General features: G+C 43.1%; 1 protein-coding gene across 3 annotated transcripts; it reads left to right on the forward strand.

The window, feature by feature from the left end:
• Nucleotides 1–357: 357 nt before the first annotated feature.
• LOC137297633 (uncharacterized) lies at nt 358–34492 on the forward strand. 3 transcript variants are annotated; one of them, XM_067829518.1, is made up of 13 exons: nt 371–489; nt 1192–1445; nt 16876–16980; nt 17434–17466; nt 27487–27619; nt 28193–28283; nt 28920–29124; nt 29665–29861; nt 31292–31470; nt 31904–32082; nt 32271–32358; nt 33044–33278; nt 33468–34492. In XM_067829518.1, exons 2-13 carry the CDS (start codon nt 1218–1220, stop codon nt 33472–33474), a joined length of 1680 nt encoding a protein of 559 aa, XP_067685619.1. In that variant the 5' UTR covers nt 371–489; nt 1192–1217; the 3' UTR covers nt 33475–34492. The 3 variants fall into 3 exon arrangements, with proteins under 3 accessions (XP_067685621.1, XP_067685619.1, XP_067685620.1); XM_067829519.1 differs by lacking the exon at nt 16876–16980; XM_067829520.1 differs by lacking the exons at nt 16876–16980; nt 17434–17466 and having other exon boundaries at nt 358–489.
• The last annotated feature ends 37597 nt before the right edge of the window (nt 34493–72089 follow it).

A 72089-nucleotide genomic window follows, 5' to 3' on the forward strand; every position in this document is an offset into this window, starting at 1 on the left:
GGCTGAAATATTGCAGAGGTGACCTTCAATTTTAACTCGCGCGCACTCATAACAGGGACAGGTGTTTCGGCCCAAGCTGTGAGGACGAGATTTCACGTGGTCGTCTGCCAGTGTACTGACAGCCGTTCTTGTGTGCGAGCATACTCTATCCCCCATCAACTCTACCAGCAGTAATAAAGTACGACTAATACCCTAACCCCCATCAACACTACGTGCTGTCATAAAGCATAAAAAAACTATTTTCACACACAACAGTACGCTGTTCAGAAGTGAGATGCAGTTCCACAATTCATAAAAAGTGACATTTTAGACTGGATTCTGCGTTAAAATGCGTCAAATACATTTACCACACAGTAGACAGTATCCCAGTATTCATGATAGGAAATAGATGGCGCTAGTAGCGACGTAAACATCTTACAGGAAATAAATTTCGCAAGCAATGTAGAAGTGTTGCAAACTATTTGACATTATGACATAGCTTTGGAGAAGGTTGGTATTTCGTAATGCAATGTCGTGTTTTGTATATACATTGGTGTTGGGTGAGGTAGTAGGAAATAGTCAGTTGAGAACGTTTACACCAATCGGTAGATCCAGGCTAGTTATTCTTGCCTGCGATACTAGATCGTGTTCAGTTCAGCGTATCGTGGATGTTGATGTAGACTGAAGAAAATGTCAATCCGCAGAGATTAACACCGGCAGTCTGATTAGGCATTGAACGTATTGTTTTGCTTAAGCGCCGCATTTCTCACAAACGGCATTATTGCTGTTGGTGCCAGTGTTCAAGTGTTTGTTCGCCTCTGACAATGATAAATACATCTCGTTTTGTTTTCACTACAGACACATACCTGAAGTAACACTAGCCCGGTCCACTACATACATGTGTACATCACATTGTAAGCGCTGCAATGACCCCACTTCACACCAACACACAGGAATGTTGCTTATCATATATTAATAAGGCTTAGTGTGTGAAGCCCACTTGTTCATACTGCTGTAGTGCTACATGTCTGGTGACTTGTTTCTGTTGCTAGGTCACTCATGCCATGTCTGTACAGATGCCACAGTGCCTCCACTGTCATAACCTTGTTCTGTTGCTAGGTCACTCATGCCATGTCTGTACAGATGCCACAGTGCCTCCACTGTCATAACCTTGTTCTGTTGATTCATAAATATCAGTCACTTTCTTTCCAGGAATTCTCTTGAGAAAGGAAAACAGAATGGATAAGAAGGATCCATATGATGCAAAGAGGGAGAAAGATGAAACTGAAGAAGATGAAAATGAAGTTTTAACCTCCGACCTTGATGATGGCCAGACTGGAAAAGATTCCGCAGAAGCTAAAAATGACCTGACCAAGACAGAAGAAAATGCATTGAACAAGATGCGTCGTCAGAGGTCAGAGTACTCAACAAATGGACATGCAGTGGAGGAAGAAGCGACTCACATGGTAGGTAGACAGGATTATGCTGCACAGTTCATAGATTGGAAATGCAATGCATGCTGTATTGATATAATACTGATATCACTTCTTTCTTTGTGACTTTTTTATTGTTAATTATCCTGCTAATGTCACTTATACTAAACATAGCATTGGCACCTTCAATAAACAAGAAGTTGTTATTCATAATATCATATGCTTTCTCTTAATCAAGTAAGGATAGTAGTATAGGGAATGGGGGTTTTAAAACACTTTCAAGAAAAGTCTCTACAAAGCCTTATTTACTAAATAAGGCTTTGGTTGGGTCCTTAGCTCTTGCTACTATTACCCCTACTACAAAAAAGTTGGCGCCTCTTAACGGACGTTTACCTCGATGAAACAAAGGCTTGCTGGGCTTTTTCTATGTACTTTTTTTTCTCGTCCTCACTCGCAGACTTACGAGACTTGGACCGAATATCTTGTTTCATTCCGTTATATTTTGTGAGTTCAGAGGGGATTGAACGAAACTCCTCTTCCGAAATCTTACTATCAGAGAGTGCCGTGGAAATACGCTCACTCACTGTGTTCAGCTTTGCTTCGGCCAGAACCCTGATCTCGTCGTGTTTCAATGCCTTACGATGCAGTCTGCGTGATACCAACTTAAGCGCCAACCCTAACGCCCCTGCCACCCCTGCCGTTATTTCAATACCTAGCACTATAGGTGCAGCCACGATGGTAGCTAACACCCCAACACCTGCCGCCCCTAGTCCCATGCTGGTTGCCATAAGGGTAGTGTCAGCCCCGTCCACGATATTGAAAGCTCTATGGTACTTCTTACATAGTGCTTTCCGCGTGTCACGGTCTTGTTCTAGTTGACGTTTCACATCACATAACTGCCTCAAGCGGAACCCATCTACGGTTTCCAACGTCTTCACTACTTCATCTACGCCTGGGTACAGGCCCATCCTATAATATATATTTTGAAAGATATTTTAATTGGGTTTCAGTTAATAGTTTATCAATGTATTTGAAGTCTACAAGTTCTAGACCCCTAGTCAGGGTAATAGGTGAGAGGCTAATAGACTTTCCTGTTGTAATAAAAACCCCACTGAGGCTTATTAAGCGGTTTATAGGACCCGTGGGGGTATCCTGTTGTATAACAATACGACAATATTGGTCTAGGTGTTCGTCATACCAGTGTATTGACACCCCGGGTAAAAATTGGTGTACTCTTGAGGCGTCTTCATTGTCTAAATAAAAGAAGACTTCTATGATGAGTGTGAAAGGGGAGAATATTCTATCAACAAGACCTATGCTAAAAGGATTATTGCTAAATGTTAATTTATTTTTTACTCCAGACTTTAACCTATTTTTTTCTGTACCAATAGTTATCGTGGGTACTAATTCCCTCTCCGGAATGAAATCCCCGACCCAGATACCGTTGTTCCTAATCTTAGAGATCCACGTATCTACGCCTAATGTGATATAAGGTGAGGTGAGTGTTAAGTTGATCAGCCATTTGGGCTCTTTTAAATCTGATAACGACACCCGTCTGTACACGTTGTCTTTGAAGTGCAGGATATATAAGGTGTCTTCCTCACCAGGCTGATCGAATCCCTCCGTATCTCCTAGGTCGTTAAGCGTAGTGTTGGGGCGATGACTGGTCATTATTATACTATTACGATATAATTTCCAACTGGTTTTCTGATAATAGTTCAGGGGTGAACTTTATACCCATGAAGTGTATGTTGTCAGGCAGGAAGATCTTGGTTAGTGATATCTTGTTTTCCACGATCACGTTGACCCCCTGCAGACTGGTGTTGGAGCCGACACCCACCCGCACGTAAACGTTGCAAACTTGATACTGGTGTCGTTTCCCCCACCCGAGTTTGATCCCCTTCACGATCTCGACATCATTCCCCGATGGTTCCCCTAGGTAGACTTTGATGATCAGTGTTGAGTTTGCCGGTAGACTCTCTAGTATACTGACCACGCCTTCGAATTCAGACACCAACTGCAATGTCACGTTTTGTATGGCCGGTTTACTTGATAGCATGTGGGCTGCCATAGTGTCGAGTGGGTTGACGACTACGCTACGTCTCTGAGTTGGGACGTAAGCCACGAGCAGGGTTCCATTGTTCACGACTTTGTTTAGGTGGTTGTCTTTGTTATCCGTGAACACGTAGGGGGAGCCGAGCCTAATATTGAGAAACCAGTCGTTATCGGGTAACAACACCCACTTGTCATCTTCGGTGAAGACGAGCATATATGGCTTGTTTCGGGCGACGGTAGTGCTCTCAACATCGTCTAAGTCGAACAGTTTACCCCCGAACGATGGGTATATTATCCAGTTATTACCGGTGTTGACAAGGGCGTACTTAGTGTTGACTGTTGCTCTTGTGGTATCTACTATATCACTTAGGGTTCCACCGGAGGTGACTTCAACGCGTTTGTAAATGTTGTTTTTCAGTTGCAAGGCGTACGATTTACCATCTACTCCGGGAGCGTCGAAACCGCGCGTGTCTCCGAGGTCGGAGATCCCGACGCATTTTTTCACTCCGGGCCCTTGTGCGCTGGTCATTTTACGTGAAGCGTTAAGCTGAGGTATCCTATATTTACAGGATTATGATTTATATCTAACACCGATATTATCAGCTCAGGTATGTTGCCCTGGGTTAATCTCTTATACTGCCGTGGTGAAAACGACTCGGTTCTACCGTCGTTGTATTTCTCAGTTTTCACCGGCACTGCTCTCAGTATAGTGGAAGGGTGACCTCCTTGAATGTTGTACGTTGTGCTCACCTGACCGAGATGAATGTACAGCTCTCGGTACGGTACTAGATCGGGTAACTTCGTGCCTGTGACGGTTGTTGTTGGTTTTATTTCGTCAGGAGACATACCGAGTATCCTCGCTAATGGTCGGCCGAGCCTCAAGGGGTTTCTTCCGTTGTTGATTAACACCACTGTACCGTTTGAGTCGTTCATCTTGAGTTTGGCTCCCAGGGGTTTGAAGACCTCGTCGTTTAGAGAGCACACGCTGTAGTAGCCGTCAGTTATCTGGCTGCGAGTTCCACTGACGAACAGCTTATTGTTGCTGGCGTTGATGTTAGTCCATTGCGGTAGGTAGGTGATATCGCAGAGTGCGACTTCGAGTTGGCCTGACGTGTTATCGATCGCGTGCGTCAGCTGAACGGCCTCACCGCTCGTTATTCCTGGAAGTGTTATGTACATATTATAATATATAAATTATATATTATAATATGGACTTAGCACACTTGAAAATCGTGGTGGTAGATAGTACGGGGTTTAAAACAACCTTTATTAATATCTTTGAAAACTATATCGTGACCGTTAATAAAGCGCAGGCGGTGGTAAACTGGAATCAAAACCCAATGCAGTTTTGGCAGAACCAACTCAACTTTGGTGTGTGGTGTGCGACGACAGGGTCGGGTGTGACACTAGACTACGGTATAGATGAACTGAGTAAGGCAGTCATTTTGTTTCATATTTATTATCAAACGAGACGAATATTGAAGGAAATAAGTGCTCCTCTTCCCCAAGATAAAGCGTGGAGTATGACGAATAACCCCTATGATAAACGCGCTTATGAACGTGTTTGTGGGGAGTTTGAGATTCCAACGAATAAAGACTTTCGCCTTCCTGGTGTGAACCATGGTCTCGGTATAGTTTACGTGTACTTCTACAGGTCCGGAACATATATAGCCGGTTCTGCAGATGGTACATACAACCCACACCGTCATACATTTACAGGCCCCACAACGAATGAACAGATCCATGTCAGCTACATAAAGCAAACCAATCCTGATGCAGCCACAGCCTGGACTAAAATGATCTCAAAAACATCGAAAGAATTCACTCGTGCTGGTACAATACGCTTGAACGACTCGATTCGAACGTACGTGTGGGCGCTGTTGGGTGCGCAGTCGATGACGCGTTCCAACATCCTCGGTAAGGGAACTGCTTACGACGCTCAGAAACAGTTCGTTTCCAACGTTGAGGATGCTATCAATTCTCCAGTTGATCTCCCGCGGGCCATCGCCCGTTACCAAAACGTGTTAGAATACGCCAGATCGAAAGTCAATTACGTGTTCGGCGTGGGGCTGTACATGGAAGTGATATGCAACTGAGAGTAAAAAAAGTGGTGGGTTATAACAACAAAATAGTCATAGCCACGGCGGATCAAAAGTTGGGTATCAACCCCGATATTAACACCCCCTATATCCCACACATCCCACCATGTGAAACGGGTATAGTGGCGCCACCCCCGGAGTCTAAAGTTCAACCAACACCACAGGAGGTGGCCCCCCACATTCAGGCCTCCAATCAGCAGCACATCGATAGTAAAACGGCCCTGGTGGTTGGTGGGGTAGCTTTGGGACTTATTTGGTTAAAAATTTCTTAGCCGCTACGTACACCAGACCCGCCACGACGACGATGGCTGCCCACAGGTTTTGACTGAGCCACGTGGTAGTTTTAAACAGAGTGCTCAACAGCCCCGAGACGACGCTACCCAGGATGCCGGGAAGGGCTTCGGCGGCTTTACCAGCCAGTTTAGCTAGGCCTTCCCCGAGATTTTTTATCACGACTTTAACACCCCCACTCAACGACACCGCCAGGGTTGATATGATGAAACCCAATGCAGTCAGAACGCTGGCGATGGTGATCCCTTGCTCCCGGAACAATATCCGAATCCTGTTTGCTAACGTGGTGTCTTGGTAGAGGACTCGATCGATGGTTTCCCGTATACGGCTGACCTGGGATCGAAGCTTTTCTTTGAAGGAGGATGCTGTCTCCAGCCAGGTCTGCCTTTCCTCTTCCAAATTACGTATTCGTTTCTTGATGGTGGCTTTCAGAGCCTCGTCCTCAGTTTCACCGAGTTTGGTCTTTTCATGGGCGATGTGGTCGTCTATCACGCTAATTTTGGCCGTGCTTTTCGCGAGATGTCCGCGAATGGTTTGCATCGTCAGATCCAACCCCCGCAGTTCCCGAAAGGTAAATTCGAGACCCGGGAAGGGCTTGTTCTCGTAGTCTGCCAACACCTTTTCAATATCATAAGTCATGTTTTGAACCGATGGGGCGTCCCTGATGTCTTCCAGACTTTGAACTAACTTCGGAGGATACTGCTTAGGTCGCGCGCCACCGTAATCTATGAAACCTAGTTCATCGCGGACAAACTTACTCCCATGTTTACTGCCCAATGTTGATAAGGCAAGCGGTTCTCTCGTGTATTTATTCATGAGATCGGCCTCCGGGCGAGCCTTCAAACGCAGCTTGCCCTTCTTATCGATGGTAAACTTGTAATAGTCCCTTCCCAACGGCTTGATGTTGTCTCTATTTTCAACTGCGTCGTAATAATCGTCGACAGCCTGCTGTAGAAGGCCAGTATTGAATGAGGTCTCCTGGTCATCATCGAATGCCTGGGCACTATCGCCCCACGTCTCCATAGGTATGTCTTCATCCATTAGTATTAAAAATATATTTCATTTATATAACAATGTACGGCAGAAAATTAGATCCTTTCAGAAGATTGAGAGAGCCATTAGGAGTCAGAGCCGTGCGCCAGTCGGTGACCATCACCAACAATCCCAGCAAGATAGACCAGAATCAAACTCTGCTGGTTAGATTTCCAAACCTTGGTGAGAATGACCTCATTGTACCAGGCACTGTTCGACTGGCGTTCAATATCACGTTGACCTCCGACAACGACAAACGCGAGCTAGTGCGGAACGTGGGTCGAGCTATCATCAAGAAAACGACCGTCAAGATCAGCGGTAACGAGGTGCTGAGCATCGACGACAGCGACGTGTTTCACTGCTACGGGGATCTCTGGAAAAGCGAGGGAGAACGAGTCAATGATGTGTACCAGGGCATCAGCAAATCAACCCGGTCGCGCATAGGGTATGCCTTCACGCCAGACCAGCTAGACAAGCTATCAGACGGTGAAAAGGCCATCGCTCGAGCATACGGGAATCGATTCTGCGTGCCGCTCGACTTCGAGTTGCTCACGGGACACGCGCCGTTTTACCAGGCCGCGCTGGGTGATAGGCTCGAATACGAGCTCACGTTTAACGACTATAGCAAAGTAGTGCGTACGCCGAACGGTGATGAGGCCAGTTATGCCATAGACAACATCTCTCTGGAGTTCGACATGGTCACTAGCCCGGAGCTGGCCAGGCAGGTTCGAAGCCAGTACTCTGGGAAGATGGCTATCCTGTACGATCGCGTACTGAGGCATAGATCAGTCGTGCGAGATAAGAGCGACACTGTGTGGAATATCAACCTGAACGGGCTGGCGCGATCGATGAAAGGTATCCTGGTCGTCCCCGTGGAGGATTACGAGCCATTCCGGAGGGACAGCGAGAAGTTTTTCAACCCCGAGATTGAAAAGGTGGAAGTGACCATCGAGGGCGTGCCCAACCAGCTGTTCAGTCATGGTATGAGACCACACCAGCAGTGGGATGAGATAAAAAAGCTACCAGGGACAGTGGGGGGGACCCCACATTATATAACAAAGGACCTGGACCTCGGCTCCGTGCAGATCGGTGAATACCTGACCACCAAGTACGCCCTATGGTTGGACATGCGATCCACGGATGATGATAAACTGCACGGTAGCGGGCGCCGTATAGATAACGGCAGCGAAGGGATAACCATCCAGATTACTAAGAAGGCTCAACCCGCTGGTAAGTTGAAATTATATCTGTACGTTATTATGGACGCGCAACTTAATATAGACAATGGGAGATTCGTACAAGCCATCTACTGATGGGGGGTACCCCCCCACACCCCCCAACAATAAACAGTCGTGGGGTCCCCCACTGCCCCACCTCCCCACTGACCCACACTGCGCCATAGTGTGCGGGCAGACTGGCTGTGGGAAGACCGTTTTCGTCTTGGATATGTTGGAGGGTTACTACAAGGATGTGTTCGATAACATCGTTATCATGTGCCCTACTCTGAGCATGAATAAAACGTACGCGCGACCTTGGGTGATGACGGACCCGGACGTACACAAAATCGACCCTGGAACACGCCTGCAGGACTGGTTGAAAGCTCTTCACGAGAAATTTAAAGGGGAACCGACGCTGTTTATACTGGACGACTGCAGCGCTAATCGCGAGATAACAAAAAAGAGAGACATGCTATCGTACCTGGCCTTCTCCGGCCAGCATGCAAATCACAGCGTCTGGGTGCTAACGCAGAAGTTCAACTCGGTGTTGAAAGACCTCAGGGAGCAGACGCGATGGGTGGCCTTATTTCACTGCAAGGACAGGGATTCGTATTATATAGTTAAAACTAAATCTTACTTGTTATATTATAAGATGGAGTGTGAGGAATTGCTCGAACAATTGTTGGTACCTGGGGGTGTGGGGGTCTCCCCCACTGATGATAAGCGAGAGAAACTGGTGGCGTTGGCTGTTGGCGGCAAAGCCAAACATTACTTTGGAGACTACACTCCGGATAAAATTCACAAAATGTCAGCCGAAGAAATCGATAAGCTGTACGCTAGATACGAGTCCCGGCTCGGAGCAGAAATGACAAAGACAATAGGATTGGCTATGACCCAGATATACACCGGTATTGTGTCATACTTCCTTCCCATTCCACCAGAGCGCCGACTTTACCTGTGGGAAGACCTCGAGAAAGACCCTTTTATCGAACACGCCGTGAGCTCTATCAGCTGCGAGCTGTACCACAAATATGGCATGTTGTTGGCTCCAGTGACGGCGGCGATTATCACGGCAAAGCATTGTCAATTTGAGAGAAAAAATAATAATAATAGTATAGATGGATGCTGCTCCCGAGGTGACGGTGGGGGTACCCCCCACAGTGAGGGAAACCCCTCCCGAGGTGACAGTGGAGATCAGGGAAACAGTAACCAGGCAGAAGAATCCTAAGAGAGTAGCTGCCGGTAAAAAACGGTGGTGTAACCAACATAAAATTATCAACCCCCGACTGTTGTTGGCTGTAGGTGCTGCCGTGGTTATAACATGGTTATACGTGGGAGTACCCCCCAACAGTGAGGTGGTACCCCCCAACAGTGAGGTAACCCCCACTGTCGACCCGCATATCATGTTATAATTTTAATATTTTTATATCATATACATAATGTCTGAGGGGAAAACGTTCGTCAACGACGCATACCACGCCACAGTGGTCGCCAGTCTAGCCGTAGGGTACGCTCGGTTGACTAAAATGGTGCTTAAACAACCAACTATCAAGCTAGATTTCAACCTGCAGGATATGGGTATGCTCATAATGAACCTTGGTATGGCGATGGCTACAAAAGACATCCTAGTATAACAAGGGATAATACCTGAAAATATAATGAAATAAATATAGGATGGCCACGATAGCTATGATGGTCGGTGGGGCGTTAGTGAATGCCCTGGCATTTTCCGGGAGTAATTTCCTCTTCTCGAAACTACGAGATGACCACGCGGCTGAAATACAGGAAGAAAGGAAGCGGCACGATCTCGCTACTGAGAACTTACAAAAGGCACAGGCCGAGTACGCTAAAAAACGCCTCCAGAGGATCGATTTTATTAACGAACAACTCCAGCGTGAAAACCATGCCGTTCAAACATTCAACGATGTCGATGAAGCAATGAAAGAATACTACCTACTAACTGGTAAACGATTGGAACCGCTCAATAAACCCACACTCGCTCAGTACTACACACCATCCAAGGGACAAATGAATCGTGAACTGGGCTTCATAGTGTTGGGTATAGCAGCTACTGCGTTGGTTGCGAAGCAATTAAATTAAAATACCCATATAAGTAAACATGAGACCCGCTCCATACCGATGCGAATACATACTTATGGGGAAGACCGAGGTCTGTGGTAGGAAATGCAGGACTAGGTTCTGTTGTTTCCATATGGGAAGTCCTAACTACACGTGTTCTGTGTGTGGTATCGGGGTTAAAGGGCACTACTGTCTATGTAAAGCTCACGGAGCGAACGTAGTCAGACATCAACTCATCTACGAGAATAAAAAGGGCTACATAAAAGAACGTAGGCGACTGCTCAAGATAGACTCCAATTAGACATTGGTTATGTTAGGTGTAAACACTATGACTACTGTACGTGAGCTTAAGCGGGTCGCAAAACAGAGAGGTGTGATCGGGTATTCTCGAATGCGGAAGTCAGCATTGTTGAGATTACTAGGTTTAGAAGCCCCTACGGTAAAACAATTAAAAGCTCAAGCAAAACAGTTTGGATACACGGGTTATTCAAAACTGGGGAGAGCCGGGTTAGTCGAATTGTTATCACATCCCCCCGTAGCACGTCCCACTGTAAAACAACTGAAAGCCGAGGCACACGATTTGGGTTTAGGCGGGTATTCCCGTATGAGGAAACCACAACTTTTAGAATTATTACGACAGAATAGAGCTATTGACCTACAGTTCGTGCGCACTGAGCGCGCTGTAGGCAACTATTTGAGAGGTTGGCGCATACACGTTGATAGAAACATAGACATTACAGATATCAAGCCTCTGATAGCTGATAAGGTCAACCAGGAACTAAATAATCTAGGAAGTATCAAGTTTCAGATCACAGTGAAAATGTCGCTCGATAAGCAGGTTGGGGGTGGGGTCACTGAGTATGTTCAGCCTTACTTCCGAGGTAAACAAGAGGTCGTCACACATACAGAGACCATTGACGCATCAATCGATACCAGTTTTCAACAGATACGAGAATACCTAGAACGCTACACACACTTGGGGTCCGGGTGGGCTGTAGATAAAATCGATAATGTCTATCTAGACATAGCTAACTACGTGCCGTTCAGAGGCGGATCATACCTAGCCTTGCCCCCCTACTATAGGAACAAACATGCCATAGTAAACGTTAAGAATAGAGGAAACGATTGCCTGAGGTTAGCTATCAGGTCAGCCTTATTTCCAGCTGACACTAATCCGAACAGGTCTTCTAATTATCCTCAGGATGATGGGCTCAACTGGGATGGTATAGATGAACCCACCCCCATATCCCAGATCACTAAAGTAGAAAAACAGAATAATCTGGCTATAAATGTCTTTGGGCATGAAGGTAACACAACAATAGTACACAGGGTCAGCCCGGTGAAGGATCGCCAAGTTATCAATATATTCATGATCCAGCGAGGTGACAAGTATCACTACACATGGATAAAACACTTTAGCAGGCTGTTGTATGACCAATCGGCACACAGAGAAAAGACCCACTTCTGTGAACGATGCCTACATGGCTTCACACGAGCTGATTTATTAGAATCCCACCGGGATGATTGTCAAGGTGTGGGGCAGACGGCCATACGAGTCGACATGCCTAAGGAAGGTGATAATATCCTAAAATTCGGTAACCACAAGAACCAAATGTCTGTGCCTTATATCATATACGCCGACTTCGAAGCCTTGGTGGTGGGGGATTCCCCCACACCCCCCAGTGGTGCCGCCGGCGAGGTTCCCAGTGGTAGCTTTACCCACAAAACACAAGAGCATAAAGCCTGTGGGTTTGGATACATTGCCGTCCGTTGTGACGGGGAAACGAAAGCTCCGGTAGTGTATAGGGGCCCTGACGCGGCTGAAAGGTTTCTAAAGTGTTTGCAGGAGGAAGAAAAAATTATTAGGAATGCATTGTATAGAATCGCTCCCATGCGTATGACCCGAGTCGACAGGCTAGCTCACGCTAGTAGCACTAACTGTCACGTGTGCGACTCACCACTTAACGGTGATTCGGTGAGAGATCACTGCCACATAACTGGTAAGTATAGAGGCGCCGCTCACAGCGCGTGCAACCTCAAGCTTAAAATCAACCCTAAGACAATAAACATCCCCGTTGTCTTTCACGACTTGAGAGGGTACGACTCACACTTGATCATGCAGGCCATCACGAAAATCGATGGTAATATAACGTGCATCCCGAACAACATGGAGAGATACATCTCCTTCAGCTTAAACGGACTTAGGTTCATTGACTCGTTTCAGTTCCTCCTGTCGTCACTCGACAGTCTGGTCAAGGCCAACAATACCTTCCCTATCACCGATCGATACACAGACGCCGAGACTAGACCCCTGCTTATGAGGAAGGGTGTGTACCCCTATGAGTACATGGATAGTTGGGTCAAGTTCACCGAGACCAGACTACCCCCTATTGACTGCTTTTATAGCAAGCTGAATGAGGCGTCCGTCTCACGAGATGATTACTCGCACGCGACTAACGTATGGAATAAACTGGGTTGTAAGAACCTGGGTGATTATCATGACCTGTACTTGAGGACAGATGTACTGCTGTTAGCCGACGTGTTTGAGACGTTTAGGCGAACGTGTTTCAAGCAGTATAAACTCGACCCCGCATGGTATTACACCAGCCCAGGTCTGTCGTGGGACGCCTTGCTTAAAAAGACCGGAGTTAATTTGGAATTGCTCACAGATTACGACATACACCTATTCATTGAGAAAGGCTTGCGAGGTGGGATTTCCATGGCATCCAAACGATACGCGAAAGCAAATAATCAATACGTGAAAGGTTACGATCCTAACAAACCAACCAATCACATTCTCTACCTCGACGCAAACAACCTGTACGGCTGGGCCATGAGCCAGTATCTACCTACAGGGGGATTCGAATGGGTACCCCACGTTGATGTTATGGGGGTTGCACCAGATTCGAACAAAGGTTATATCCTCGAGGTTGACTTAGAGTATACCAAGGAATTACACACATCGCACAACAGCTACCCCCTGGCCCCCGAACGTATGAGGGTTAACCCAGACTGGATGTCTGAGTACCAACATAACTTGTTAAGTGGGCGTGTGACAGACGTTGAAAAACTCGTGCCTAACTTAATGAATAAGACCAAGTACATCGTTCACTATCGCAACCTACAGCTGTACCTGTCGTTGGGTATGAGGCTGACCAAAATACACAGGGTGCTCATGTTCGACCAGAGCCCATGGATGGAGCCCTACATCAGAATGAACACAGACCTACGAAAAAAAGCCACCAGTGATTTTGAGAAAAATCTCTACAAGCTCATGAACAACTCGGTGTTTGGTAAGACTATGGAGAACCTGAGGAAACGCGTGACCGTGAAGCTGGTTCGGTCGAGTGAGGAAGACAAGCTCAGGAGATTGATAGCCAGTCCGGCATTCAACCGTAGTAAGATATTCACAGACAACCTGGTTGCCCTACACATGAAGAAAAGCCACATAAAATTCAACTGGCCTGTTTACGTGGGGATGAGCATTCTCGATTTATCCAAACACCTGATGTACGACTTTTACTACAACGAGCTCAAGAAACAGTACGGTGACAGGTGTGAAGTGCTGTACACTGACACGGATTCCCTGCTGATGGAGATTCGAACCGAGGACGTGTACGAGGACATGAAAAAACACCTCGATTTATACGACACCAGCGACTACCCTAAGACCCATGCCATACACAGTACGGTAAATAAAAAGGTCCTAGGTAAGATGAAGGACGAGTGTGCTGGCACGCCCATAGCCGAGTACATAGGTTTGAGACCTAAGATGTACTCCATACTGAAAGCCGACAATAGTGAGATCCGGAAGGCTAAGGGGGTTAAGAAGTATGTGGTGAAACAACACATCAAACACGCCAGATTCAAGGAAGCCCTGTTCAAGACCCGTACCTTTAGGCATAAAATGAACACACTTAGAAGTGATGGACATAAGATATACGGACTGACTATAAACAAGACGTCCCTGTCGCCTATGGACACGAAACGTTGGATAGCTATTGATGGGATAAACACATACGCGTATGGACATGAAAAAATTTGAGGCTATTTACTACAGCCCGCGTGGGTACTGGAAAGGAGCTAGCGCAGTAGATAAGCTAGCTAAAATAGCGCGAGTACCCCCGGAGGAAGCCAAAGCGTGGCTTGAAAAACAAGCCCTGTGGCAGATCTATTTGCCGGCACCACGCTACGTGCCTAGAAGGAGGTTCGGTATTAACATACCTAATAGCGTTCACCAGGCAGACCTACTGTTCCTACCCCACGACAAGAGGTACAAGTATGCCTTAACCGTAGTGGACGTAGCCAGTCGTTACAAGGAAGCCGAACCCTTGACCATGAAAGATTCGGCCCAGGTAGCCAGAGGATTCGAACGCATATACAAACGCAGTCCGCTGACGTGGCCAACAGAGCTGCAAGTTGACCCCGGACGGGTGTTCATGGGTGCCGTGTCACAACTGCTAGCCAAACACGATACAAAGGTCAGGCGTGGCACGGCCGGAGCCCATCGCAGCCAAGCCATAGTTGAGAGATTTAATAGGACTTTGGCTGAGCGCTTGTTCGGCCATCAGTATGCTAGGGAGATGGTCACCCCTGGAAAACGATCGACTGAATGGGTCACGAGGTTACCCAAGGTGGTGTCGGCAATCAACCATGAAGTCACCCGTCTCACCGGTAAGAAACCGGCAGACGCTATCAAACTAAAATCAATAGTTGCAGAGTCGGCCGCTCCATTGCGTGGGAAGGAGAAACAGATACCAGATAGGGCCCTAGTGAGGTATCTATACCAGCCGGGGGAACACGAGGGTGATAGCCGTAAGCGGGCCACCGATCCTATATGGTCAGTCAAAACTTACAACATAGATAAAGTGGATATAAAAGCCGACGAACCTAACTTGTACTACTTGAGGGATGGGCCGGGTAGGGGGTTTGTAAGAGAAGAATTATTGATCGTACCGTACGGCACAGTATTACCTCCTACCAACACACGTTAAGAGGCGCCAACTTTTTTGTAGTAGGGGTAATAGTAGCAAGAGCTAAGGACCCAACCAAAGCCTTATTTAGTAAATAAGGCTTTGTAGAGACTTTTCTTGAAAGTGTTTTAAAACCCCCATTCCCTATACTACTAGGATAAAACTTCATGTTTATGTTTATTTGAAAGTGACTGGCATAGTGTAACTGAAGCGTATTTTTTATTTGGGCTTGAAGTCAGTGTCCTAGATCATATGTCATCTGATAATAACTCTGTTTTTGTATTCTGTAGTTCGATTTGTAGCATTATGTTCATGGACTTTTGGCTTGGTGTTAGTTTGTCAGTTACTTGTATTGTTACTTGTTTCAGACAGTTTTAGAAGAGTACTTTTCTTTCTATGCTCTTACGTGGTCATTTGCCCACCATTCTTTCTTTGTACAGCAAAACCTTGTCAATCCTGGCTTCTGATTTTGAATGTTCACGTTTACAGAGGATTTTTCTCTGAAACAGTTGTTTTAATTCATTGAGAGTGATGGTGCTATGTGCAGTAATGGAGTGTTTTCATGTTCCTGATGCTTACCTATTTTCAACCATATTCACCATGTGAACAATACTAGAACTCTTCACACATATATGTTACTCTGTACAGTGTCATGGCACATCTCAGCTATAAGTCTGTGTGAGTGTTTAAGCGAAAGTCAGTTACTGATTGGACTGTTTCCACCTGACTACTCAAGGACTTGACTGTACAGTTAGTTGATCCTAAACATAGAAGGGTGCAAGGTTTTACAGGAGTTTTGGGGCTCCATATTTGTAAGCCATGAAAATACTTAGTCAGAATATTTCCAATATTAAATCTGAGTAGATCAAAGAATGTTTAGTGGTTCCTTCTATTGACTGATTCATGAATTTATTGATACTGGTAATATGATTTTAATTCTTATGATATGATAGATCTAGCGTATTGTTTTGCTGATTGCTGTATACAATCAGAAAACTTGAACTGCCTTTTTCTCTGCTGAAGTTTCTTGCATTCAAGGTACACTTACTTGAACAAAATATGGTGCCTACTGTGACTGGTGAAACTATTTTTTTTTTTTTTTAACAAAGTAGTTGAGAGTGTTTTGAAGAACGTTCTTGTCATGTAAAGTCTGTGCCTGTCAGCCTTGACACCCCATTTTGGCCCACACCTTCCATGTGGAAATGTTGTCTGTATCTTAGTTACGCTGATCACTGATCATGATTTGTCTCTGGTTTGTGAATTCATGGCAATGTTGTTCTTTTCACATTTTGTTTCGTGCACAGTGAATCCAGCTTTTTGTTTGCTCCATGCTTAAACACTGATCTATGATAGTCGCAGTGCCTTCCAATCTCCTTGAGCATCGGGGTCCAACTGAGTGTGGTGAGGTTGACCTTCACCATGTTCACACTTTCATGGTCACATGGTTCAATGTCAGCGTCAAAGACTTTATTGTTATCCAAAATGTCCTCTAGATATTTTTTCAAATTAGGCACGAATAGATATACGAGAAGTTGGTGAAATCTGTTAATCATTTTAATGGCTTTATATCTTGTAATTCTTTTATTTCGGAATGTGGCCACTTTGTATGTACTATGACTACCAATGCTGCTGTAAGTCCCTCCAGGTTTCTGTCTATGTTGGTAATAATGTTGAGTTATGCCTGTTTGAACTCATCACTTGAGTGTTGCTCATCCAGGAACACAACAGTAACCATGGTAACACAGTCAGTGACTTTGCAATGTTGTCCCCCTTTGACCACTGGAGAAACAGGGCGAATCGGACATCAAGCGACCATGTTGTGGTAAACCATCCTACTGCACATTCTAAATTACACCAACATACCCACTTCCTCTATTCACATCACTGTAACCATGGTAACCATTACATATATTGTATAAACATCTTGTATGAAAGTTACCAGTGTCCATAGAATGCTGTGTTTGACCTGTTGTATCAACAAGGAATAGACAGGAACAATATAAATATTGTGAAGATACTGTAGAGATTTATTTCTGTAATATTTCTGCCATGTTTCAATTTAGAGCAGTGTTAATAACAGTGTGACCTGGTGGGATGAGAATGACAGTAAGGGTTAAAACATTAGAACTTGGTTTCTGAATTGCTTTCTTTTGTCCTTCTTAATCCCTCCACTATTGATGGCTGTGTGGATAAATCCATTAATCAGTTGATTTCTTTGTTCAGGTCTCGATTAATTTAAAATGTGTGAAGTTAATGGTCACTACATCAATTTCAGGAGCTGCCTGAAGGTGCTGCCAGCTGGGACCCGGTATTAACTGTTTGCATGCAGTTGACTGTGGCATATATGTACTCTGTCTGCATCCTCACTTAGTAAATATGCTTGTCACATGCTTCACCTCACTCTCAGTTGTCATAGAGTACTCACAGAGGGAGTTTGTCTAGCTGTACAGCCCAGAAGCCTTCACTTGCCATCGTCCACATTAAAGAACTTATACTGCTCTTTTGCAGAGTTAAATGATCATGTGAAAAAGATCAGTCATCGGTAGTCCAAATAGACATGTAGAGGAACAGCTGCATACAATGGCTGGCATTTTATTCTCTGAGTGCATGACACTTCTCCCTTATGATGTACAGATGTGGTGTTCAAGAGAAACAGAAAATATATACGTACAATTTAATAATAGAAGTTCATGAAAATGTGGGCAAAGCATTAACTTCATCATGTTGATTTACATTAGGGACCATTTTAACAAGAGTAAACTTTAACATTTATAAACTACCCATCATGCTACTCAACTTCTGGAGAATCTTTTGTCCAGATTCTTTGTGATTCATATGCTTTTACATTTACCATTCTCTATCTCCTCCATTTCTTTCTGGTCATGCTAATGTTTGACCCAAACACAGTTATACACCACCTACTCTGTTTTCATTAACATACTAACATCTGGCTGGATGTTGGGTAAACAAGTGAGTAATAAACAATACAGAACCCTCATCTGATCACACCTTGTATGCATCTAGAAGTATCTTTACAAGATATCTGGAAAAGAACAAGGTATGATAAGGGTGGTTTTTGGCACACTAACAGAATTGGCTGAAAACATGTTATTTGTTTAGAGACAAGTTTGCTTTGCATAAAAATGCTATATTCTATAGATGATGATCTGAGGTGTAATTTCACTGTAGAGGGCCCAAAATGGGTTTTATCAGTTCTCATGAAAAATAACAAGAAGTCTGAAATATCAGTGTGCCATAATGACTTATTTACAGCTGTCATTTTATTTACATACAAATTACAGCAGTTTTACGACAGGTAGTCATGCTGAAAAACATATCAATGTCAGTCATAATGTTTTAACCTCAAGGGGCCCAATTAGGGTTGCAAAACATTGTTAATTCAATTACTTGCCAAATGTGTCCCCAAAACTCAGTCATTATTCACAGCATTCTTTGCAAATGTAATCCATGGGTCAATTTTACAACATGTAAGCATGATAACCAATCATGTTGTACTAAGAATCACAGGGGCCTGTTTTGGGTAAAGCTACATTTTAGGCACAGCTTCATTTTAACTGTTAAGTTAAGTGTTACAAGTCAGCATTTATACAACCAGTTTTAGCAAATATACAGTTAACATCTCAATCACCATATGTTATTACAATAGCCAACCATGTTGCACTAAAAATCACAGGTCTTGACCTCAAAGGGGCCCATTTCAGGTGTAATTTCATTGTCAGCGCAGGTTCATATTAACAGCATGCAAGTGTTTAAGTCAGTATTCAAAAGACTTCACCGAGTAATTATTCACAACTTATCCATTTTAAAGATATAAAACATCTACTATTACTCTTCATTCACACAGTCATCAATCTCAGTTTCTGATTCGCTGTCAAGAACTGCAGTATTCAAGAGTGTATGAACCTAAAGTAGATCAAAATATATAAAATATGAAATAAAAATCCTGGGAACAAAGGCAACTAGACCGACTTGAAAAGGTGAATGGTCAGTGTTTAAAGAAAAGATTTACATGATGTTAGTTAAAACTTGTTTCAACAGTGTTGTAACATAGATTACCAAACTTAAGAAAAGAATTACAATATTTGGACTTGATGTGAAACAGTTTAGTTAAACATTGTAGACTTGATAAACAAACCTTGAAAAAAAGAAAGAAAAGTTACATGGATTTGAACCTGCATGTCTGATAACAAAAAAACACCAACAGTCCACTATTGCAGCCATTAGGCTACATATTCCTTTGCCTCACAATGTGAATTTAAGCTTATATATTTACAACTATGTATGACTTGACATCTGCTTGTGTTCATCATCTGCTAGACCTTGATACAATGTTCTTATTCTAGCTAAAAAATCCTTTTCATACACGTAAGTGTAGTCATTTTGGTTAAATGAAATCTAATATTTCATTGGAAACATCAATGTACATAAGTTTTTAGAAAATGCATATGCTTATACATGGCAATCCTGCAGAGTGACAGTGTTATTTTGACAGTGACAGGTGACTCAAAGGTGTTTTATAAATAGATGATAGAAAAACTATGGTCAAATTCTGACATTATAACAAAGTGCTCATATTTTGAAAATCTTCAGACATCTTTTCACTTTTCTAGCAGAGACCAACAACTAAAAACCAGTGTTTTCCTCTCATAAATCAGCCTTGTGCCTTGTGATATTGAAAATTTTAATAAAGATGTTTGATATGTGTATTTTAGAACACAAAACCATTCAAAATATAATGTATCATGGCACAGAAATGTAAATGTGATGGATTGTTTTTAAAGATGTTATGTTATTTTATGTCAGTGTTTATTTTTTTAGATGTTGTATGGGGCACTTTCATAAACTGAAAAAAATGTACTTTTTTGAAGACTTTGATGTGAGCAAAAGTGTGACCCACCACAATTTTTTAGGTGTGCATTCTAGTTTACTCTCTTCATATGTGGTGAAAAAATTGGGATGGGTCATGCTTTTGCTCATACTTTTCTATCACTCTGAAAATCAGAAAATGTAGGTTTCTAGAAGATATTGAAAAATATGTTAACTTTGAGGTCTACAAAGAGGAAAGCAAACAACACTAAAAACATGAAACTGCAATTGGAGGTAACTTCAACAATTAATTTAGCCCTTTTCATGTTAAAATTATCGTGTTGTAAAATTTTGATAATCATGACATGTTGTGGGCCAATAAGGGCCTCTATCATACCTTGTCCTTTCATTGAGTAAAAATGTTACAAGTGTGATGGACTCAGTGTTGACTTAAGTGTGTGTCATGTAGCTATGATAAGTTGTATTAATTAGTGTGCCTGATCACCTACATTATTATACTTATGAGCATTAATCAAGCACCATCCTTCTTAATTGACAAGGTGAGCAAAAATACTCTACAAATAATTTTTGCTTGGAGAACCTAATTCAACTTATGAAGTTAGTAACTTTGACATATTTTCCACTGATTAGAACTAAGAAGAAATTGAATTTGACATTTGGTAATCATTATCTTGCATTCTGAGAGAAATACACAAAACATGAATATCATCAATGGCAGGAAGTGTTGTCACTATGTTGCCACAAATCTGATTGTCATGGAGTTAGGTAATGATGTTTGTGATTGTATGAACCCCTCTGGTCACCATGCCAGTATCACCCACCCCCTCACAAGGTGATTTTTCCTACAGATTTGCAACAGGAGGATCCAGCTTTTTTTTGTGAACAGAATCATTCGATAGTGTTCTGCAAACAGGCAATGATGGCTCATGAGAACAGTGAAGTCTAACATTTTCAGCTGTAAATTTTGGAAGACTAGCAAGGGGCCTGTTGTCAAAATGTGGCATGGCAGTAATATGGAATGCAGTCCTGCACCATCCCTTTGACACACTGGAGGTTCAGTCACATGCAGGATCTCCTAAAGATGTGTGTTGTTACAATGTTTCAGTATGTGACATCTGCCAGCCACAATGTTTGGAAGATAGCGACTTTCACTTGTTTCAGCACAAGCCCTGCGCTATGCATGGAGGTGCCCGGGATACCCATTTATTAGATTAAAGGGTCCTTGCAGACAGTGTGAGGGTAGAGAACTGTGTGTTTGTATGGTTCTTTAGAACCTTGAATGAATCATTGATCATATGGACTGGTGGATGAAATGATGCTCAGTTCAGTTCAGATACTGCAGCCCAGGGTGCTTCATGCATGTATTTGAACATGCATAGTTTTTGATACATTGTGTCAAGCACAAGTTTTGAATGTACGTTCTAGTATGCTAGGGCGTTATCACCTGTTGGGCCAGTATTTACAATTTTTCAAGTTTCACTTTGATTCAGCGTGTTCTGAATTAATGATCATGTGTGTAGTTGGTTTACATTGGGAACGTGGTACATATAGTCAGTGAACCGCTTTCATAAGTTGGGATCAGCTTTTATTTCTTGCGCTTACATGCGATTGTTAAGTATTTGTTTGACATCGTGTAACACATGCTAGATTTGGCACTACATTTTGTCAGTAATGTGCAGATTGTAGTACATTTGTTAGGAGAGTCGCTTCTGGGATCGTGTAGTATATGTATGACATAACGCATGACCTGCATTATGAAGAAGTAAGGATATTTTCCTGACAACATTATTAACAATTTTATGTTTTATGCAGAGACAGGGCCGTCGCAGGTCGAGAAATCTAAATCGTCGAAGTTGAAGTCCTCGTCTTCAAGATCATCGAAGAAATCAATCGGCGAAGAGATGGTCCCGTTAGAGGAATTTCAATTTTTTTACAAGCCTTTGTTGATGATACAGAGTGAAGATATCAATCAACGTAATCAGCAGGTGTCGGCAGCTAGATCGACACCGACGGCATCAATGCCTCAGAACCCTTTTCATCTACAACAGACATCGCAGATGTCAACTGCAACCATGGGCATCATATACAACTCTTCAACTCAGTTGTCACTTCACGCAATCCGGGCATTCAAAGCAGACGCTTTTATGCAACAATTTACAGCGCAGATGATGAATCTTATGGAGCAACGGTTGGAAGAAGAAAGAAGTTGACTGCGAATCAGCGAGAGCATTCATCTAGGCCTTCACTCACATCTGAAGATGAAGAAGAGGTGCATGCACGCATGCACTCCAGAAGATCCAGCTCCCGGTCATACGGTCGCAGTACAGAGAAGGACACACCCACACAGAGTGAGTGCACTCGCACAAGTTGTTATACTCGGGGTGAGTGCACTCGTGGATGGACTTGTCAGCGGAGAAGGTCTCCTTCAGTCTTCCCTGTTCATAGAAGATGTTGTATGTAGTCATCCTCCCCTGCGGACTTAGACTCACACAGTCTGGATCATCGGCGATCTATGAATACGTCTTACTGTAGGAAGAATGAAGTTATACATCATCGAGAATTCTCACCGGAAGCCCTCTTGTGGGACTCAGAAGTCACATCATGGATCATGGATGGCATAAACCTTGTGTCACCATCTAAGGATTCCAATGAATTCAACATGTATAAAATGAAGAATGATGAATGATGAATGGCTCCTCTATCTACGATCCCTGAGACTTTGTCTACAGCATTTAGGTCAGCAACCAAGTTTCAACAGCATCATGTGCCGCCATTTAACGCACGTCATTTCCCTCTTCATCACATGAAACCATTCATCAGAGCACCTGATGAAGACGAACATTATGAAGTTATCAATTCAGCTTGCAGCAGATTTTACAAAGTAGAAGACAAGAGGCTGGCGCAACTTGACATTACTACGAGGCGAACTTTCTTCGGATTGGCTCGATCTAGAGCCATCAACGAGGCTCTCATTACACAATTCAGCAATCCTGCCACTGAGGAAGGGACTATGATCTTGTCAGCGCTTGTCACACAGAGGAGGGATCAATAGTTTATGTCCGAACATCTAGCCTCTACTACTGCAGGTCTTAATCGACTTCAGAGACAGGGCCTCCTGTCCGCTGCGTCATGGAGTGAGAACTTCACAAAGTCTTTGTATCATGCCCCATGGTCTGCACCTACTGTGTTTGGTGGGAGGATTGAAGAGGTAGCAAGATCGGTTGCTCAAGATTCAAGGGAAGTCATGATGATCAAATCCATCGACACTTTAACTTCTGTCCTTAAATAGACATATCAGAGTTATGATCAAGGGGATCAACGATCGAGGGGAAAAATTGTCTTCTTCCTTCCATTGCCCCTATGGAGTAAATAAATGCTCTCAGACATCAGGAAGATCGATTAGGGGCGGTGGAGGAAATAAACGCTGAAGATCAGGTTCGGAACGACTGGAGTCTTCCACTCCCAGCCGTTCCCGTACAACCATCTCAAGTGGGTGGACATCTTCAACTCTACTGGCAAAAGTGGGGAATCCTCAACAACAACTATATCATGAATATTCTGTGAGACAGCTACAAGATTCCGCTGGAAGATATACCACTGCTCACAAACTACCAACTCCCATCATCTACGCAGACAATCAACTAGACAAGTTGACCGATGCTATATCAGCACTGTTGCAGATGGAAGCAGTAGAAGTAATACAGCCACAGAGTCTAACGACCGGCTTTTCCTCTCCAATATTCTTAGTACCGAAGAAGAACACCAGAGAGAAATTCTGACTCATTTACATCATGAAGATTCTATGGAATCTAGAACATTTGAAGATGTTACATCTTCCTCAACTAAGACCGGCAGACTATCTAGCCAGCATAGATCTACAAGATGCATACCTGCATATCCTGATTCATCGAGAATCCAGGAAATATCTGTGCTTCCTTTTCAACGGTCTGCACTACCAATGGCCAGTCCTATCGTTTGGAATATCTTCACCCCCAAGGCTATTTACTCGGGTATCCAAACCCATCTTCAATTATCTACACCTCGGGGGCTACGGAGTGCTTTTTATCTGGGTGACGGCATACAAGCGCATCAACGGAAAAGTCAACTCAGACAACAAACTAAAAGTGCTTTATGGTTCAACTTCTGTATTATACAAGGTCACAACGTTTTGGGACAGATTCTAGTCTCTTCTTCAGGTGAGGTGAGGATAAAACTAAAGGGTTGTAGTTTATATACACATAACAGTAGACCGATATCAATGGGTAACAAGATATACAGGTTTGTATTGCTTGACGTACAGGCTTCGATTGATTGATGTACAGGCTTCAACTTATGTACAGGCTTCAACTGATTGGTGTGCAAGCTTGTGTTGATTAGGTTAACGAGTTACAGATAAAGATGTTTGGATAAAGATTAGTCACTGAGGATAAGGTGGTTCCATGCATTGGGTAAGTAAACACCTCCGTCTCTGTTGATTAAGGGCTTGTTCCGATTGATTGCAATGGCTTGTAGGAGCTTCCGTTTTTTTAAGTCACTGACGTTCCTAACTAATGTCATGGTGTTGTCCCAAACAATCTTGTGATTGGGGTTGTGCATGATATGTTCACATACGGCAGACTTCTGATCCAAATTTTGAACTGATGTTTTGTGCTCTTTTAACCTGATAGTCAGTGGTCGACCAGTTTCACCAATATATGTCAACAGTTACAGACTACAGTTAGATCAGGCTACTAACACAACTGGGTTGGTTAGTAAATCACCTAAAGTCGGAACTGGAACCTCAACAGGATATCAAATTTCTCGGGATTCGTTTTATCCCTTCATTGAATCAGATTGTAGTTCCGGAGGACCGGTGGGTCAAGATTCAAGAAAAGATAATGCAAGCTCTACTCTCTCCGTTAACACCTCAACAATGGCAGTGTCTACTAGGTCTTTTCATGTCAGCGCAAGATATTTCCAGGAGAAGAAGACTGCAGTTGCGTCCCTTACAACACTACTTGAATCTTCACCTTCCAACAACAGAGGACAGAATCCGTTCCCAGACAGTCTGAAGCCCTTTCTGCTGTGGTGGACTCGCCCATCGAATGTCTGTGCAGGAACCTATTTGTTAGAGCCGGCATTCAACAACCACCTCTATGCAGATGCATCTCTGCAAGGTTTGGGAGCTCCTCTGGGAAACAAGTTAGCAGCAAGAATCTGGAACGAAGAGGAACAGGCTCTTCACATCAACCAGCTGGAAATGAAAGCGGTCATTCATGCAATCCACCACTGGTGGAAAGCATTTAGAGACAAGTTATTAATGATCCACACGGACAACTCAACAGTAGCCTTTTACATAAACAAACAAGGATCAACGAGATCACTATCTCTACTACACCTGAAGTTTCAACTGTTCATTTTAGTTGACAGTCTGAATCTTCAAGTACAAGCATGTCACATACCAGGAGCCTGTAACATCATGGCAGACACCCAATCTCGTCCTCTTCATCCATCTCCAACAGAATGGTGAAGCGTTTCAACTAATCAGTCAAGCCTTCGGATCACTGCAAATGGACCTATTTGCAACAAGGTTCAACAAACAGACAACAACTTTTGTTTCACCAGTACCAGATCCCTTACCCTGGTCAACAGATGCTCTCTGCATTCCATGAGGAGGACTAAACGCGTAGTTGTTTCCCCCTCCAGTATTGTTACCAAAAGTCATCGAGAAAATCAGACTAACGAAGAGATTACAACTGATTTTGGTTGCGCCTTACTGGCCAACAAGAGATTGGTTTCCAACACTTATAGAAGAGCTAGGACAACCAACACTACAATTACCAGAGTGGAAGAATCTTCTCATTTGTCCCTATATCTACTGAGGCACCTACGGAAGTATCCCGTAAAACTATCTCAGTGTGGATTAGAGTAGTTATACTCAGAGCATATAAAGCAGCAGGATTAGACCCTCTGCGAGCTTCTAACTCGCATGAAGTCAGAACCCTAGCTTCTACACTAGCGTTACATGGAAATTGCTCGCTATCTGCTATTATGGAAGGCTGTTTTTTTAAGTCAAACACGGTGTTTGCCAACCATTACCTTCGAGACATAGCCACAGAGAACGTCACTGGCAATCACCAGTTTGGGCCACTTGTCATTGCTCAGCAACTAACAGTTCCCTGACGGTGCTGATTTAACTCACCCGATTTATCACGTGACTTGTGGAAGCGAGATGCTGTGCAGAGTATATTGGTGGAAAGTCCATATGCACGTCTTGAACAGACTAGCATGAGTTATTAGGACCTTGTATTCATTATGAAGATATTTATATTTAGAAAGGTCACAGCTAGTCTCGATTGTTATATCTTGACATTTAGTTGCATCAGAAACTAGTAGGTCAGTCAACGAAGTCGCCAGTGGAAGATAGGTTCGACTGGATGTGATTCCCCCGAAATCTACAATGAATATGAGAGGAATAGGACCGAATGATCGCTGTTACAAGTTCCCGTTAGGGAGGGAATTATTGGACGTAATTAGGAACAGTCAGCAGAGTCCATCGTGCTCTGACCCACTGTCGTTTCTGTCGGATTCTATAAGCAATGAGTCAGGATAAGGAAAAATATGTATTTTTCTGAATAAAATTGAATTTTATACTTATCCTGACTCATGTCAAAAACCCTCCTAGCCGCCCCTCACAGACATGCTGAATTCTCATATTCTCGTCTCGGGCGAATATAGGAGAGAGTAAAGTATCATGGGAAAGGAGGTAATACATGGGTGAGTGTGAATTTTGCATCCGCTTCTTTTAGAAGGGAACTTCAAGAGCTTTCAGGTGTTTCACTACCTTCTCCATCGAGAGGAGATAAGCAATTAAGCATGAGTCAGGATAAGTATAAAATATCAATTTCAACCAGAAAAGTACATGTTTCCGTATAGTTGTGTGATCTATGTCTTGTAATAACCTGGCCGATGAAGTAGTGTGTTTTCAGCCCTGGATGCTTGCTGTATAGTTTGGTCCAAATGTGTATAGGGAACCATGGTTACGCCTGATAAGTGTATAGAATGAATCTGCTGAATTGTGAACTGTGAGGTGTTTAGTGTAGATGTGATACCTGTAGATTATACATTTATAAGTTTGTTGAAGTCCATGCATGAGCTAGATGCTGATGTGTTCATGTGTTTTGTCTGACAGGCAGTTGCAGGATTTATCATTTACTTTTCACCAAAGATGAAAACATCACTGTTGTGATGAAAAGAATACCTAAAAATATACAATCTTTTGTCAGTATCTTGCACAGTCTAGTTGTTGCTGAAAGTTTGCTGGATGTGCTGATACTTCTTGGCACACAAGATGGAAAGTAGTTTAGCCTCTGATGTCTCCCACTTCAAGATACAAGGCCCCAGCTGCAGTGTTGTTCAGAGTGGCGGTAACCCCTACTTTGTTACCCAGGACAAATAGCGGATATCGTTACCATGCTTGAATGAAATTTTTGTGTTGCAGCTGTCCACAGATGCTTGTGACCCTGAAAGTGTTGATGGTGAAGGCATGGCTACCACCACATTCATCCGCCAGCCCTGGCAGCCACCATTAGACGCCAAGCCCAGACCAGGTGCAGCGTCTAGTGCATCAATAGGTAAGACAGTTGGGAGGTGGCGGAGAGGTTTCAGTGTTAGCTTGTCAAGCCAAAGATAAGGCTTTGATTCTTCACATGCATACTATATTGCAGTCCACTGCTCATGTTTGATGCGATATTGCTGCAATACTGTTGAAAATGGTGCTCAACAACTTCCAGGCTATGACACAAACCCCTGGCTGGCCCAGACAACTGTTTGGCTCCGACAACTCCAGGACCATTGTTTCCCAGACAGTTTATTGCACAGCTCACTGTGACACTACCCTATCTACATGTACTCCAGTGTCCTGCCATAAGTGTGCAACTAAAATGTGACTGGTTGACTGGATTTTATTTGATGAAAATATGTAGAACATTAAAATTGTGATGACTGATTTGGACTGTTCATTGTTGATTCTTAACAATACAATCTCTGTTAGGATGAGAGAACAGCAATAAACTCCTAGCATGCCTTGTGGCAGCAAGAGCCCCTTGTGGCAGCAAGCACTACTTGCATGGATATGTGTGCTAAATAAATATCCTATAATGATTCTAAAATACATGAATGAATTACACAATATTGTTCTTGTACAGAAGATCCTCCGACCTACCGTGCACCTGCCGAGCTGGGTGACATCGAATTACATGACATGGAGCGGACGGGACCCCCACCGGAGGAGGAAGTGTAAGTTGTAGAATGGGATTTGGTCCATGCCAATTTCTCATGTTGGCTCCACACTTCTCTTAGCCAGTTAAACATGTGAGATTGTCTTACTATTTAAATGGGTCAAATCATTACTGTGTTCTGGGTTAAACTTTGTCTGAATCATGGGTAATACCATATCTGTGCTGTGGGTCAAACCATATCTATGTAGTGGGTTAAACCATATATGTGATGGGTTAAACCGTAACTGTATGATTGGTTAAACCGTTTCTGAATCATGGGTTAAACCATATCTGCACTGTGGGTCAAACCATATTTGTGCAGTAGGTTAAACCACATCTCTATGATGGGTTAAACCGTAACTGTATGATTGGTTAAACCATTTCTGAATCATGGGTTAAACCATATCTGTGCAGTGGATTGAACCATATATGCATGATGGACTAAACCATATCTGTGCAACTGGTTAAAAAATATATGTGTGATGGGTTAAACAGTATCTATGCAGTGGGTCAAATCATATGTGTATGATGGGTTAAACCATATCTGTATGATTGGTTAAACCATATCTGTGCAATGGGTCAAACCGTATCTGTGTGAGTGTACTAGACTGTTGGTTAATGTTTGTAATATCTTTGCATTGTTACTGTTTTTCAGAGAGGCATATGAGTGTACTGGACTTTGCTGGTTTAACTGTGTGGGCACCATGATTGTCCGCTTCTACCAACAGCTGTGCACTGCTCACTCTACATACTCCCGCACCAAGAGGGTTTTGGGAATTATTGCACTGATCTTCATTGCATGTCTGGTCCTGTTTATTGGCATATTCTCCTCCAGCTTTGAGTATGTTAACTATTACAATGTAAGTGACAATATATGTATCTTTGCTGTGTCTGGAATAATTGTTGTGTATCTTGCTTCTGCATTCACATAAAAAGTAAACATTTATGTAACAGGACAACAGACTGTGTGCTCAAATGTCTCTTGGCTGTTTTCACCATCTGCTGCTCAAATTAAAAAAATCCTTGATGTGTAAGAGCACTGTTGGTTTCAGTAAACACCTTTGACTCACAATACTGGGCTGTAGCCATTTGTGAGTTTCAGTATTGCAGTAAACACCTTTGACTCACAATACTGGACTGTAGCCCCTTGTGAGTTTCAGTAAAGCAGTAAACACCTTTGACTCACAATACTGGACTGTAGCCCCTTGTGAGTTTCAGTAATGCAGTAAACACCTTTTACTCACAATGCTGGACTGTAGCCCTTTGTGAGTTTCAGTAAAGCAGTAAACACCTTTGACTCACATGTGAAGTTGATTTCTGGTGTTGCAGTGCACATTACTAAATTTCTAGGTAGTTAAAATAAACTGTAACCAAGCAATCATTCATCACTGAACACACAGGTCGCACTGCGTAAGAGTCGTCTGACAGGAAGTGTTGACCGAAACAGGGTGCTGTATCCAGGGTGCTACGTCTTGGGTCCTGACGTTGACCTCATCTACTTCAGCAGCACAGCGCACACCATCTCTGCCACAGTGTCAGTCTTCACCAAGGACAAGATGGTCATTGATGTTGATATCTCACTTCAATACTTTCTCAGGTAGACAGATTAGTTATGTTGTAGTTCACAGACGTATTAATGTATCATATTGGTTCTACCTGTTTAACTTTCTGGATGGGGATGAGGGGTACAGAGATGACAACCACACCCAGTTTCTCTCATTTTCAAATGCAACATCTACTTTCAGATTTGTCTTTGAAACTCCCTGTTTTGTTAGCAAGAATTTGAATAATTTGTTTACTCAGTTTAAGTAAACTTTGTCTCAGTATATTTCGTTACACTCCACCACTGAGTCTAACAAAACCTAGTAGAAGGTCGCGTCAAGTAACCTTTGAGCAACCAATGACGGTCCAATCAAATGCGAGACGGTTAAACAGATTTAACCAATCAGACAACGGCTACTATTTAGGGATCGGAGGGACTTTCAAACTATTCAGGTCACTGACACAGATCTCTCCACAAACTAAAATCAGCATATAACACAGACGGTAGTATATACAGTATATACAGTATATGCAGTATATATGCTTTGGGGTTTGTGTTGACATGGTTACCATTAGTTAATATTGCCGCAAGATGACATCCTTGAATATTGCCAAAAACACCATTTTCAGCGACTGTTTACTCACCGTTGTCATGGTTGTACGTATGCCGTGTGGATCACCCGGAAGCGATCGTACGCTATATAGCATTCCGAATCGTTCGGGTAGGAACCTTTTCGAGATAAAAAGTTCATAAGGGATGTGCGAATGTGCACTTTCACGATTTGGTAAGCTGTGTTCTGACTGGTCAATCTCAAAGGTTACCCGACGCGACCTCCCATAAGGTTTTGTTAGACTCAGTAGTGGAGTGTAACGAAAAGTACTGAGGATAAGTTTACTTAGACTGTTTGTTTACTGTACACAAATTAATAAGTCACCTGTGATTTATTTGAGTCAACACAGTAAAGGCATTGGAAGCTTAGGGTGTGATCTTTTGGGTCTTGATTGTGCTAATTTTGTGTTATTGATGGCAAAGTTACCCAAGGCATTTCAAAATCAATGTCATAGCCTATGCTTATCCCCTTTGATGCCTTCAACCAGGCATGATTCCACTTTCGTTAGATTAAGGGTTGGCAACACTGGCTTGGGTATATCTAACACAAGTTCACTTTGGGTGGGCACGAGTCACTTGCAGATCTTAAGAGAAGGGATTATTGATGACAAAGTGACAAGGTAGAGGATTTCTGTCATTGAGAACTAGTGCAAACAATAAGTGGTTTTCTTGGCCTGTAAACTCTTCTGTATTGTGAAATACTAGGAAATGTCTCACAGTGGCAGCTGCAGAAGACTTTGTGACAGCAAGTTTCTCTTTGTTGGTCATTCATCTGTACTGATTAGACTCCCAAGTTTTGATTGTGTAAATTGCAAAGGAAAGTTCAACATTTTATAATGTTAATGTTTCCATGTTAACTGTATGTCTACTTCTAGACCAGATGAAGTTGGCAAGCTCCACTCCATGTTTGACATGGATTACCATGATGTGTTTGAGAGCCTGGTGTTCAATACTATCAAGAACGAGGGCACCAAGCACAGCCTGGACATGTACCGCCAGAACCGACCCCAGATGGAGAGGGACTTTCATCATAAGATTCGAGAGAGACTGGGTGGTAAGGGTCATAACCGTCTGTTGTGGTGCAACGACTGTGCTAACCCTCATACTCCCAACCATACAGGAGAATGATGAGACAGATGCCTCAGTCAGTGCTGGAGTAAATATGTATTCTCGATTCTAGCATGCTTCACTAAGAGATCAAAGGTGCTGACAGTAAACCGTCTTCAAAATCATTCATCATTTTCCTCTTAAAGTGTTAACATCTTAACATTGGGGACAGACAGCACATCAGCTAGCCCTGAATGAGGATTATTAATTTAGGTCAAGACTTTTCTGTTTGTTTTCTGACTTAGATTAATCATTGGTAAGTATTAGGAAATACAGTTCGATCTACCCACATGTATGGTGTTATAAAGTACAATTTTGCCCGCAACTATTGTAGTGTTAAAATGCCCAGTCACAGATATCATTTACGCTGACTAATGCAGGTACCTGCTGTCCAAGTTGCTGCCCGAATGACTGTAGCAACAGGACCGTGTGTGAGCTGTGTGTGTCAGCGACGACATGTGATGGTGGCTATCATGCAGACGTAGAATACTTCCAGATGGGAAAAATCAGCATCCCCAATGAGGTGTTCGAGCGATTCATGCGTCAGACCATCCTCCAGGTTGGTAGCAGACTAGGTTGGAAGGAGGGACGTGGGGACAAATGGAGGTGTTCGAGCTATTCATGCGTCAGAGCATTCTCCAGGTTACTATAGGCATGTGGCATGTGTCACACATGTCAGTTTCTGTTTGTCTTTAACATGAGACTCTCTCTACCCTGTGTGTATTTCCTGTGAATGTTGTTATCTAGGTGGAGAGCGAGCGTGAGTTGTTCTACCAGCAGCATGCCTTGGAGGTCAAGAAGACCATGAAACTCACCCAACAGATCTCCAACCAAGGTACTTAGCTGTCTCACACCCACACTGTGCACTGGAGATCAGCATTCGAAATAATCACCTGCCCGGAGGCCCAGAGCCGAGTGTTATTTTGTCAGGCTGGCAGTTTCAGATATGTGTGGACCCTAGTGGCCATCAAGAAATTATCTGTCAATTGTGTCTCAACTGGAATGTTTCTCAATTTGTCTTTTAATATTGGGAATCATCCATGATCTGTCATGTTACGATAACTTACAGTTTCACTTCCTGGTATTTCAGCGCTTTGGCGTTGGAATGTCAACACCAGTCTAACAAACATTAACTGTGTGCCATAGACTTCGCTTGATTTTGTAGAAACAGCATGAAACTGTGAACAATGAGTCTGTTTTGTTTTGGATTTGTATGGTTTGGCTGTATCCAAATGGGCCTGCAGTTTTCATTCAGGCTGGCTGGTAAATGAAGCTATTGCAAACACTGCTGGAGATAGACAACATGTTTGAAATTGTGTCTCAAATAGATCCCACTCTGTCTGACATATGTCTCTCAAATATCTGTTCCCCCCAAATTTTTTACAGTCTCAGTCTGAATAATCTGATAGGCTAAAGGATGTGAGGCTAACATTGTATGATAATATCACTTGAGTTATTAAACAGCAAGTGATCAAGAAGAGATAGAATGCAAAGAATTGGAATCTTTGTTTTGATTTCAGCGGCAGAAATCCGTGCCAATGCAACAGCAAATGGGAAGAAGATTGGTGTGATTGCTGAGTCGGAGAAAGAGAAGGTCATTCAGAAGTCCTACATCCAGGCTCTGAAGGCCTTCTACCAGAAACTGAATGTGGTGCAGCAGGACCACAAACTGTCCCTCATGATGATCCGTGCCTATGATGACATCAAGGACAATCTGTATACTTCCATCAATGCATCTTCGTTATATCTCAATATGTGAGTGAGATTTAGAACTTTGGGTTTTCAAATACAATCAGTTTACCTTTATCTTCTCTTCTCCCGTATCAGTCACAGTATGTGAGGGAGGACACAGGAGACAATGTGTATACCTTTAGAACAGTGTTTTCCTTTTATTTCAGTTGATCAATACTATTGATGCATCATTGATGTTGTTTCTATTTTCAGGGTCTAAAGTGTGGAGACCATTGCTGGCTGATTTCTTGTTCCTGAGCTATATGGACAGTTCTCTGGTGTCCATGGTTACATCAACAACTGAACAGACAGGATCAGGGGAGACAAATCTGTTTGACCTACACTGAAGACTCTTTGTTGTTACTGAATCTGTATGACGTTGATGTTTGTCTTTATATAACATTTACAAGACTTTTGGAAATCTTCATTGTCCTGATCAAAAGATTGTACAAACACTGAATGAGTTCATCCTTTTATTTATTCTGTGTTGTTTTTTAACCTGTCTATTCTCTGTGTGTACTTGTATAGCGATGTAAGAGGAGCCATGGATGGACCAGACATTTTGTCAGTTGTCTGTTGAGTTTTTGTGTGCAGCACTGGCTTGTGTACTTTATCACAACATTCCGGGATTTCCTCCAACCTTAGGCCAGCTGCACAATTATACAACTGACGTCTTATCATAAAAACATGCACACATACTTCATTCTTCTCCCATACAGTTCTCAAAGCCTGTTGTTATGGTCCGGATGGGACTTTGTGCCAGAATCAGTCCCCAGGAAACCCATGATGGATGTAGGAGGCTTCTTCATGTTTCAAGTAGTGTGACTGATTCCATGAGATGGTTCCCTTAGCAGGGTGATTTGATTGGTTGTTTTAACTTCTATTTATAGACCTCTTTATGTATCTTCATGTTACTTTAAGTGACAGCAATAAGATATGAGATGTGTCCATCGTATTTTTAATTACAAATCAGCACTGCAGGACATTGCCATGATGTGAAAATGGTAAGTAATGAAAAATGTTTTGATATATATGGTTTCATTTATATTCTTTGCAAGAAAGTGAAAAGATTGACCTTTTTGTATGAGAACTAAGTACCACACACAACTTGTTAGTTTGAAGGTAGTTTTGGTGAAGCATGTGTGTACTTATCCTGGGTGTGAATGTTGGTGACATTAACACACATGTACATGGCAATGTATGTTTCATGAGAATGTAAATAAAGTACATTTGATTCATGTTTGTGTTTTGTGTAAATCATGTTTTCTTGGTCAGTATTTATTTTATGAATGTTACTAGTGCAGCACAAGAAGTAACATGACGGAAGGCAAGTGAAAGTACTCTTAGAACTCTTTGCTGTGAACTTAATGAAGTGGTCGTGAAGAAAGAATGAGTGTTATTAAGAGTTGCTTCCCTTTGACCTTGTGGATGTTGAGAAATCACCGCGTGGTTCAAGTGCGCGAAGCATGCACTTGTACACCGTTTGTTGGTGAGGTGTTCCGAAAGGAAAGACTTCATGGGGGAATGGCCGCTGAGGTCAGGTGGTCAGTGCTGGCCCAGGAACGTCAGGACACTCCAGTGTCAACAAACAGAATTGTAACTACTTCATGTTCAGTAAAATGAATGTATTCTGAAATGAAATAATGAACCTTTAAACACGCATATTCAACAAGTGATCCCGACGAGTTAGATAGATACACCCTAAGGCCTATAATCTGTCAGCTGTGAACACGTACTGATGTCTTTCACTTCAAACTAAAACGTAAATCGAATAAAGTGAAAGTAAGATTGTGAATGCTCATAATTTTATTCTGCTAACAGAACACTTAAATCTAAGACTTTTATTCAACAGGATAAACGTTGTTTAACAGCTATCTTTGTTTGCATTAGAAGGGGGTATGCACATGAAACATCGAAAACAAGAAAGGTTGGTCAAAGTTCATCACATACTACACGTGCATTTGTTTCATTTATCCAACTACTGAGCTTACCCCTTGAAGTGTAAACCCACCTTTTCTCTCTAAAAAAGAATCATCCCCTCGATTTGAATATATGATCGTTCTTTAAACAACCTTTATCCTAAGCTGAATACGATTCTGAGACTTCCACGTTCAACTAGTAAAAGTAAATATATGAGGATTCGCAATTTTAATTTCGCCTTTACTCGATTTACATTTTGGAGTAAAGTGAAATTCGTCGGTACGTTTTCACTGCAAACAGATTATAGGGTCAAAGACGGCTCATTTCAATTTCGACGTGTCAAGGGGGAATTGGTAAAGGAGAATGGTGCTAAAGCGTTCTTGAGACACATCGTCTGTTTGGGGACGTTTGGAGAAGTTACAGGACGGTTGTCCACATGTGACGTCATGTCAACAAGACAAACATCTTTGGTTGGGTGATGTAGAGAACCGACGCCGCACTGCCACATAACAGGTTGTATAATTCAGGCTGAAAACCAGTAAGAGCCAGAAGTTAGCGTTAGCGGCCGAAGAAGAGCAATATCCGGTCCAGACGTCCAGCCTTACCCCTAGTTTAGCTTTCACGCCGCCGCCGACAGCACCTGAAGTTCAGAAGACAACAAATACCAAGACAGTATGTCGTTCACAAGTATGCCCCTACCGACAGTTCTGAGGGTGTTGCAACGGCCAACAGGTGCCGTAATATATTGTAATAAATATATAATAAAATAATAAATATATGATAAATTATATCTGCGTTCCTCAACGTCGTCGGGAAGCACGTGAAGTGTAATCGTAAGGGCTGGTATCTCAACGAAAAGCACAGCCCCATTATCGTTAATGACAATTTGACTGGCGCATGCTGTACGGATGATATCGTTCGGAATCATGTTAAACCCCCTCTGTAACCTGACACTGCACCAGGACAATGTCCACTTAGCTCGACTTGATGTAACCGATTTTGTAAGGCAGCATAACGTGACTGTATTACCATGGCTGTATTACCGTGGCTGTATCACCGTGGCTGCATTACCATGGCTGCATTAACATGGCTGTATTACCATGCCTGCATTAACATGTCTGTATTTCCATGGCTGTATTAACATGGCAGTATTACCATGGCTGCATTAACATGACTGCATTACCGTGGCTGCATTACCGTGGCCGTATAACCATGGCTGCATTACCGTGGCTGCATTACCATGGCTGTATTACCGTGGCTGCATTACCATGGCTGCATTACCATGGCTGCATTACCGTGACTGCATTACCGTGGCTATATTTCCGTGGCTGCATTACCATGGCTGTATTTCCGTGACTACATTACCGTGGCTGTATTACCGTGGCTGCATTACCGTGGCTGCATTACCATGACTGCATTACCGTGGTTGCATTACCATGACTACATTACCGTGGCTGCATTACCGTGGCTGCATGAACATGGCTGCATTACCGTGGCTGTATTTCCGTGGCTGCATTACCATGGCTGTATTTCCGTGACTACATTACCGTGGCTGTATTACCGTGGCTGGATTACAGTGGCTGCATTACCATGACTGCATTACCGTGGTTGCATTACCATGACTGCATTACCGTGGCTGCATTACCATGACTGCATTACCATGGCTGTATTACCGTGGCTGCATTACCGTGGCTGCATTACCGTGACTACATTACCGTGGCTGCATTACCGTGGCTGCATTAACATGGCTGCATTACCGTGGCTGCATTACCATGACTGCATTACCGTGGTTGCATTAACATGGCTGCATTACCGTGGCTGCATTACCATGGCTTCATTACCGTGACTACATTACCGTGGCTGCATTACAGTGGCTGCATGAACATGGCTGCATTACCGCGGCTTCATTACCGTGGCTGCATTACCATGGCTGCATTACCGTGGCTGTATTTCCGTGGCTGCATTACCATGGCTGTATTTCCGTGACTACATTACCGTGGCTGTATTACCGTGGCTGGATTACAGTGGCTGCATTACCATGACTGCATTACCGTGGCTGCATTACCATGACTGCATTACCGTGGCTGCATTACCATGACTGCATTACCATGGCTGCATTACCGTGGCTGCATTAACATGGCTGCATTACCGTGGCTGCATTAACATGGCTGCATTACCGTGGCTGTATTTCCGTGGCTGGATTACAGTGGCTGCATTACCATGACTGCATTACCGTGGTTGCATTACCATGACTGCATTACCGTGGCTGCATTACCATGACTGCATTACCGTGGCTGCATTACCGTGGCTGCATTAACATGGCTGTATTACCGTGGCTGCATTAACATGGCTGCAATAACATGGCTGCATTACCGTGGCTGCATTACTGTGGCTGCATTACCGTGACTACATTACCGTGGCTCCATTACCATGGCTGCATTAACATGGCTGTATTACTGTGGCTGCATTACCGTGGCTGCATTAACATGGCTGCATTACCGTGACTACATTACCGTGGCTGCATTACAGTGGCTGCATGAACATGGCTGCATTACCGTGGCTTCATTACCGTGGCTGCATTACCGTGACTACATTACCGTGGCTTCATTACCGTGGCTGCATTACCGTGACTACATTACGGTGGCTGCATTAACATGGCTGTATTACCGTGGCTGCATTACCGTGGCTTCATTACCGTGGCTGCATTACCGTGACTACATTACCGTGGCTGCATTACTGTGGCTGTATTACCGTGGGCAGCTATTTCTCCACACTTCGTTTCCGGTGATAATGTTCGGGACAAGAAGATCCAACCTCTACAACAGGACCAGAACCAGTTGGAAATGCTCGGTATGATTGGCAAATGACAGACTGAGTGACTGATGTTAAAGCTTCTTGTGGACAAAGGGACTTATTGACAGTGGAATGAGAAATACGTGAGATTTTCAAGTTTGTTGCAAGCGTTCGTTTTATTTTTCGGTTTAATGTGAACTGTGTTCTATATATGGATACTATTTATGGAAACACGAAAAATATGTTTTTTTTCTTTTCCAGTGATCTACAAATTTTGACTGACGTTTTGTAAGAGTGAGAACTGATTAAAAGTTTGAACAACTTCCTCCACACTTTCTGGCGTTAACTGTGACATAAAACAAAGCAGCGCACATGGGAATGAAATGTTTCTGTCTTGAAACACTTGTATTAGGCACAGATGTAACACAATGATATTTTAGTGCCATCTTGGCTGACGCAGATGTCTCTGTGATAGACGTCGGGGACACTTTGTTGGGCTGACTCACCGTCACACCCAATCACTGTCGCGACCCAGACATTTTTCCGTCAAGGCGAACATGGTACAGTTTTCTAGCGATCGCATGAATCAAAAACAATCTGTAGAAAGTCCGATAAACGTATCCTTATCACAACGTTGTGAAATAATGAAGATGCTTTGATAAGATAAACTTTAACACCAAATATGTGCTCTTTCTCATATCCTATTGGGAATGGCCATTGTTAGAGTGGCAGTAAATGTTTTTTTTTCAAACAATTTTCTTGTTTCTTGCCGGTGGAAATATACCGGATTTCTACACCCAACAGTGGGAGGACTCGTAAAGGAAACACTTCTCACGTCGTCAAATCATGTAGATTGATTGCTTCCGTTTTCCACTGTTCAAATATAATGGCTTTTCAAGAACAGCCTGCGCTATTTTGTTTTAGGGTGACTTACATTGTATTTTATTACAAAAGCCGCCATCACCCCTGTTTTCATCCGGAGCATGACATTTTAGGTGCAAAATGTTTGTTGTTTTGTTGATTGTTATTGTTTGTGTGTATTTGTGCAATGGATGCATGTTGCATGTCGTGACTTCTTCCTTTTCCAATTGATTAAGACAAATGGAATGGTTACACTCGTAAAATTTGCATAATTTTGAAACTTGCATTTCTATGTCTCTTTTGTATATTTTAGGACGTTTTAACGGTTTTCCCACATTTATGGTTTCCTTTCATGTTACTGTAAAAATTCAATGCTGGAAATCCCAAGTTTAAAGAACTGGCGCCGAAGACTCCCGATCAAATCAAAATTACAATATCGGTTCTGATTGATGGAGAACTGCTGCCACGTAATTCACTTTCTTATGTAAGGCGAGGAGTTTAGTGCAAGGAGTTCAGGGCAAACAGTTCAGGGCAAGGATTTCTGGGCGAGGAGCTCAGGTCGAGAGGTTTAGGACAAGGAGTTCAGGGCGACGAGTTTAAGACGGAGAGATCAGGGCGAGGAGTTCAGAGCAAGGAGTTCAAAGCGAGGAGTTCAGGGCGAGGAGTTCACGGCAGAAGTTCAAGGCGAGGAGTTGAAGGCGAGGAGTTCAGGGCAGGGAGTTCAGGGTAAAACACCGAAGGAATGACCAACCTCTCTAGTGCACGTATATTGACTGACGTGGATACTTGCACCCACAGCATACAACAGATCCCTCGCGTGTTGGTGGCAGCAAAATTAAAGTATAATTGTGACAGATCTTGAAACAGTTCAAAATAATACACATCAGCATTACGTGTAATCAACTTAATTTAGATAATGAAGCAACTTTGTTGATTATTCATTCTAACTATTCGTCATTCAACTGACGTGGTAGGTGTAGCAATTGAATAGAAACAGCGTTTTCCTGAACGGAGAATGCACTCGTTTTCTTTGCGTGTGTGTGGATGGACATACCTGACAGAATGGAAATGAGGGACCAAAGAAAAAAAGTTGTGGCAACCCATTGGAGACCGTGAACTTATCCACGGAAAGATTTATCAGGGGAGAAAAACATTTCATTTTGCAGATCGTCCGTGTTTGGTTGATGCTACATGACAACGGCCTGTAAGTAGTGGAGTCGTGACCAGAGACCTATCGTGAAAGCTACCGTACCGGTACGGCCCATCGTACATCTACACTTCATCGTAGACTACGTAGCCAAGCGCTACGGACGACGTGTGTATAAGGGCCAAGACCTCCAGTGATTGACATCATGAGCATCCATCTACGCCGTTGGGATACAAAGACATCCATCAAATAAGTCAGCAAGCGTAGGTCGTTGTTGTTGACCAGTTCTAACCCGGACGCTCACGGGCCGATCGTCTCCGATGTCGAGAAGCTGGTTTCGTCCTGATTTTCGTCAATACGGGCATCAAGTAAGAACAAAGCGTTTGCAATTGTATACGTCACTAAGTATCTCGAGGGAAAAGCGTTTCAATTCTTATCTGTTAGTTGCCTAGCGCCTCAAGCAGCAATACTTCTTATGTGAATAATCACGTCTAGACCACGCAATAAAAGGATCGATATCATGAGCGCCTATTCACACCGTCGGAATACCAACATAGAAACTCAACCATGTCATCGAGCCCGATATCCTGACCGTTTGAGCCGAATCTAATTACCAGTATAGTTTGTTGTTGAGCAGCTTGCTATCGCCTGGGTCCGACAGGGTTCATCAGCACCTTGACCACTTGATCGATTATGTGTCACCCCTTACGATCAGTATAGATTGCTGATGAACTCTCCAGGAGTTCGTCAGGGTCCGTCAGTGTTCGTCAGGGTTCGTCAGGGTTCACACTGACCACTTGATCCATTATGTGTCGTTCCGTCACGACCAGGAAAGGTTCCCATGGTGCCTGGCCTCTCACCCGATAAGTGTTTTATACTGTTCATCAAGCATGCTGTGTACCTTTGGCAGGGATCAGAGGCAAGCACGATGTAAACCCATGACTTTTGTTTGAAATAATTTACTTTCTACATTGCCTGTTCAAGTATTTCCGTAATACGCGAAAACCGATCATTCTATGCCATCCACTTTCTGCCTACAGTTGTTAGTCTGTATGATCCATTGTTCAGCGCTGCTGTGCCTTTTATGTGGAATCCTTTAGACGAAAAATCAGGTCTGCGCACTTTCTCTAGTTTAATCTCTTTTGTTGAAATGTAGCCACGGGATCCAACCACGCCCCCTCCGCTCTTCGAGTAGGCACTCTCTCCACTAAACAAGGGCAGTCCTAACCGTAAAATGGTGGTACAGTGAACATGGATGGCTCAGCTGCCCATGCGTGCGGGTTGTGACAAGTGCAGTGCAGGATGCTGACATCAAGGTGCCTGCTCGCCTGACCAGGGACGTGCCTCTATCAGTCTCAAGGCGTCAGTAGGGGCTCCTCTGTCGGAGTCAATCATGTCAATCTGTCAGCTTCTTCAAAGCAATGTGACCCTCCTGGGGAGGGTGTGATTAGTGAAGTTCACAACTTATGACCTTAGTTCACAACTTAGCAACCATCCACAACTTAGCGTCCATCCGTGAAAACTACATTTGTGTTGCTTGTTAGTCTGCAGGACATTTGGGTGGATGCCTTTCCTTTAATTTAAAGGTAGAAACTTATATATAATATCTTGTGTAAAAATATGCAATTGATGTCAAACACGTACAAATTGTTTAAACATGTTTCAGATCGGAAACAGATGTGAAACAATATAATCATGGCACCACTTTGACTGACTCTCTCGTTGAAACTGTCTCACGATAAGCGATGACTTAGCCAGCATCAACGTCACAATGTTTCAATAACCCCACTCCAGGCTGATTGCTTGGCGCCGCTGACGTGCTGCTGGGACTAGGAATCAAATCTAAAAGAACATCAAAGGCAGCAAACACGGAAACACTGTAATAACAGGAACCCAAAACACTGTTGTTGTCCCGTGGACACCAGTTCATATTGACGAAATCAGTAATCATCATCGACATATAAACGAAACTAGTGACTGAGTGCAGTTTTGTGCCATGTGTAACAGTATTCTACCAATATGGTGGCGAGGGACTCCAGATATCGGCCTCACACATTGTATCCGTGTTAAAAACAAAGCGATTAATAGCTTCTCGATTAATAGATAATTCTTATAATCAGGCTGCATAGTTCTACATACAATGTGCAGATATGCATTCAAAATATTTACCAAACGAATATGCCCCGTTAACACAAAAGTTTCTAAAACGTTTTCAAGTGGTTTCTCAGGGAAATGTTTCTTAAAATGTTTTGCTTATGTTTTTATAATGTTTTTCCTATACGTTATGAAAACGTTTCAAATAACGTTATTTTTAGAGTGTATCGAGAAACAAAACTGGAACTACTAAAGTTTGAATCACAACGGTATAAGTTGTTTTGAGGTTAAATATTCAAGATGAGAATTCTCCATTCACCGCAGGAATGTACATTACCTTAAAATAACGGTTATGAAATTACACCTGTACAAAAATATTTGTGAGAAAACTTAGACCTGTTGTGAACACTTTGTCCAGTGGAATATTATGTTATGTGTTTTATTAGTATCACTTATTTTTGTACTGTAATATTTACTATAGATCCAGCATTGCATTGAGAAAATAATCCCCCGTTCATTGTTGTGCGCCATCTCTGGTGGGCAACTTGCTATCTCGAACTCTGTACATAGCAGGCGTGAAGTTCGTCACACTGCTGGATGTAGAAGGCTGTACATTTTACTCTTGTCGCATTATTGTTCTTCAGACACATTCTACATCTTGCCCTGTGAACGTTCATCCTTTCTTTGTGACTGTACGTATTCCTACGATGTAATCTCAAAATATGTGCAATAGATATTACTTGTGGCATAAAGTCTTTGTGACGTAGTGTTAGAATGAGTGTTTAATGAGCATCAGTGTTCACAAGATAAAAATCAACAGTACAAGCAAACTGAGGTGTACAGAGTGGTAAATTACTAAATGCACATTCATATCCAAACTATGTCACATTGTGTCTGTGCCTGTGCCTGTGCCTGTGCCAAATGATGCAATATAGAGTGCATGGTGGCACTGTCGTAACTGGGATCTGGGTGTTAGTAAACCCTCTTACCAGTTACCTGTCACGATGACCGTTCTGCCTTATTGGGGGTGCTGCCATCTCTGGTGGCATACTCGCTTGGTCTGTCCGGGGGGCTACATCTAGGAATAAGTGGTCTGACGGCCTGGATTCCTAACTAACACATATCATTCATGTACTGGCACCGAGGCATACAATGAATAACTCAACACAAGTTTCTATACGGTATCTTTTTAAGGTGTTCGAGCCTGCTCCACCCTTATCACATGACCATCTACAATCTCTCTGATTCGTTAGAAGTTACATCATTCCCTGGCCTCATGTCGTACCTCGTGATTGGAAACCTCCCTTAATTCTAATCAGTGACTCAGCTTTAATTGCTACTTGACGAATCTATTCTGTTCTGTTGTTTGACATTTATTCCCTTTTCCATCCCTTAATCTGTTACCCAGTAGTAATAGCATTGGTGCTATGCCGAACTAACCGCAAATCTCAATGATAGATGTATAAATCGTTTCTTGTATACGAATGCAGTTTTCACCTTATAACAGTATCAACTGAATTACGAAGAAACGTCGACCATTAACATTTATTAAATTGCCAAAGTGTAGACATGTTTTCAAATATAGGAATTCCTTATTTCTTTTGTATCCAATCGGACTGAAGTGGATTTGGTCACATGGACAGTCTTGCTTATCAGTGAATACTGGAGATCGGGGGATAATATTACATTCGAGTCAGTGACTCCAGTTCGGTATTTTATAGCATAAACAATACGTCACTTCCCTAACAACCAGACCATGATTCCTCATGACAAATGTCACTCCCGCATAAGTAAATATACTGCTCGATTTTTAAACAAGAGATGAAGATGTGAATAAATACTTTCATCCTGCCATTAAATGCAACCTATCATTTTTAACTTGGAACAAATGTAAGAATATATGCACTTCCGTAAAACTAGTCCGTGTAGAACTTCCTTTATGTGTATGATGCCCGTATTTTGGTAAAGTATCATACTCAAATGAAATATTACTTTCACGATTTGACAAACTGTTTTTATTTGTTTGGTAGTCAATTAATTCCTCTTGTGTAGGATTAGTGGCTGTTGAGGTTGATTGATCTCAGGTGGGAATGTGAACTCTTCAACATAGTGTCACCACACACGAACATTAGGCTGCAATAATTAATATATTTATTCCAGAAGCCAACACAAGAACAGTCCGGCGTCAAACATCACTGATTATTTTCTATATGTATGAAGGAAATGAGGTGGACTTTAAAACAGGTATTTGTTTTGTTTTCATTTTCACGATTCATAACGGATGACATGATTAACAAATCTACCTACTTACATGTATTTATTGGACGGGGCTCAAAACACTTACTGTTAGTAAACTAGTCTTGCAACGATATCAGATGATGATATCGTTTCTGATATCTCTACAGTCGCAAGAAGGTTCAACCAAAACGTTTCTGAAACGTTTGGACCCTCACGGAAAAGGTTTTGAAAACGATTCTAGAAGATTTCTAATGTTTCTCGATAACGTGTCGAAGGAAAGTTTTAAAAACGTTAAAAACTTCACAAAATTAGGTGAAACGTTTTAAAACCATACGGAAAGGTTTTCTTTAGAACGTTTTCAAAACGTTTCTGTGTTAGCTTGGTGACACCATGTGTTATGCGGTAAGGGACCACAGTAAACACATCAGTACTTTTGTAGTAGATTTGACCAGTAACAAAGACTGTGGAGCATTGCTGCTGCACAGTAGTCATATACAAGTGCTGCTATCTTCTCTTCAGTCGTTTGTACTGACCTGATGTCAGTGGACGTTTTGTATTCCTCGGTGTCCCTGTGTACTAGCAATAAGGCGACTGACGTGTGTTCAAATGACAATGACAATGGCAATGGCAATGACAATGACAATGACAATGACAATGACAATGGCAATGGCAATGACAATACTTTATTACCCCGAGGGGAATTCTTTTTACATTTGAAAGTGAACACATATGAGATTGTTAAAACATAAATAACTACATACAGATTAAGATACATAAGACGACAACAAAGACAGACAGTCAACAGGCATTTAAAAGGTGGATACTTGATGGAATAAAAGAATTTTGAACTCTTTATTTTTAAAACGGGGCATTTGGTAACGCCGGCCTGAAGGTAAAAGATTGTATTCTGGGAATAAAATGTGACTTGAATCTGAGAAAAATCTCTCAGCGAGATTAACAGCACGATCATTAAAGAGGGACTGTAAAGATGAAACAGAAATTCCAGAAATCTTGGTTGCTGTAAGAACAATTTTGTTAAGATGAGATTTGCTTTTGAGGTTAAGAGAGCCGTACCAACCCTGAATTGAAAAGGTTAAAATCCTCTCAACAAAACAACGATAAAACAACAACATTACTTTTTGGCTAACATTAAAAGATCTCAATTTACGCATAAAATGTAATCTTTGTTGGCACTTCTTGAAAATGAAATCAGTATTTGGGCCCCACTGTGGTTTGTCGTCAATAATAGTACCAAGGTATTTGTACTGAGTAACAATTTCAACATTTTCATTTTTAATTTCAACAGGAGTAATGCCGGTTTTCTTGCTTCTAAAATCAATGCTCAGTTCTTTAAATTTGTTTTCGAAACATTTAAATGAAAGAAATTATCGTCACACCACTGAACAAAGTTATCAACGTCTATTCTGTAGTGGGTTTCTGTCTCTCTAATCAAGACCAACCAAAGCCGCGTCATCAGCAAATTTGACACTCAGACAATCAGGGTTGCGGCTTACACAGTCATTCGTATAGAGAATGAAAAGTACGGGCGAGATGACACAGCCCTGGGGTGCCCCAGTGTTAGTGTGCACAGCTGACGAATCTGCTTGGTTCACGTGCACAAATTGCGGTCGGTCGATCAAAAACTGTTCAATACAGAGAAGAAGATTCTTGTTCATTTTCATAGATAAAAGTTTTTGCAGTAAAATGTGAGGCTGTATTGAAAGCAGATGAAAAATCGATAAAAAGTAGTCTAACATAAGATTTTGGAATTTCTAAATGTTTGTAAATACTGTTTAAAATAACAACTTTGGCATTTTCGACACCCCGCTGTGCTCTGTATGCAAATTGAGGGTCAAGAAGGTGACCAACATTACACAGAATATTTAGCACGATCCTCTCGAAACACGTCATAGCTATAGACGTTAAGGCGACCGGTCTAAGTCATTCAACACAGAAAGGTTCGTTTACAGAAATTATTTTAGACGCCTTCCTTATTTCTGGTATGATATGCTGATCGAAGGAGAGGCACCACTCTCCGGATTTGACCCAAGACAAAAACGTGATAGAATGTGTACTTTACTGAGAAAATGTTACATTGTGTATTAATAATTCATAAATGAATAAACGCCAGATGCTTACACGACTCAATCACAAATGAGTAAACAACATGCCGGCATATGAACTGCTGTCAGTGCGCTACCATGACAACACCTGTTTAACGACTTTCGTGTTGAGAATGTAAGACATTCCCTGTTGTGCAATGTAATGAGCAGAACGACTGCTTCACAATAGTCTGCCCTGTATGGGTGGACACAAATTTCAAAAGTAGGCAATCATCTGCAACTGTCTTTCGTTGAGTGTTGTGGATATGTTCACCTAAAAAAAAAACCCAAAAAAGAAAAAAACAAAAAAAAACAACAAAAAAAAAAAACAAAACGGTAAGCGTATAAGGACACCCTGTCTCCAGCACACTGACATACAGAGTTAGTTTTGTTCAGTAAATCATTCAAGTGGCACACTGGTGCAGTTACTGAGCAATTCGAAACTGAAAAGATATTTTCTCGTTAACGTTTGGTCTGTACAAGTGCAGAAATTCTGCTGCTTCGGGCACGCAGCATATAACATACTGGGATTTCACTTTTTTAGTAAAGTACAAATTCTAGTACTTTTTAGGGTTGAGTACCATACTGGATTCGTGCCAATTTACACTTAGGGTACACAGAGGGGTACACAAAGTACGCAGTCTAAACTACCAGTTGCCCGACTTCTATTTTTTGTGGAAGTTGCGGTGGCTGAGCGGGTTAGGCGGCTGACTTTGTGTGCTGGCGTTCGAACATTGTAACATCCTACTGTATAGTGATGCTGCTTTATATTCTGAATGATGGTGGGGATGTGTACCTGCTGGACCATAATCCGTGTTATCAGTTGAAGGCATGGCGTCATTTCCGTGAATACATAGCAGTCTTCTCTGTCCACGTGGACCTACTGATGGAGTACCATGAACCTCTTGAAGACAGCATAACACGGACTTGACAGCGACGAATGTATATAATTGAACTGAAGCATTCATCAGTGACAGACTGATGACATAAATACCTGTTTGCCATACCCTAATGACATAATTATGCAAATGAGATATGTAAATTTGCTAACCAGAACAGGGATGTATCTCGCTAGGGAGATTTACATCAGTACAATATCAATCAAACTATGAAGCAGATTCGTTGATTTGAGCGTATTCGAAGTTTGAAATATTGTTCAAAACTCTGCTAGAGTATTCATGTAAAATAATTCTGAGTTATGATTTTTAGTGAAAGAATATGGTAAAGAGAAGTTGGAATTCATCAGGGGTGTTCTGAAAGACGTGATATATAACTCTCGTCCTTAACAAATTAAATAAGACTCAGTTGACATTCCTACGTTGATTGAAAAAAGCACACAAAACAAAGTACATGTGATTGATCCTCCACGTAGATAATTAGTATTATAAAACATTCAATGGGAAAGTGAAATAGTGACATTCAACTTTCAACAAACTCATCCATTACAGGTTATCCCGGGACTCATGATATATTTGCCACAGGCACTCACAACATGTTATACTCACTATTACTTGCCATGCCATGTGAATGTTGTCAGTGGACAAGTTTGCCATTCAAATTTTTATGTAGTTACATGTAGTTCAGCATCTTTAGCACGTGCGAAACGAGGCTGCACCTTATGTATAACCGATGACCCGGAAACCTGAAATGCGGAAAACAGCCATTTTGTCCCCAATGTGTACAAAACCGATGCAATGGCATTATTTCCGAGGATCATTCACAATTATGCTCTGTGCTACAATGATATTACATCAGAGGATCAATCACTCTTATGTTGTGTAATAGGGAGGTATGTTGTAAGTTTATTCAGCCAAAATTCACGCAGGACTCAATTTCGGTATTTTTCGAAACTGACGGTCTGTTGAAAGCATACCGCCAGCGATCTGCTTTAGGGATGCTTCCATGAAGTAATCGTCCTGGTGCGGGCTTCCCTCCGACAGCACAGCGGGGTATTGATGTGGCTGAAATATTCTTTTGCACAAACTAAAGTTTACGTGTCAGTTTGGTTGGCGAGTCTGCCCTACAGTAGACATCACTGACAATGACGGAGATTGCTGGGATCACATGCCACACTCACGGTGGCTATTTCCAGGGTGTTGGAGGATCAAAGGTCAGAGAAACCTTTCTGACTTTATTGCAGACTTCGACTGAATCACATAAGCCGAACACCAACCGTTCGCCTAAAGGTCCACGTATTGTACCTAGCTGATAGCAGTGTCACAGACTCATATCACAAGTAAACATGAAAACACAGAGAGATACACTTCATGCTAGTCAAGACCCACACAGATAGACTTTGCGCCAGTCAAAACAAGGAACTGCAGTTAAAGTCGCAGTTGCCACGAACTGGGTTTCATTTTTAAAGCTCATTGACTTGATGGGTAGAAATAGTCGATGACGCCAGGTGTTCAAGAAAAGAATAAGGAACCAGGGGAGATTACAGTTTTGGGGACGGGACTGGGGATGGACACTACTGAGTAAAGGTGGGTGGTGCCACACACTTCAATTTCACACGAGTTTCAATGGCCATTTAACACAATTTCAGGGCAAAAGAGGGAGTGCGCACCCCTGCGACCCTGCACCCCCATCTGGCTCCGCCTATGTGGAGTTCCTGGACTGAAGTGCCTCCGCCAATCACGCAGTCTATGAGGACGAGTCGCATTACACCCGTAAGAAAGTACAAGTCGTAAGAAACTGGGTAGAAGTAGCCTACCTCACTGTATTTGACAAGTAGTATAGGCAATAGTGTTTTTATGTTTTGTTATTGATATAGTCCCTTATTCACCAAACCCACTATTGTCTATACTACTTACAGATGTGCATACAAATTGTGAGCAAAGTCGGTGAAATAGTTTTAGAGACATGGACTTCGAAGCGAGCATGGGCTCGGTCTGGGAAAGGCAAAAGTTTCAACTTTCCGTCGTAATTACGAAAATCGGCCGAATAGTTAAGAACTAATCACTTTTTAGTAAGCGTGGGGTCGATCTGGCGAAAGGCTAACAATCTAACATACTGTCGTACTTGTTATATATTAGCGAGGCGTTTGGCGTTTTCAGCCAAATGAACTGTCTGAATACGAATAAAACGCAGCCTAGCTACGGTCTCGGTTGTTTCTCCTGTGAGTGAGCGCTGCGCATGAGTACTAGTGTGTGCGTGCGTGTCGGCTGTATATAGTAATGCACGGCCGATTAAACAGCGAGGCGTCATCTGACTGAAGGTGAATAAAAAACAATCCTCCAAGGCACTCGCCTCGTTACGGTATGGTATCGGAGTGGCTCCAAGCGAGCACAGTGACTGTGTTGTCGACACTCTTAAACGTTTGCATGGTGTGGTTTCCGCTCGCGCGCAGTAATGAAATCAATCCCCCGAAAGCGTTTTTCGGCGTACTCGGCTTGCGTGGCCTGGAAGTTTCTCTACGTGCATTAAAACATGCCGTATGTGTGGTACAGCTCGCAGCTGATGACGCTCAAAGCGTGTTCAATGAACAGATCTTTCTCGAGATCTTCCCACAAGTCGACGTTCTGGCGGAATGAGAAAGAAGTACAACGCCAGGCTGGCGTAGATCTGTGTCAGGCCCAAACCTATGGTTTTCGCCATTTCAACGCTGAGTCTGGCTTCGAATCTCGCGCGTTGAGCCTGCCTTCGTATCTCGAGTGTTGTTTGTCGATGTATTCGCCTGGCAATTTGTGAATTTTACCCGGTGTGTGATTGCCCACTGCCGACGATCGCGAGCACCACCAGATTCTCTCGCTTGGTGTCGCTGTTAGTATTACCTTCCATTTGCGTGAGCAGGTCATCGCACTTCATTAACAAACGATTTTTGAGTTTAATCAAATAAACTCTGAAGCATAAAACACAGCGAGATGAAAGTCAAGTTGCACATGGCCAGAAGTTCGAACATTGTGCTAGAAATTTGCTTGAGTTTGCTTGAGCTAGCAGACTTCGTACAGTACATGTTGGTCGGTTTTCAACAGGGGTTTTGTGTGTTTCATTTCGGCGAGCATTCTCGTTTGGGAGGAATCCCGTCGTTTTCTTCCACGCATTCCTTGCACGAATCCCTGCCCTTGCAGTGAAGCAGGGCGATCCATCGTGTCTGTTCCCTCAAAACATTCAGCAATAAATTTCTGTGTCAGCACCCAAACACTGTGCTTTCTTGTGTCTGCCCGAGAAGGCCAAGTATGACAGCGCATCGCTCTTTTTCACGATTTCCCTGTTGGCGCTTCAGTCATCCAGAAGGAACAGTGTCCATTCTCATTTTAGTTTGCCACGGTAAATGCGCAGCCAGTCCTGCAGATGCGTTACAGGATCATCTCCATGTACATCCGGGTCACCTTCAAAGTCGGGCAGATGTGGTCGAATGGTCCCGGTATTAATCTTCCAGCAGGTCCATCACGAGGGCTGCCTTGCCACACACGATCGTGCAGTAAGGACCGCAGATTAGTAGATGGCTTGCAGGAATCTTCCATTGTCTATGTCCAGATTTGCCTCCATGATCATGTCGAACTCCAGCGAGATGTCGTCGCTGGCGTAGCTGCCTGGATCGCCGTTCGGGGTGCGAATGACTTTGCCGTAGTCATTGAGGGTGAGTTCGTATTCCAACCTGTTGCACAGCATGACCTGATAAAACGTCGCGTGTCTCTCAAACAGCTAGAAGTCGAGTTGCTAGCAAAATCGGTGTCAGTGATAGCTCGTTCAGCCCGCGTGATCTTGACAAGCTGGTCCGACGTGAAACCGGGGATACGCTCAGCAAATAAACATGTCACAGTCGTCGATGCTAAGCACCTCGTTCCTGCTAATTTTGATGGTGGTTTTCTTGACAATGATGCGACCGAGGCTCTACATGCCTTCGCGCTTGTTGTTGGAAGTCAAAGCGTTGTTGAACGCCAGTCGAACCGTCCCGTGCCAACCCCAAAAGCACCACGATCGTCGTTCCGATGACAAGTAAAAGAGCCCACATGATACCGAAGAAGCCTGCGGCGCAAAACGCGGATTTTCCTATTCGACAACATACATTTCATGAGCTTGAAGTGCACGCCAGAGACATTGTCGTAAAACTACTTCCTGACACATAGAAAGTCGAGTGAATATTCTTCCCGTAGTACGGACATGCCAAATCATGGGCCACGTGTCAACCCCGAGTCAAACCACCACCATCGCATTCTCCGGACCTGCGAGGACTCGACCAATCAGGTACAGAAAACGCCTTGTACACATTACACTTGCAAAACAGAGTGTACCTGCAACGAGACGTCATCGTCGAATCTCAGCTGAAGTGAATCATTACTTTGGTCCTAACCTACCCCTTTCTAATCATCACGGATGCGGATCGTAATGTTACAGAACCATAAAATCAAAGGAGTTCTACTGGACAGTTATCTTCCGTCTGAAGAAAAGGGAAGTTACACAACACCACTAGAAGATGAAAGAGGTTGCATGGTAGTTGCCTATCTGGAATAATGGATGCATATGAAAAATGTTTCAAAGCCCCGCACTCTTGGGTACGTAGGATACAAGGTTTCACCCTTATCATCGAAGAATTTCTTAGAGATGTCACCACACAAGAGGTGCAACCTTTGGATGCGTTACACGTATGTTGGTATAAACGCCATGAAAATCAACCGTGTCGTATTTACCTTCAACCAGGAAAGTCTCTACCACAAACCTCGATAGAGTCAAGGTTATTCAGGATGATTACACCATTACATTCAAGGCCATTTTATATCCGAACATTTGGATTTTATTAGCTTGAAATATTTTCACTGGGACTGTATCCGGTGGTGGACTACGTGGCAAACACGCTGGAAACAACCGTAGACAGGTTTTGTTTGCAGTAGTTATGCAAAATCAAATGTCAAATCTAACTAGAATGCTCAACACGATGGAAGTACATATTTTCACCATGCTCACGGACAATAAACAGAGTTTCGTCAGGTGCTCTCAGAACCCGCGAAATACCACAGAATGAAGCAAGCGATTCAAACCAAGTCTCGTAAATGCCCCGTTTTCGGCGAAGAACAGAAAGAGAACAAGGGAGGCAACCTGGATACCAAACAAATTATTATTGAAGAAGATTCACGTTAAATTGCTTTGCTGACATCACAGCCGAATAGCCAGCTGAGGCGACCTCCCCAGTAAGATTGCCAAGAGCTGCATCTCATCCACCCTCAGATAGCTTTCGTCATGCTATTCAGTCGGGCATGCATGATTTATAGTCAAGCCATGCCACACACACTTCGACTCGCCGACGGTGGCGAAAACTGCTGCCGCCTCGCTAGTCAGCCGACCGTGCATCATTATAGCCGAGACACACACTCGCTGTGCTCGGTTGGAGCCACTCCTGTATGATACGGTAGCGGGGCGAGCCCCCTGCTTTTGATTCACATTCAGACAATTGTCACCTCGCTATTCAATCGGCCGTGCATAATTATATACAGCCGAGACACACGCACACACGCACTAATAAAAGAGCTGCGTTTCATTTGGCTGAAATCGCCTAACGCCTCGCTAATATATACATATGGAAATTAATTAAGCAACACCAAATTCAAAGACACATAAAAACTTAACAAAGTTTAACGAAGTAATTTTGATGATTGATTATTCAATTTTGATGTATTGACATACAGCATGAGCTTTTCATGGGTTGATATGACGCGCGTGAAGCTTGCACAGCGCACGTGCATTGCTTTAACCTCAACTTTCGAAAAATGCACTTTTTCCCTGGGGTGTTTACAAGCGCAGGTTGTCGATTGCATTCGGTTTTTCATTCATTTCAATGTCATGGCACGTAGGAAATTATCAGAGGCCACTCGTTGGCAAATAATCGGCATGAGGAATGCTGGTATGTCTCTAAGACAAATCGGGACTCAAATCGGACGACATCATTCCATAATTTCAAAACTTTTGAAAAAATACCGGGCCACTAATGAAGTTAAAGACCTGCCTAGACCAGGAAGACCCAGCAAGACCACAGTCCGGGAGGACAGAGCTTTACTGAGACTTGTACGGCGCAGGTCCTTCGACTCGAGCTCTCGGTTGAGACAGGAGTGGCTTCCAGGGAGACCCATCTCGAACAGGACTGTTCGGAATCGTCTGAAAGCTGCAGGATACCGGGCAAGGAGGCCAATCAAGCGACCCAGACTGTCTCCAGCCCATAAGGTAGCCCGACTGGCCTGGTGTAATGACCGTTTGCACTGGAACATTGCCTCTTGGAGGAAGGTCCATTTCTCAGATGAGAGCCGGTTCTTGCTGCACATGGTGGACGGTCGTACTCGGGTCTGGAGGCAGAGGAACACAGCAATGGCTCCACGGAACATCCAGGAGACTGTGGCCTTTGGGGGAGGTTCCGTTATGGTATGGGGGTGCATTTCCATGAACTGCAAGTTGGATATCATTACCATCCGTGGCAACCTTAACGGTGTTCGTTACCAACAGGAGGTTCTTGACAGGGCTGTGGTACCTCATTTTGAGAACCATCCTCTGGCAACGAGACCCATATTTATGGACGACAATGCTAGACCTCACAGGGCGCATGCTGTAAATGATTTTTTGCGGCAAAATGCAATTGACAGAATTCCATGGCCTGCCATGAGCCCTGACCTCAACCCCATTGAACATTTGTGGGACTTTATTGGCCGTCGTGTGAGGCAGAGAGACCCACCAGTCCATAATCTCAACGAATTGACGGCTGCCCTGCATGAGGAGTGGAACAGGATCCCCCAGAATCAGATCCGGAGACTCATCCAAGGAATGAGGAGGCGTCTGGAATCGGTGGTGCGTGCGCAGGGAGGACACACTAGATATTGATGAAAGTCGGTGTGCAGACTCTCAGATGACTGTTCTTTCTTTCCATGTGACATTTGTGTTAATACACCTGACAACAACGTCTGTGGATGAATAGTAAATTGTGTCCATTTTTTCATGAATTTAAGACAGTTTTAAGAATTTGGATTTCGTTGCAATAAAGCAAAGTCTTGATACTTTTTCCCTTTAAGTTGTTTGTCAGAGATCGTCTGTTGAATAAAAAAGTGTCAAACTATATCAACCCGGCATATTTTGATTGTCAGAACACTTCAAAGTTGCTCCAATAGAAAAAATTGGGGTGTTGCTTGATTAATTTCCAGGTGTATATAACTAGTACGACAGTACGTTGTATTGTTAGCCTTTCGCCAGGCCGAGCCCATGCTCACTAAAAGCGATTATTTCCTAACTATTAAGCTGAGAGCACGGGTTATGTGACAAGAAAAAGAGCAGGTGGAGGGAGAGCACGGGTTATGTGACAAGAAACAGGGCAGGTTGAAGGAGAGCACGGGTTATGTGACACGAAACAGAGCAGGTGGAGGGAGAGCACGGGTTATCTGACGAGAAACAGAGCAGGTGGAGGGAGAGCACGGGTTATGTGGCAAGAACCAGAGTAGATGGAGGGACAGCACGTGTTATGTGGCAAGAACCAGAGCAGGTGGAGGGAGAGCACGGGTTATGTGACAAGAAACAGAACAGGTGGAGGGAGAGCACGGGTTATGTGACAAGAAACAGAGCAGGTGGAGGGAGAGCACGGGTTATGTGACAAGAAACAACAGGTGGAGGGAGAGCACGGGTTATGTGAAAGAAACAGAACAGGTGGAGGGAGAGCACGGGTTGTGTGACAAGAAACAGAACAGGTGGAGGGAGAGCACTGGTTATGTGACAAGAAACAGAACAGGTAGAGGGAGAGCACGGGTTATGTGACAAGAAACAGAGCAGGTGGAGGGAGAGCACGGGTTATGTGACAAGAAACAGAGCAGGTGGAGGGAGAGCACGGGTTATGTGACAAGAAACAGTACAGGTAGAGGGAGAGCACGGGCTATGTGACAAGAAACAGAGCAGGTGGAGGGAGAGCACGGGTTATGTGACAAGAAACAACAGGTGGAGGGAGAGCACGGGTTATGTGAAAGAAACAGAACAGGTGGAGGGAGAGCACGGGTTGTGTGACAAGAAACAGAACAGGTGGAGGGAGAGCACTGGTTATGTGACAAGAAACAGAGCAGGTGGAGGGAGAGCACGGGTTATGTGACAAGAAACAGAGCAGGTGGAGGGAGAGCACGGGTTATGTGACAAGAAACAGAGCAGGTGGAGGGAGAGCACGGGTTATGTGACAAGAAACAGAACAGGTGGAGGGAGAGCACGGGTTGTGTGACAAGAAACAGAACAGGTAGAGGGAGAGCACGGGTTATGTGACAAGAAACAGAGCAGGTGGAGGGAGAGCACGGGTTATGTGACAAGAAACAGAGCAGGTGGAGGGAGAGCACGGGTTATGTGACAAGAAACAGAGCAGGTGGAGGGAGAGCACGGGTTATGTGACAAGAAACAGAACAGGTGGAGGGAGAGCACGGGTTATGTGACAAGAAACAGAGCAGGTGGAGGGAGAGCACGGGTTATGTGACAAGAAACAACAGGTGGAGGGAGAGCACGGGTTATGTGAAAGAAACAGAACAGGTGGAGGGAGAGCACGGGTTGCATTGTGTGACAAGAAACAGAACAGGTGGAGGGAGAGCACTGGTTATGTGACAAGAAACAGTACAGGTAGAGGGAGAGCACGGGTTATGTGACAAGAAACAGAGCAGGTGGAGGGAGAGCACGGGTTATGTGACAAGAAACAGAGCAGGTGGAGGGAGAGCACGGGTTATGTGGCAAGAACCAGAGTAGATGGAGGGACAGCACGTGTTATGTGGCAAGAACCAGAGCAGGTGGAGGGAGAGCACGGGTTATGTGACAAGAAACAGAACAGGTGGAGGGAGAGCACGGGTTATGTGACAAGAAACAGAGCAGGTGGAGGGAGAGCACGGGTTATGTGACAAGAAACAACAGGTGGAGGGAGAGCACGGGTTATGTGAAAGAAACAGAACAGGTGGAGGGAGAGCACGGGTTGTGTGACAAGAAACAGAACAGGTGGAGGGAGAGCACTGGTTATGTGACAAGAAACAGAACAGGTAGAGGGAGAGCACGGGTTATGTGACAAGAAACAGAGCAGGTGGAGGGAGAGCACGGGTTATGTGACAAGAAACAGAGCAGGTGGAGGGAGAGCACGGGTTATGTGACAAGAAACAGAGCAGGTGGAGGGAGAGCACGGGTTATGTGACAAGAAACAGAGCAGGTGGAGGGAGAGCACGGGTTATGTGACAAGAAACAGAGCAGGTGGAGGGAGAGCACGGGTTATGTGACAAGAAACAACAGGTGGAGGGAGAGCACGGGTTATGTGACAAGAAACAGAACAGGTGGAGGGAGAGCACGGGTTATGTGACAAGAAACAGAGCAGGTGGAGGGAGAGCACGGGTTATGTGACAAGAAACAACAGGTGGAGGGAGAGCACGGGTTATGTGAAAGAAACAGAACAGGTGGAGGGAGAGCACGGGTTGCATTGTGTGACAAGAAACAGAACAGGTGGAGGGAGAGCACTGGTTATGTGACAAGAAACAGTACAGGTAGAGGGAGAGCACGGGCTATGTGACAAGAAACAGAGCAGGTGGAGGGAGAGCACGGGTTATGTGACAAGAAACAACAGGTGGAGGGAGAGCACGGGTTATGTGAAAGAAACAGAACAGGTGGAGGGAGAGCACGGGTTGTGTGACAAGAAACAGAACAGGTGGAGGGAGAGCACTGGTTATGTGACAAGAAACAGAACAGGTAGAGGGAGAGCACGGGCTATGTGACAAGAAACAGAGCAGGTGGAGGGAGAGCACGGGTTATGTGAAAGAAACAGAACAGGTGGAGGGAGAGCACGGGTTGCATTGTGTGACAAGAAACAGAACAGGTGGAGGGAGAGCACTGGTTATGTGACAAGAAACAGTACAGGTAGAGGGAGAGCACGGGTTATGTGACAAGAAACAGAGCAGGTGGAGGGAGAGCACGGGTTATGTGACAAGAAACAGAGCAGGTGGAGGGAGAGCACGGGTTATGTGACAAGAAACAACAGGTGGAGGGAGAGCACGGGTTATGTGAAAGAAACAGAACAGGTGGAGGGAGAGCACGGGTTGCATTGTGTGACAAGAAACAGAACAGGTGGAGGGAGAGCACTGGTTATGTGACAAGAAACAGTACAGGTAGAGGGAGAGCACGGGCTATGTGACAAGAAACAGAGCAGGTGGAGGGAGAGCACGGGTTATGTGACAAGAAACAGAGCAGATCCATGTCAACAATAGCCCCCATCCTCATCAATAGATCCATGTCAACAATAGCCCCCATCCTCATCATTAGATCCATGTCAACAATAGCCCCCATCCTCATCATTAGATCCATGTCAACTATTTTGATCACATCGAGGACACCTAACTCACCATATCACGTGAGTGCAAATGTATAAATCGCCAACGCCAGGAAACAACCAGTCCGTTATCCGACGAACTAGAGTGTACAGGGTGTTGAGGCAACCTATAAATGAAGTTATATGACAGGATCACTGGAAATCGGTGGTGGCACCTGGAGGTCATGACAAAAGTAAACAATTCAGCCACGTCACTTCCTTCCCCTGACACTCATCCTCCAGAAATGTGATTAAATGACTTCTCTCCATGATATAAACATACCACGTTTCCCTGGTCTCTTGGCGACAATTTGCTGGCAAAGAGAATCATGTATCAGAGTGGAACTGCAGTATCACACCACAACGGGCTTAGAGTAATGACAGTGTGACAGCATCATAACAAAATTAACTCAGCAAGCTGAACCAATTGTCCCCACCTGGGTTGACAAATAGCCCATGGGTCGCATTTATCGCCGAGATAATGCTTCAACATTTCGACATGTGATACAGTTGTAAAAAAACAGAGGATTTGATATCGATATTGAAAGTTATGATAAGAACAATTATTTGAAGGAGGAGATCACAAACACCCATTTCATTTAAGAGATAATATGACATCGGTATGACAGTGTTACAAAGAAACAGCCGTGAAAAGAATGTCTGCCTCGCTATGGAATGACGTACAGAAGACAAGGGCAATGACACCACGACACCAGCCTGGACTCTGTAAGTGTCACTCGATCTATCACTGTCACTTCCTTACTTGATAAACTAAAAGAAAACACACTTCGATATTTAATATATTGTTTTTCATTTATGTTCGGCGTGCTGTACATTTCAACACGTCTACAACAAGACGTGCTAGAATCACTTTCACACGCCTTAATACACTTCACTGTTGGGCTTATTCACGAAGTTCATTGTACTGTGATAACGTTTGTTTGTCATTCAGCAAAGTGAAATCGCAGTAAGTAACCTGTGACAAGTTTGACTACCACTGATATCATCTCCGCTATTGTTGACATTCTGCCATTATATAAAAGTAGGACTCTGACTCTACGTGACTTTAGAAATAACCAGACATATACACTCTTCACACGAAAATGGGATGTCTCAACGCTTCCTATCGAAATCAGGCAATTGGACGATCACAAGCTGGCGAATCAAAGAGTGAGGTGGCAATGATCTTCAACGTTCATCCCAGCACAATAACTCGACTGTGGGGTCGATTTCGTCAAATTCGACAAATGACCGTCCAAGATGAGGAAGACCTAGAGTCACCACACCCGCCTAAGATCTGTACATCCGGGTCACCCACCAACATGAACACCATCGCCCTGCCCTGGGCACAGCACAAGAACAGTTTGGAGCGAGAAGAGTGTCCGATCAGACAATCAGGAACCGTCTCCGAGAAGTAGGAATACGTGCCAAACGTCCAAAAGTTGCCCCCTTCATGACACGCCTATATCGACGTCGACGAGTGAGATGGTGTAACACGGTGCTACCAAGGAACCTGTCATGCTGGAGTCGCATATGGTTTAGCGATGAATCCCGTTATCTTCTTAGGCGACGTCACAGGTGGACAGATTCGGTGGTGAGAGTGTTATGGCGTGGAGAGAGATCTCATACACCCGCACATCGGAACATGTGCTTGTTCAAGGCAATCTGACGGCCAATCGATATATCGACCAGATTGTCCGTCCGCACGTCCTTCACCTTGTTGACCGTCAACGGCAGCTGTTCCGACAGGACAACGCCAGACTCCATACAGCACGTGCCACCGTGGACTACCTGGCTAATAACAAAATCAGTACCCTCCCCTGGCCTTCCAGCACCCAATCGAACACCTTTGGGATCAGATCGATAGACGGGTACGTCGACGTGTTAATCCACCACAGAATCTTTCACAGTTGTTCCAGGAATGGAGGAATGGAGAACGAATCCACAACAAAACATCCAACGACTGATTCGATGTACCCACCAAATGGCGGGCTGTGGTAGCAGCTGGATTTGGTCATACGAGGTACTTACTGGTGGACAGCAGTAATGACTGTGATGACTGTTATTCCCATGATTCATGGACAAGATAGCAATGCATTGCTCCACAAAATTTCATTCATGTATTTTTCAGTGACATTTATCTTCGAATAACACCAATTTTTCATTGATACTAGTATTTGAGTTTTGCGTTTCTTTTTGCGAAGAGTATACATGGAGCGGCAGGTTACACATTGTCACTAATAATAAAACCTTTCACGTCACACACTTTATTACGTGCTCTTTTTATTCAAGCTGCTGTTTCAGATGAGATACTAACATAGAGACAGGCGGGTATATCCAGTAGTGCAGGCGACACCTGTTGTTGTCAGTGGTTTTTTCAGTATTCCTCTCATATCTTTATCTCAACTGTTTGTCTCTAAATCTCGTGGAACCTGTTTGGGCACATCACTGCGACTGGTGGCTCTCTTCTATTGATACATGTATTTTCAATGTGAAACTACAAAGACGTCCTACCCTCCTGCTGTAATGTTTAATGGCGCTCTCCTGTTATATGAAGGTCTATTCGTCCTCGTGAAATAATTCTCTCCTTATTTAGATGATCTATATACAATCGAGATGTATTACAGTTTCTTTTGGGAAATGAAACAGTTGCTTGAATTTATGCCAGCTAAACTACGTGATCTGCATGACACTTTGCATCTTGCTGAGAACTGAATGTGTGTCCCGCATCATTCTGAAAACAGGCATCGCAAAACATGGGTTTCCAGCTACACTCTTTTAGACGTTTAGCCAGGAGAAATTTCCTTACTTGCATCTAATGGCATGACCTCAAACACCATATATCGTCCAAATGAACTGTTCCGGAAGCTGCTTGCAATACCTCCACGCTGCTCCGTGTAGCGCAGTTCCGGGGTAGCCTTGTGATTAAAGCGTTCGGTGATCAATGTTCCATTAACCAAAAGGACGTGAGCGTCAAGACTCCTGCATCTAAAGCGTAGAACGTTGGTGTCATTAGCAGCGATCAGTCCACACAGTTCCACAATGGACGTGTTCATGGTACTTACAGAACATATTAGGTATACAAAATATGTACACAAAATTATGTACAAATACTGGCATGAACAGACATTCAAAGAATTGCTATAGTCTTGAGCTAATGTTGGACACACGACAGAGATCCGGATTCTGTACGGTACCTTATTTCAGTTCATTCACCCAACAGAGTGACTGAGGTTCTGTCCAGCAGTTACAAACGGTATTCAAACGATCTCAATAACATAACCTGATACTGAATATTCTCCAGCAGTAACACGATATTGGACACGAGTCATTTCATATCTAAGATGTCTTTCATCTCTAAATGGAGGCAGCGATGATTATGAAGAATGCATTTAAGTGAAATGGTGTGAGAAATGTCCTCTCGTTTCAAACCCACCATTTATATCATTCTAATTCTATTGGAGACCTTTGTGTCAGTGTAAGATCAAGCTAAATCTCTTCACTGCAGTCTTTACATCAAGTTATTACATGGACTTATAGCTTCTCAAACTTATGATCTGGGGTGGTCAGATGTGAAGCAGTTAGGAGTCTTGTCAATGTCCTCCACGTTGAGACAGTCATGCACAGTCATGCACTGGAGAGAACATTCTAAGGAAGAATATATATAATCTAACTCTAAAATGGATGACTATATCTGGACAGTGAACATGAAGGAATGAGTCTTCCGATCTGTGACCATTAGGCTGACATATCTTCCTCACCATTTCTGGTTGGTTCTATCCCATCCATACGTTCCGACAACATCAACACCTAATCCTATCTCCACACAAGTATAGACGTGGATCTAGATATATCATGCTAAAATATCACGTTTCTTTCTTATTGATAAATCTCACAAGAAAGTCTCCTCTACCAATTTAATTCACCACCCAACTGTCCGTCAGAAGTCTGAGAGTGAACAGAATAAGTATAGATCCCATTTACTGAAACATCTTGGTGTCTACGCTATAATGGGCGTTAACAATCATTTTGCTGTGGATGGATATCACGTTATGTCTGTCATGTCAGGGGGAAGAAATCGATGGATCAGGAACCTGTTCGCTGTCGTTAAACGTCTCCCAGACTTTTCACCGACCCCATCTCAATACATATAAGATAATCTATCGATCCTTGTTAACGTGATGACTTTGGAATGTTGATCTTCCAGATCAAGTGAATGGGGGTCTCGTTAGGGTTGTATGTATAAGATCACAAGGTAATTGTCTACAGATGCAGCATGACACGGAGCACGCCATCACCATCGACCCAACGTCGGAGTAACCAGCAGACTTGAAGATAGGGGACTCACTCCACTAACACCCCATTAGTGCACAGATTGCAATAGTTATCCAGTATCTAGTCCTCAACAATGAAACACCAATATCTGAAACATTCCTGAGTGGTCCTCGTGCCGGAACCACATCAGGTGAATTCCACTCAGTTGAATGTCATGGTGAGTTTAATAATATACAGGCTGTTTACGCCAGTGTGTGTGTGTGCGTGTGTGTGTGTGTGTGTGTGTGTGTGTGTGTGTGTTTGTTTGTTTGTGTTTTTGTGTGTGTGTGTGTGTGAGCGCGTGCGCGTGCGTATGTGTGGTGTGGTGTGTGTATGTGTGTGTCTGTGTGTGAACGCGGGTGTGCATGTGCGTTTTCAACGTAATGAGGACTGAGTCTTTCCGTTTATTAACATACATGTTTGGTATGTGATATTATTTTCTTTTAAAGAAATCTCACATTTATAGCAGTGGACATATTCCTCTTCATGACAAGTGGCAAGCCTGCCTTTAATTCACTTCAGGTTACAAAATGTTATATCAAGTTCTGTCAAATTCTTCAGATGCAATATCACACGTCACCACAGAAAACAGTATCTGTACTACACAGAATCATGCAAGTATAAGTGGCTCTGTCAACGGGCATGGGACAAAGCCGAGTACACGGTACTATTCCCACTGACAGACAGAACGATAGACAGACAGACAAACCGACAGATAGACATGGTCACGTACCATGAAATCATGGTTTTACATGTGATTTAGGGTGGACATAATATTTTTTATGAAAATGGCCACAAATTTATTAACATCAGTATTATAAAGAATAAGGACACTGTGTATCGTTTGTTGAGCATCTTTAAGCACGCAGAGAAAACCCCACAGACTAATAATAAATGAATGTTTGTCTTCAGTTTTACCAGGAGAACAGTAAGAACATGATAAATCTTCCAATGTCTTCTTGTTTTCTTAAACGTTGCATTTTTAAGGCATGTAGAGAGATTCTAGATTTACGAAATATTCTTACAAGGGGCTCATCATAAAGAACACTGATATATTTTTCAGATCGGAACATTTATTTACATTGTCAACAACGACTAAGATGAACTTGATAATGTGTACCAATTCTGTATATAAATGTTGACAACATCTTGCTTTAACTAAACCCTTTAAAATAACATATTTCTAAACCATCTAAAGCCCATGAATACTTTCCACAATTTACTGGTGATAACAATAATTGATACATTTGATTGGGTTAGCGATAAGTTCAATCCGGTATCCAATATCTCTCATTCGACTCTCATCATGCATGTTATAGCGTCCTGTTTCGCTAAGTACGACTTTATTGGAAACAAATTTAGCAATTGTATGAAATCTCATGGACATTTTCAATGCCTCGAAATAATTTGCTCACCATATTTCGCATCCTGCCTAAATGAATCAGCATCTAATAGTGACAACAACAAGAGCTCCAGGACAGTCAGTGGAACCCGCTATACCATATATGTTGCTTTTGACACGTGCGTAAAGGGAGAGAAAGCCCTGGGCCCGTGATGAGTTTAACATGCTTGGCTGCCAGACCCTACCCGACCCGACCCGACCAGCATTGACGTGCTGTTCAGAAAAATGCACTTGATTTGGTCAGTGGAATACCATGTTTTGTTCATAAAATATAACCTCCTCCATCAAACTGCGGAGACGAGGGACGTTTTGTGTGGTTTTAGTTGTCTTTCCATTTATCAACCTGACTTGTGCCTTTAAAACACAACATGGATTTAAGCAACGGAAGTTCAGCAGCATATCCGTCAATCGGAACACAAAAGACCATCGCAAATCCCTCTACTTTAACTCAGATAATTAAATCTGCATGTGTCGTTTGACTCCGGTGGTGATCGGCTTTCTAGCATGTAATGCCAGGTGCGATAACGTGATGCCGTTTATTAAGGAGGTATTAAAAGGAACCACACTGGTTGTTAAGTTTATTACACGCAGTATGCGTTTATCTTCTTGCAAGAGACTGACATATGTTCTCATGACACAGGGATATCAAACTGCTCCCCGTCTCTAGGCACTCCAGCAGTGTCGACATCCCTTCCACATCAGGGGTAGGAGTGATTCTGTCACCTTGCCGGACTGAGACCGAGAATGAGCATTTTCTTACTTCAAGGTATAATTTTGATCCCGAAATATGAACTAAAAGTTTTGATTATAAGTAGATTTGTTTGAGAAGTATGAGAGAATCTGATATAAACGCAATTATTGGTAAAGACGATTGACGTGACGTGATCCAGTGGAAGAGTCCATCGTCCTGTCATCTTCGTCAAATGTTACGCTTTTCTTATTCTTCCACGTTAGAAAAGATAACATTTTTACGAGGTGTGCGTGTATGTATAGTAATTAGTGGAACGCTTGGGTTAGTCGACCATAGCATGTGGAGGATAGTAAAGGATCGTTTATTACTTATTTATACATACACTTTCACCACTTATCTGAATTGTGCGCCTGTCACACTGTTTCCAGCAAGTGTGACTGTGACTGACACCAACACGCCCATGGTTTTAGACTACACTTCTAATGAACAACGGATCACGTTATAGATCTAGGCATCCTACATGGGTGCATGTAAAGATCATTTCTGGTGTCTCCGGTCGTCACATTGTTGGAACATCACTACAGGTGGAACATCGTCTCTCCATCACTCACCCCATGCAGTAGGACCTAAAGGGCAGCATTATTGCTGATATATGGGCCCAGTTGTCATTGGGCTGACTGACATATCATCGTTCCTCTCAGGGGTGCCCCACTGATTTGATCATTCCCATCAACATTATCTGGTGAATGTAGGTTTCAGTGTTCTCTCGCTGTTGTTGACACACGTCCACGACGATGATGTATTGCATCCCAGTGACTGGTGCCCATTGCCGCTGCAGCCTGTCGACATGCAAACCAGATACGTAAAATGATTACAGTCTCAATAGGCACTATATCTAGATACGGTATTCCCACCGTAGTGTTTATCACCTCAGACGAGATGGGCGATTAGATCAGGGATTCAATTAATGACAGCAGCACGGGCTCAGCAATTAAATCAGGACACCATTAGACATATCCGATGCATGTGTACACATTCCAAAACTATCACTGCTGGTGATATGATGCAGTCACGATCTTGGATGTGTGTTGTAAGTACAGAAGTGGTCATCTAGACAGTCAGGTGCATATACTACATAATAGTCTGTAATAGTCAGCTAGACAGTCAGGTGCGTGTACGATATAGTAGACTGAAGTGGTCAGCTAGACAGTCAGGTGCATATACTATATAGGAGGCTGAAGTAGTCAGCTAGACAGTCAGGTGCATACACTATATAGGAGTCTGAAGTAGTCAGCTAGACAGTCACTTGCTTATACTATATAGTAGGCTGAAGTAGTCAGCTAGACAGTCAGGTGCATATACTATATAGGAGGCTGAAGTAGTCAGCTAGACAGTCAGGTGCATATACTATATAGGAGGCTGAAGTAGTCAGCTAGACAGTCAGGTGCATACACTATATAGGAGTCTGAAGTAGTCAGCTAGACAGTCAGGTACATATACTATATAGGAGGCTGAAGTAGTCAGCTAGACAGTCAGGTGCATATACTATAGAGTAGTCTGAAGTAGTCAGCTAGACAGTCAGGAGCATATACTATATAGGAGGCTGAAGTAGTCAGCTAGACAGTCAGGTGCATACACTATATAGGAGACTTTAATAGTCAGCTAGACAGTCAGGTGCATATACTATATAGGAGGCTGAAGTAGTCAGCTAGACAGTCAGGTGCATACACTATATAGTAGTCTGAAGTAGTCAGCTAGACAGACAGGTGCATATACTATATAGGAGGCTGAAGTAGTCAGCTAGACAGCCAGGTGCATATACTATATAGGAGGCTGTAATAGTCAGCTAGACAGACAGGTGCATATACTATATAGTAGTCTGAAGTGGTCAGCTAGACAGTCAGGTGCATATACTATATAGGAGGCTGAAGTAGTCAGCTAGACAGTCAGGTGCATACACTATATAGGAGTCTGAAGTAGTCAGCTAGACAGTCAGGTACATATACTATATAGGAGGCTGAAGTAGTCAGCTAGACAGTCAGGTGCATATACTATAGAGTAGTCTGAAGTGGTCAGCTAGACAGTCAGGAGCATATACTATATAGGAGGCTGAAGTAGTCAGCTAGACAGTCAAGTGCATATACTATATAGTAGTCTGAAGTGGTCAGCTAGACAGACAGGTGCACATACTATATAGGATTCAGAAGTAGTCAGCTAGACAGTCAGGTGCATATACTATATAGGAGGCTGAAGTAGTCAGCTAGACAGTCAGGTGCATATACTATATAGGAGGCTGAAGTAGTCAGCTAGACAGTCAGGTGCATATGCTATATAGGAGGCTGAAGTAGTCAGCTAGACAGTCAGGTGCATATACTATATAGAAGGCTGAAGTAGTCAGCTAGACAGTCAGGTGCATATACTATATAGGAGGCTGAAGTGGTCAGCTAGACAGTCAGGTGCATATACTATATAGTAGGCTGTAATAGTCAGCTAGGCAGTCAGGTGCATATACTATGTGGTAGTCTGAAGTGGTCAGGTAGACAGTCAGGTGCATATACTATATAGGATTCTGAAGTAGTCAGCTAGACAGACAGGTGCATATACTATATAGGAGGCTGAAGTTGTCAGCTAGACAGTCAGGTGCATATACTATATAGTAGACTGTAGTAGTCAGCTAGGCAGTCAGGTGCATATACTATATAGTAGTCTGTAATAGTCAGCTAGACAGTCAGGTGCATATACTATATAGTAGACTGTAGTAGTCAGCTAGGCAGTCAGGTGCATATACTATATAATAGTCTGAAGTAGTCAGCTCGACAGTCAGGTGCATATACTATATAGTAGGCTGAAGTAGTCAGCTAGACAGTCAGGTGCATATACTATATAGGAGGCTGAAGTAGTCAGCTAGACAGTCAGGTGCATATACTATATAGTAGGCTGAAGTAGTCAGCTCGACAGTCAGGTGCATATACTATATAGTAGGCTGAAGTAGTCAGCTAGACAGTCAGGTGCATATACTATATAGGAGGCTGTAATAGTCAGCTAGACAGTCAGGTGCATATACTATATAGTAGGCTTTAATAGTCAGCTAGACAGTCAGGTGCATATACTATATAGTAGGCTGTAATAGTCAGCTAGGCAGTCAGGTGCATATACTATATAGTAGTCTGAAGTGGTCAGGTAGACAGTCAGGTGCATATACTATATAGGATTCTGAAGTAGTCAGCTAGACAGACAGGTGCATATACTATATAGGAGGCTGAAGTTGTCAGCTAGACTGTCAGGTGCATATACTATATAGTAGGCTGTAATAGACAGCTAGACAGTCAGGTGCATATACTATATAGGAGGCTGTAGTAGTCAGCTAGACAGTCAGGTGCATATACTTTATAGTAGTCTGAAGTAGTCAGCTAGACAGTCAGGTGCATATACTATATAGTAGGCTGTAATAGTCAGCTAGACAGTCAGGTGCATATACTATATAGTAGGCTGTAATAGTCAGCTAGACAGTCAGGTGCATATACTATATAGGAGGCTGTAGTAGTCAGCTAGACAGTCAGGTGCATATACTTTATAGTAGTCTGAAGTAGTCAGCTAGACAGTCAGGTGCATATACTATATAGGAGGCTGAAGTGATAATAAGTTCCACTGTAGGGAAATAAACGTTGGTGTGTTACAACGGTATGTGATTCGGAATAGAATTTCTGCAAAAATGATACATAGGGAATGCATCGGTGACAGTATAAGGAGACAGTATGAAGTAACACAGTTCTCCCTCGGGAGGTTACAAGACGCTGGTAAATACAGCATTGACAACATTAATATGTCTGGCTTTGATATGCACAGACTCAATATGACCTGTCTCAGGAATGGAACCATCACGATGTAAGCTAAGGAAATCTACATGAACAGTGTAATGAAAGAGTGAAAAGACAAGATAAAGTCGTTGGCACTCTCCTCATGAACCAAACAAAGACCTGCTGGCTATAGTCAGACGTCCTTTGTTTTGATAGGAAAGCTTATTCACAACAATGAAAGCAAAACAAACCTACACCCAAATTTATATGGCTCTTTTCATTTGAAAAAATAAAACATCAAGGGCATTAATAGCATCTAAGTTAGCTATGGTTTAAAGAGGTAAGGTTACTCGAATCACGTGTTTACATATTGAAATGCTGAGTCAAACCCCCCTGCTCTTGACGATACAAGCGTGCTGGTTTAACTCGGCATTTCTACAGGTAAACTGAGTTAAACCCCTCTGCGCTTGACGATACAAGCGTGCTGGTTTAACTCGACATTTCTACAGGTAAACTGAGTTAAACCCCTCTGCGCTTGACGATACAAGCGTGCTGGTTTAACTCGACATTTCTACAGGTGAATAAGTAATCTAGACGTAGTTTTCTATCGTATTTACATTTAATCATTGCTGACATTTTGTTTTAGCCGATCTGGAAAGTCATGCTGTAAATGTTCTGAGTTACAGAAGGAAAAAGTGCTTAGAAACGAAGTATATTCACAGCTCCTGCCGTCACAAATGACACTTGGGAAAAAAAACGGATCTAAAGAATATCAATTCTATCAACGTCTGCTGGTGATTACATCCGTTGTTTCCCCGTTCCAATGTGTGAAATTACGTGAACCACGTCCATCTTGACATGTGATCAATCTGTGTTATCAGCAGATACTGACAAGTTCTAGGGCAGACTCATTTCAGGATCAAACACAGTGACTTGATTGTCATCCACATGTAACTCATACCAGTGACATCTCTCTTATGGAGGCGACTAAACTGGCTTACAGCTTACGTACACTCTCCCGTCTTGCTTTTTAAAACCATGTTTTATGTACATATATTCACTCTGTGCATTTACCTGGACCTAGAGTTTTGGAGCTCTCTTAGAAATAAGACAGTCGTAAGTGCCATACATTAACATTCACAGTAACTGTCGACTGTCATTGCGGTAAGAAAGCTTCGAAATTCTGGGTCCTGATGAAGGAACAAGGACTAACTATGAAACGTCGAATGAAGAATAAGAAGAAATTATTGTCCATAAAACAAGTGTCATGTATTTACGTTCTTCCATCTTCTAAATGACTTTGGAGACCTGAAACAGAAACTTATTCAGAATTTCACCAGTCCCCTATTGATCAAACACAGTAAGCAGGCACCGAGCTAATATTTTCACGATACTGTGCCTCAGTGACCGAACTGAGCTGGGACGACTTGTTATGTTTTGTGTGTTTGTATTTCAAGTGTACTTGTGTCATATGATGGTTTGCCACGGCACCACACACCAAACCTTTCTGATTCTGAATGGACAATTTTAGAGAGAGGCCAAACAAAAACAGTATTGATATCCATTTACCTGTCAAGACTGAGTTGTACAGTGTGCTGTTCCCGGCATTATCTACTGAAATGATCCGTATGCGACACATAAAACAAACTTCTTCTTCACAACCACAAGAAAACCCCTCTCCACAACCACAAAAATACCTCTCCACAACCACAAGAAAACATCTCCGCACAACCACAAGAAAACCCCTCTCCACAATCACATGAAAACACCTGTCCAAACCACAAGAAACCACAGCTAGACAACCACAAGAAAAAAACCTCTCTACAATCACAAGAAAACGTTTGTCCACAAGCACAAGAAAACACCTCTCCACAACCACAAGAAAACATCTCTCCACAACCACAAGAAAACACCTGTCTAAACCACAATAAACCACATCTCCACAACCACAAGAAAACACCTCTCTACAATCACAAGTAAACGTTCTCCACAACCACAAGAAAACACCTATCCAAAACAGAACCACAAGAAATTACCTGTCCACAACCACAAGAAAACACCTCTCCACATCCACAAGAAAACACCTCTCCACAACCACAAGAAAACACCTCTCCACAATCACAAGAAACACAACCACATGAAAACACCTGTCCAAACCAGAAGGATACACTTCTCCACAAACACCAAAAAGAAAACACCTGTCCAGAACCACAAGAAAACACCTGTCCACTGCAACAAGAAAACACTTGTCCACAACCACAAGAAAGCCCTGTTCACAACCACAAGAAAGTACCTCTTTACAATCAGAAAACAACTTTCCACAGCCATATGAAAACACCTCTCCACAACCACAATAAAACACCTGTCAACAACCACAGGAAAATGTGTTGAATTGCTGAGGCCACGCAGGAAAATCCCATCCCTGCAACAACTAGCCAGCCATATGATCAACCAGAAAACTCAGTAACATCTCAGCTCTCTGTGTAGACAATCTGTCTAAAGTAAAAGTACCACCATTGTGAAGGACAAATATATTTTAACGTCAAATAACCTTGAAAACTCTGAATCTTGAGTTGTTCACAGTGACAGCAAAGCAAACAAAGTTTGTTTTTCATTTATCAGTTTTGTGGGTGCTTGTTTCGCCATTGCTAAAGATGTTGAAGGTATCTACTGTTATTATTCGGACAGTAGCTATATACAGATATAAATGGAACCCTGGTTCAAGTGATATTTAGTACTCTCACAGGAAGGAACAGACACAAATTCACTCCGCCCGCTGTAGTTTCGACACATAGGCTGTCAGCTGGCGAATCAATCTCTCTCTTTAGCCCTTCTACACAGGCCCCACTGTGGTACATATTTCCCCAGCAAACTGTGAGTCTAACATGAGAAAAGATAAAAAAGATAGTCAGTCATATTTACTGAGTCACATTCACATGACAAGGTGATTAACACATGTTGGGAAAGATCAGAATGGATGTCGATATGCACGGCCATGTGATTGGTTTCAGGATGGCTATTTTGGTTTCGCAGTGGGGAAGATTCGCCACCGGTTCAACAGATATTTTCTTTCATTTTGCTTGAATACAAAGCTGAGGGACGTTATTACGAACCGCTTCCAGGAAGTATGACCTAAATACTTTTTCTTTACGTTATTTATGTTTATGCTGTCTTCAAAAGGTCCACGTGATCTCATCTTTACCTCCCCTTCACCCTGGTGACCTCATGCCTTCAACAGATAGCACGGATTATGCGATGGCAGTTGTACACACCTCCATCAATCAGAACACAAAGCACCATCACAATGCAATTCTGTTTTCATCGGGTGTTTTCGGTGTGAATCCGCCAACCTCGGGATCTCCTACATGTAAAATCAGTCACTTTTAATGATAATAGAAAAAGTGTGCGCCTTTTATCAAAGAGGTTCTTAAATGAAATGGAATCCATATGATTTACAGCCACTTCCGATCAATAAAGCTTTGTTGCTCACAACACGTCGTCCTTGTAAAACGGCATGTGATCTGATGACACAGAAATAACGAAGTCTTGTGCTTGTGCCTGCCTTTGTGGAGAGGGTTCGATAACCCAGCCAAATTGTGCCTCTTGTCTGCTTCACTTTATTGCCTTTCTCCGTGTTGTTTTAGAATGGCGGACTCTTTGTGCAACTTCTGTTAGAGTCAACGAAATTATAATTTATGGTGCATTTCAAAGTAAAATATTCACATAGACCAATCAGAGACAGATTGCCAGTAAGAGACACGGGCTTAGTATAAATTGGTATTTGTAGGTCGGACATCCGACAAGAACAAAGGAAAATGGCATGCGTGAGCCAGTCAATACGCAACTGAGGAGACGGTTCCCACAACTACTGTGGGTGGGCCTACAGATTCACTAAGCCAATGTATGATGGAGTATCTATGTCAAGCAATGTCTTCTCTTGTTATCAGATGTTTAGAACAATACATTTCGTCTGCAGTTTCTTGGGAAACTGGCATGTGAAATATTGGATTTCCCCACATATCTCATCTATGTATTATATTGGATTTCCCCACATATATCATCTATGTAAAATGTGGGGATGGGACATTTACACAGGAGAAGAAACCGTCACATCGTTTGTGTTCCCCTTCCAGCTCATGTGTTCCCTGCATACAGATATCGGTCGAGCAGAATCTGTAGAATGAATTTAGCCTTGAAA

Source organism: Haliotis asinina, chromosome 10 (assembly GCF_037392515.1).
Source record: "Haliotis asinina isolate JCU_RB_2024 chromosome 10, JCU_Hal_asi_v2, whole genome shotgun sequence".
NCBI lineage: Eukaryota > Metazoa > Mollusca > Gastropoda > Lepetellida > Haliotidae > Haliotis > Haliotis asinina.

Coding starts and splice junctions, on each gene's coding strand:
- LOC137297633 (XM_067829518.1), top strand. CDS start 1,218: ATGGATAAGAAGGATCCATATGATGCAAAGAGGGAGAAAGATGAAACT. Junction 27,620..28,192: donor AGCGTCTAGTGCATCAATAG/GTAAGACAGTTG, acceptor GTTCTTGTACAG/AAGATCCTCCGACCTACCGT. Junction 32,083..32,270: donor TGCGTCAGACCATCCTCCAG/GTTGGTAGCAGA, acceptor GTTGTTATCTAG/GTGGAGAGCGAGCGTGAGTT.